General features: G+C 50.4%; 3 protein-coding genes across 3 annotated transcripts; 1 reads left to right on the top strand and 2 right to left on the bottom strand.

Annotated features, from left to right (window-relative positions):
• Positions 1 to 20,426: 20,426 nt before the first annotated feature.
• Positions 20,427 to 21,365, top strand: LOC137159988 (olfactory receptor 52P1-like). The gene has a single exon (XM_067558451.1). It carries the CDS (start codon positions 20,427 to 20,429, stop codon positions 21,363 to 21,365), a length of 939 nt encoding a protein of 312 aa, XP_067414552.1.
• Positions 21,366 to 30,491: 9,126 nt separating this feature from the next.
• On the bottom strand, positions 30,492 to 31,430 carry LOC137159993 (olfactory receptor 52P1-like). The gene has a single exon (XM_067558457.1). The coding sequence runs from the start codon at positions 31,428 to 31,430 to the stop codon at positions 30,492 to 30,494; it is 939 nt and encodes a 312-aa protein (XP_067414558.1).
• An 18,668-nt stretch (positions 31,431 to 50,098) lies between these two features.
• Positions 50,099 to 51,076, bottom strand: LOC137159989 (olfactory receptor 52D1-like). Its single transcript, XM_067558452.1, has one exon. It carries the CDS (start codon positions 51,074 to 51,076, stop codon positions 50,099 to 50,101), a length of 978 nt encoding a protein of 325 aa, XP_067414553.1.
• Between the last annotated feature and the right edge of the window lie 15,931 nt (positions 51,077 to 67,007).

Consider the following 67,007-nt stretch of genomic DNA (forward strand, 5'->3'; position numbering starts at 1 on the left):
CCAAAAGAGTTAACATGATCTTAACACGATAAACAGGGGAATCTCATGTAGAGGGAGAGAAGTTATTTTACCTCTTCCTTTGGCACTAGTGCAACTGCTGCTGGAATAACGTGTCCAGTTCTGACGCCCACAATTAAAGCTGGATGTTCATACACTGAAGAGGATTCAGAGATGATTCACAAGAATGTTTAAAGATTAGAAATCCTGCCTTACAGCGATAGACTCAAAGTGCTCAATCTATTTAGTGTATGTGAAATGGCTAAGGGGTGACTTGATAACAGTCTACAAGTACCCACACAGGGAACACATATTAAATAATGGTCTTTTCAGGCTAGCATAGGAAGTTTTAACACCATCCCATGCCTGGAAGCTGAAATTAGACAATTTCTGACTATAAATGATGTGTACATTGTTTAAACAGAGTAATTAACCATTGGAGCAATTCACCAAGGCTCATGATAGATTCTCCATCACTGAGAATTTCTAAAACAAGGTTGGATGTTTCTCTATAAACACTGTTCTAGGAATTCCTTGGGGGCAGGTCTCTGGCCTGTGCTGTACAGATCAGACTAGATGATCACAGTGGTGACTTCTGGCCTGGGGCCCTGTGAACACGTCCCTGCAGCACATACAGGAGTCAGCTGGAGGCTTTTTTTTTTATTCATCACAGTGATTAATTTATTCCCACAGGGAAAAAGTCTCATGTCACTTTGAAGCTTTGAAAATGACACTCTAGGTGTGTTCTTCACAGGTGTGAGACTTTCCGTGAGCTACTGCATGAAAGAACATTTCAGATAAGAAAAATACTGACGTTACCACTTAAAATCTGCACCTTGAGGATCGCATGTTCAACTGTCCCCATTAATGGCAAACAGAGCTGGCTAACAAATGATCCCAAAGAGTGCCGGGTGCACCATCTGTGTCCCAGTGGCTCACTGTGTCAGCCAGTGGGTGAATGGCTCCTGCACATGGCAGCTGTATTTACCTAGGCACTGACATGACCCAGAACTGCCAGCTCTCGTTATATATTGTGCCCACTTCTCAGCTTGCTCAGTTCTTGTGTAGTGGCCCCCGAAGCCCCACTCAGTGTGTGTGGGAGGAACAAAAGGAGCAGCCTAGGTGCCTTGTCATCTGCTACTCGGGGTGTGACGTTCTTCATTGGAGAGACTCTATCACTTTTGTTCCCCTTGGAAAGGAAGCAGCTGGGACGGGGGCACCTCACCCCTGCAGAGAAAGGGTTGTGGGGAGCTTGAGGCGGCTCAGAAGCTGTGGGAGCCACGGGTGACTGGGAAACCTGGAGAAGACGCTGGAGACGAGCGTACTGTTGGAGTCAGGGCAGCCTGGGATGGGGAAGGAGATTATAGACAGGCTGTCAGATCTGATGGGAGACGGAACCAGTTGAGGAGCAAAGATCAATGGTTCTTTCCACTGGGGAAATGCCTGAAGTTGCACAATTATCTTTCAACAACTATTAAAAAAAATCGAAAAAAAAAAGTGACATCCAGGCTACAATTCTCTGGCTCACCCAGGGAAAGAGTCCCTGAGACCTGCCCAGACACAATGGGGAGAGGAAGCTCCCAGCACTGGCCTGGGACCAACAATCAGAGGAAAAATTGAATTTCAGCAGTGCTGCCCACCTGTCTGTGCCCCACGCCCTGCCCCCACAACCCACAGCGCTGCCACACAGTGATCCCACTCACCTAGGACAAACACCACATGCTGGACACACCACACAGTGACAGCTCGTACAAATATCTACACAGCCTGGGTTAAACTCTATGTCTGGGTGCACTGGGGAAAGGGGGGATGGAGGAGGAGCAGCCTGCACAGCCTGTCCGGGGGTGAAGGGAACCCCAGCAGCAGCTCAGCGTGTGCAGGGAGGAGAAGAGGGACGGACCCGAGGGGAGGGGAGAGAGGACGGGGAGACTAAAAGGAGTCAGCTTGAGTAACTCTTCCTCAAAACGACACAAAGCTTTAGCGTATTCCTGCCAGCTAGAAACAACTTCCTGATGGTGCCTTTACATGCTGGCCATTGCTGAAGTTTTCAGGAAAATGTTGTTTGATTGGTCACAGGGGGAGGGATGAGCTAGAGAGAGTAAAGTGTCAGACACAATCTACTACAGTGTGTCCACATTACAGACACGCATCTGGTCCCGGAGATTGCAGTTACAGCTCTTCTGTGTGAAATAGGCAGGATGTCCATTCCCTGTTTTGTCCTGAATGAGTCTGAAGGAAGACCCCCATTTTATGTGGCTTTCTGAGACCGGGCATGAAAGGTGGGGATTTCAAAACACAGGGGTCCTGATTTTCATCTTAGTGATGCCAGTGTCAATCTGGAGTGAGCCACTGAAGGCAGAATGTGAGAGCAGAATCTGGCCAGTCTGTAAAACCCTGTGTGACCCATTTATGTTCTGAAATTGGGTATTATAAATACCCATTGCAAAGGATATGGCTACACGTCTTAAGCTGGCAGTAAAGTTGCTGAATTGTAGAACTTGAGCGTAGCACAGAAAAAACTCACAGACCGAAAAAAAAGGGAGTTACTGAGACAGATGGAAGGATACAGTAAGAGACAAGGTAATTATCTTAAAGAAAGTATTTGTCTAGACTATTTCCAATAAATCTTTAGTTCCAGTTTTAAATCCCTTCATGTTTCAGACAATACTAAACAGTTCAAGTCTCCGTGCTGGAGAATTCCTGCTTAGACTATTCTTGACTGGAACCTTCCCGAGCCCTTAGCACTAACATTATTGCAGAAACAGGCAACTCACCAGAATCCCACGCAGCAGAGAGAGGAAATCTTGTTACTGTGACCCGAGAATGAGTGTACATCTGACACTTGCAGTGCTGGACAGGGACATTTATGAATCCCCTGTAGAGTCCCTGAGGACTCTCAGGCTGGCCAGGACTCCAGGACAATTCCCTGCACTCTGTGAGCAGCGGTAACAGTAGAAAACAGACCCTGGAGAATTTCAGCCAAAGAGCCTCACCCGAGAGTGAAGAAATGATTAACCGATAACAGAGGCTCAGATTGTCAGGGCAAACTGTGTCTTGCAGACTTGCTAGAGTTGTCCTGCACTGCTAAAACCCCAGAGAGCAAAGAAGAGCAAAGGGTTAGACGTGCTCATTTATCTATCAGCGTTTCTGTGCTGCTGCTCATTGTCATAGAACCTAAGCATCTGCTGCTTCTTCCACACACAGTAACAGTCCCTCCCATCCAATAGCCTCTCTGACAGAGGGCAGCACAGATTGCCCCAGCTTAGTCATAAATCCCTCAGGGTGCAATATCCTGTCATGGGGAAGTGCAGTTTCCTGAGCCCCCTTCAGTGATCAGCACGTGCCTCAAAACCTGTAGACTGACGGCCTTTGTCTTTTTATCCCAGCTACAGTAACTGCACCGGCTGTCATTGCGATGAGGAAGATGTGCAGAGGCGAGTGAGGTGCCCATTGTCCATCCACATTCAATGGGACTCTGCTGCTCACTGCCCTTGTGCCTTTCACAACATCCCTCTGGGGTCTAGTGGATCATGCGCTGGTCTGGAACTCATGAGACCTGGTCAATTCCTATCTCATAATCTGGATACTGCACACCCTGCCCCGCACACTGTGCGTTCCTGCCCCAGTCCTACGCCCCTATGCTCCCCCTCCAGGGTCCCCACAACTCCTGCTAATATCCCCAATCCAGTCTTGTGGGAACTTTATTTAATCTACAGCTTTGAAAGTCTCCTCGTATCGTTTTCATTGGCCTCCCAGCATTCGTGTCCCATTTTCAACTGTCCATGAAATATGGCTGTGGGGAATCACATCTCATCCAGGTCAGGGAAAAAACGGTTCTTGACCTTTCGTAACTGTTGTTCTTCCGTACGTCTGTCTCATGTCTGTTCCAATGTAGGTGTATGTGCAACGCGCTCGGCCAACTGAAGTCTTTTCCCTTAGTAGTATCTGCTGGTCCCTTCTAGTACTTCCTGGAGTCGTGTCCTCATGACACTCGTACATGGGACCCTGCCGACCCTCCACCTGCTCTGCTCTGTTCCTTCTTGCCAGGTCACTCCAACTGAGGGGCAGCTGGGGGAGTCTTGGAATGGACACGAGCAACACATCTCGAAGAAGAGTCAATGGGCACAGCCAGGGAACACTGCTAGGACATGTGAAATGATGTGGGGATGGGAGAAAGGTGTCACAACCGCTGACTCCTCCGTCTCCTGCACCAGGAGCTTTCCCGTCCTGGATCCCACTGTCCAAGAGCCAGCAGGAGGCTGATGAGGCAGGCAGGGGGTTGAGATTTTGTGGGGCCATGGACATGTGTATAGGAAGAGATGTGGGGAGGAAGACCTTCCGGAATGTCAGCAGGAGGCTTTGTGGGAGCAGGAGAGGATCTGAGACCTGGCGCACCACAGCTCCATGTGGGACGAGCTCTGCTTGTCCCATAGAATGGGCAGGTGTCGGGTTTCCATGAACCACTCCAGCCACCTGCCCCTGCTCACGGTTCTATTCATGACCCAACACTGAAGCCCCCATGGGAGCAGGGGGGAGTAGAGACTGGCCCATTGAGATCTGCTCTCCAATGGTGCCAATGTGACCCCCTGCTTGGTGTTGGGTGGCCCACAGGCGAGGAAGTGCACTGTCTGCAGTACAAGCATGGAGGTGTTCTCTGGGCATGGGTCATAGGCCAGCATAAGACTTGCGGAGGAGGAGGGGTGCACAGGAAGAAGCTGGGGAGACTCATGGGGCACCTGGCCCAGTGTTGAGCTCTGGAGGGTCAGACAGCCTGTTGCAGCACCACCCTATTGCAGATGCTGCTTGAGATACGTGAGCAAGGCAGAGGCCAGGAGCCTTTGCTCCCTGGGCATGCAGTGGGTGTCATGGGAATTGGGTTCCCCATGTACTGGGCAAATTCTGTATGGCTACCCCATCCTGGTGGCCATGAACCCGTTTAGTAGCCTTTGGGGGCACGGTCTGTGCCTGTGTTGTCTGATTGAGCAATGCTGTGTGTGGGTTGCTCTCTCAAACACAAATTCTCGAAGTCTGTAAAATGTACCTGTTGTAAACACTGTTGGTGTCATGTTACAGGTCAGTCAGCTCTGTGGCTTCAAATCTTTGGATGCTCTTTGTGTCAAGTGAGGGAGCGTCACACACAGGAATCTCTGCTGCCAGAAACTGCGGTTGAGGGAATCCTCTGGCCCATCAGACACCCCAGAACGGTGGGCAGAGTCTGCCCAGGACTGGGAATCCACTGTTGCGAACAGGATGGGAATGTTCCTGGCCCTGCCTGCTACACCTAAAAAGGCATCAAGCAGATGGCTGTTATGGCCAGTGCCAGGAGGAGTTTGATGACTTGACGGTGTGACCCTGCTGCTAAGGGTGTGGTTCTGCAGCAAGAGGCCTCAGCTAAGAGCCGTCCCGTTCCATAAAACACACAGCGTTTATGGAGTAATACACAGCACACATACACAACAGTAAAAATGGCCTGTGTGTGATTTACCTTACCTGGCTCTGTTCCTGCTGCCAGAGGTCCTCCGGATCACAAGGCCTGGTGTTCCCTTCTTGTCACTCAGTGTCTGTGGAACAAAACAACTCCCCTCTGCGCCCTGCCCGCTACATTCCAAACAAACGAATGCCCTGCACACGTACAAACTTACAAATCAACCTGTCTGGGGACAAACGTTTCTCATTGTCCCACCAATAAACAATGGTAACCGCCTACTATCAAACCATTGTCTATGAACTCTGGACGTGGCAGAGCCACGCTATCTGCCTGGCTTTGGTCTCAGTGCACGGTCCAAGGGCACAGTTAACTTACTCTGCAGTGGGGCCACGGATGCAGCAGACGTACAAGCCCTGTTGTGCTCCCCAGTCCTGGTACCCACAGTCCTGAAGGTGAGGTCAGGGGGACTCTGCCACCAGCGTAGGAGAGTGGGGCTGGGCAGAAGGTCCGGGAGGAGGTTTGCACTATTGGCAGCCACCATGGACCTGGTTCCAGAGACCAGCTTCCAGGTCAGGTAGAAAATCAACAGCTGTGAGGGTTGTTCTAACAAGGCGGGATTAACCCCATTCCCTTCCCACACCTGCTCTGACAGAGCCAGAAGTCCCTGTCCAACCTTTCTGAGTGAAAGCCCCACTAGTTAACGCTAGGTAAAAGATGCATCCCCCCCTGCTCTCCCAGCTCCTCACTGACAATAAACACATAAACATCATAACCTTATATTAGATGAAACTAATAAAAAAATCACTCTTACCTGAGTGAGAAGCTGATGTAAGTGGGAGGATGTATCTGCTACTGTGGGGAACTTTCCTGGTTCACACACTACCTGGGGGAGTTAGCTAGAGAAAGAATCTGAGTCCTCACTCCCACGCCCTTTCCCGACAGACCAGCCTGACCTCGAGGGCTCCCCTCCCACAGTCCTGTGTGCCAAGGTCCCTGTAACCCCGACAAGGCTGGGCCCATGATCCCTGAGGGGCTCGACCCCCAACCTTGTCATGATCACTTAGGACAGGGTCACAGGTGTTCTCTGCACTGGGCATTTCCCTGACCCACTGATCGCTGCGTATCGTTCAAAGCAAACACAATTTATTAAACAGCCACCAACTAAAAAGAAAGGAATTTGAGAAAGGTAAAAGGAAAACACGCAACGTGTCTCTGGGGTGTGAGGGATGTTCACAGTCTGGCTCTCACACATTGTAGGTCCCTTGCCCACGCCTGGCTGTGCGGCAGGGATGCCGCGGGTGAGATATGTTCTCTGGCGGTGGCCACACCCCCAGGCTCTAGGGGGCAGGGCCCTTCTCCCAGTGTCGCCCCCATCAAAGTCATGACCCCCTCCCAGACTGGCTTGCATGACCTCTGGGCTGGGGCATCACCCCGCCCTGGGACCCCCACAGTGCACTCCTCGGCCTCCCCCAGCCATTCATCACAGCCAGCTCCGGACGACTCCAGATCCAGCTCCAGCTCCAGCTTCAGTGTGGCTTGGCTCAGCTCTGCTCAGCTCCCTGGCCTGGCTTCTCTGTCCTCCCAGGAGAGGCTGAGGGAACTGAGTGTGTTTACTATACAGAAGAGACGAGCGAGGAGAGATCTGATAGCAGCCTAGAATTACCTGAAGAGGGTTCCAGGGAGGATGGAGCTAGGCTGTTCTCAGTGATGGCAAATGGCAGAACTAGGAGCAACGGTCTCAAGTTGTAGTGCGGTATGTCTAGGTGGGATATAAGGAAAAAGTTTTTCACTAGGAGGGTGCTGAAGCACTGGAATGGGTTACCTAGAGAGGCAATGGAACCTCCATCCTTAGAGGTTTTTAAGGTTCGGCTTCACAAAGCCCTGGCTGGGATGATTTAATTGGGATTGGTTCTGCTTTGAGCAAGGGGTTGGACTAAAGGACCTCCTGAGGTCCCTTCCAACCCTCATCATTTAGGATTCTATGAGTCTATGAAATAATAAAGAAAAGAAAACATAGATGAGTTACACAAAAAATAAACAAAGACGCAACCTCAGGCTTTCGACATCTCTACTAGTCAATTTCCCTTATCTAATCCAAGTTACCCGTACTCGCTGAAGAGTTTTGCAAAGGTTCTGGGGGTTTTTCCACTTCCTCCTGAGCATGGGGCACATTTCACTTGGTGGTGAATTCTCTGTACCTGAAAGTCATTAAACCATGATTTTAGAGAACTTTAATAACTCAGTAATCGGTCAGGGTCTATTACAGGAGCGGATGGGAGAGGTTCTGTAGCCTGCACTGTGCAGAATGTCAGACTAGATGATCATATTGGTCTCTTCTGACTTTAGAGTCTCTGAGCCCATGGGTTTTCCTCGTGCCCTCTGTCATCAAGGGGATTTAGTGTTTCCCAGACAGGACCCCCTTAGCTGCTGCAGAGTGGCACAACCTGAGATATTTTGGGTATCATCTAGACCAATAAAGGGGTCTGTCCCCATCTGCCTTGTAACGTTGGGGTCTTTAACACTGTGCTGTAATGGGCCATGGCCCTGCACCAGTAACCAGCCCACAAGAATCTTGGTCTCACCCTGGCTTACAGCAGCCGACTTACTCCTTGCAGGGTGATGCCAACAGCCTCTGCAAACCCATCTCCCCGAGTTCTCATCAAAGGGAAGCCCCAGAGGGGCCAGAGAAGCAGCCCAGAAGGCAGAGCTGTGCAGGAGGCAGAACAGCAGTGCTGAGCCAGAGCCGGGCAGCTGGAGCAACCCAGACTAGCTGTGCCAACAGGGAGCCAGGGCTAATCTACAGCGGGGAGCAGTGGGGCCAGAGCTGGGATAGCAGGTGCCACAAGTGACACGGCAGCTGAGCGTGGTGAGCGGCTGAGGAGACCAAGGCGGGGCCCAGGGCAGAGGGCCCAGTGCAGGAGACGTCACCAGACAAGAGGGCCTTGTAGGCTGGTGTGACACACTCTACCCCTTGTGCTGTGGTTTATGTATCATTCATGTTCATGCAAGGTGTTTTTGGAATGCTCATGGCATTCTGAACGTTATTGTTATGGTAGTTTGTTTCCTGCAATGTCGTATGTATAGATATGAAACTCTGGTAGGCAATATTCCCAAATGTGTGTCTCACATGGGTTGGATAGATCCAGGCAAACACAAAGCGGAGGGTTCACGCCTCGCAGAGACATACAAACAGGAACAATGGACTGGCTTCAGCACTTGATAAGGTGACGTTCATTTGACTCAAGTGGAGGAAACCAAGCCCATTGCTGGACGTGAAGAACATCTGACCCTGGGGGTGATGAGGAAATACGTTAAAGGCAGAGGTGATTTTTGTCACTGGAGCTCTCCCTTGCAATCCGTCTATGAAGCAACATCAAGGAACTGGCAGACTGCCCACGGGGGTGGGGAGGCCTGGCTGAAGGACTCAGCTCAGCCAGCCTGTGTGGTAAGATTAACGATCCAGGACTGCAAGGATACTGAAGTGTTCAGTTCAGTTTAGAATGTGATTTACCTTCTTTATTTCTTCCTGATCAAGCTGACTCACGTTATTCTGGCTTATAATCACTTAAAATCTGTCTGCACTTGATAAACTTATTTGTTTGTTTTCTCTAAAGCAGTGCATGGGGTTTGGGTGTGTGTAGAGACTTCACTTAGAGTGACAGAGCTGGTGCATATCGATTTCTTTGATAAATAAACTTACCAATGAGTTTGCAAATTCCAGTGGGCAGCACTGAACTCTGTAAACAGCAGTTCCTAGGGCTGCATCTGGGACTGGGGATGTTCGCTCGGGGTCACACATTGAATAACCCCATGAGTGACTGGCCAGAAGCACTCATTAACTAGGTCAGGGACCTCTGGCTTGCAGGTGGCTGGGCGTCAGCTGACCCAGGAGTGGGGGTTCACACAGCGAGGCAAGTGCAAGATGGTCCCAGAAGTGGGGGAATTGGGGTGATACAGCAATATACCACTCCAGATTGCAGATGGGAACATCACTGCTGGCCTCAGGAGGGGTTGGGTGGGGTGGGAGACGTGACACCAACAGGGGGCCGATGCTGGGGAGAAGAAGCCACTGACAATACTGCAGCTTTCTGATTCTAGGTGGCTTTCCATCGGTCCCTGTGTGAGCAGGGTTCTTGCTCAATTTGACGAACTGAAGCTACCCTTACAGACAGACAAAGACACAGGAAGAAACTACAAGGCTGAACTTCTTTATCACACGTACAGTGGCCGGGCTAGAACCTGAGGCTTGTGGCCACCGCCAGAGCAGGCGTCTTATTCGTGGCATCAGTGCAGCACAGCCAGGGCCCAGGAGGGAGGCCTGGGATGTGTGAGGAACAGACTGTGAAGTTTTCTTTCATCCCAAAGACGGCCAGTTAGGGTGTCCCCGGTGCCCACAGGGAAGAGCTCCTACTTTCCTTTAACCTTCCCTTTTTTTCCTTATAGCTGCTGTTTAACAAGTTGTATCAGGTTTCAACTTAATGTAGTGATCAGTGGATCAGTGACCTGGCCGGTAAGGACAGAGCCACTCTAGTCCCTGTCCTGAGTGAGCACAATGAGAGTGGGCATCAAGCATCCCAAGAATCCTGGGACCCCCTTGTTGGGGTAACAAAGACTCTCCCACAGTGGAGAGAAGAAGGGGAGCCCTCGAGGCCAGGCTGGCCACCAGGTAAAGGGAGCTGGAGCGAGGACTCAGATCCTTTCACTGTCGGATTCCACAGGGGCAAAGCAGAAGCTCACAACAGCGGGATCATCCCCCCGCTTCCATTAGGGAACCGAGTCAGACTGATGGGTTGGGTTTTAGTGCCGTGTAACTTGTGAAACCATCACATCAATGATAAAAGCAGAAATGTGTCACTTTGGGGAGCACACGTTCTGCGTAAGGTGAATATAACATCACTGCATGGGACGGCTTCCCGGAGACTAGTATCGTATCAATGTTTTTTCCTGCACTATTTTATTTTTGGGTTAGATCAGGAAACGTAACTGGCCTCTTGAAAATATTTCATAACAAACGAAAGCATGGTCAAGCAATTGACTATACAGGTTATCAGCCATCAGCATGAATCGCTCCTTCCTCTCCGATTTCGGTGCTTAGACATAATGAGGCACTCACAGTAATAATTCCTCTGAGCAAAAATGCTGTTGAAGGCCACGAGCCTTCAGCATTAAAGAAATGAGTGGAAAGTATTCCTGTTCTTTTTCTCTTTTCTCAGAAAGATTCTGGAAACAGTAAATAGCTTTTCCAACCTGCTACAGTCCAAAGACACAGACTCCTAGAAAGCAGCAATATTGCTTCCCAACGCCACTAACTAGTTTCAAACTGAGTTCAAAGAAGCCAAATTTTCATCAAGTAAGTTATCAGGACAATGGGGCAGGCAAATCAAGGTTGAAGAAGAGAAGCGCTTGAGGAAGGCGAAGTGCCATTTTGAGGAGCTACGTGAAGGTGTGCGATGGGGTGTACAAACCCCACACTGGGCAGCCAGGGGGAAGGAACTGCTCTGGGCCAAGCCAGCCACAGATTATTTCAAGCTTGGATGCACCAAGGCCTCAAGGTGCTGAATGCAGCAAAGTCCTGGCAAACGACAGTATGCAGCCCTGCAGGCTACACCGGAATCTCAGAACAAGACACCCCACCTTCTTATCGAAATCCGGAGAGTTTATTCAGAGGAAACTCAATGAGTTAATAGGAAAAAAAATGTTGTTGAAGTGTACAGCACTGTTAACACGAAGGCTATTGAGGCTTCTTACCGTGTGGATTTCCACATTGCAGCTAGAAATAGAAGTTTCTCACCTATACTGTCTGGCTTAGCAGCTTTGGCAAAGTATATGTGTGCGGTGACAATAGGAGAAAAAGCAGCATGACAGCTAGACAGCTAGCTGTGTCTAATTACACAGTGTCATGCCGCACTGCGGAGAGCCCCACTGATATAAAAGAGCAGCTCCTAGAAAGTGTTCATCAGAGCCCTTGTTATTCCATTCAGATGGATGAGTCCACAGATACATCTACTGCTGCACAGCTACTGGTGTGTATTCGCTTTGCTACAGCAATAGATTTATAAGAGGAATGTCTCTTTTGCTCTCCACGTCCAACATGAGCAACTGGGGAAGAGCTTTAGAAACTATTAAATAATTCTGTTCGAGACGCAGATCTTGACTGGGAACGTTGGTTTGGAATCTGCAGCGATGGAGCAGGGTCCGTGACAGGACGGCAGAGCCAGCTTGTAACAAGGCTGCAGGAAGCGGCCCTACAGCAACCTGGGATCATTGTGTGATCCACGGACAGGCCTTTATAGTAAAGCTATTGAAATGGTTAATGGATCAACAAAATTTGGCTAAAAACCCCATAAAGATGGAATTAATTTTTTTAAACTAGAAAAAATGAAATCAGAAAATAATAAATCTAAAAGTCCACAATAGTACAATGCACCCCAGTACCTCCGGGTCCGGAAAAGTGTATCCTTTCCCCACCCATGTGGAGGCCCTGCGGGTGCCACATATTTGTGTGTACTCTGAAGGCTAAAACATGGCATACACTAGAAGGCAGCTAAGATTGAGATAAGTCTCGAGGCGCAAGCCCCACTCCCTGTGCCTGGTGGTTAAGAGCAGAGGAGGGCAGGGACAAGCCAGAAATGGATCATCCTGTGGTTTTCCAGGACAACAATTCATTGGTAAATCTCAGAAGAGTGCGCCTGGCACACAGAGGCCATGCTTCTTAGCCAGATGTTCCCCACACAATGGAATCACTTCACCTTGGCAATGAACATACAGGACGTTTTCTTAGATGGTCTCCCTGACAGCCAACATGCCCAGTCTTGACAAGAGCAGCACAACTTCCATACCCTGCCTCCATGGATAAACAAGGGCAGTTTGTGCTTGTCAGAGCAGGAAGGAAAATGGAGACAGATTCTAGTGACCACATGATCAGGGACTCCATTATAAGTGTGCTCAAGTGCAGGATTTCCCCAGCCTCTCTAAACCGAGAGCCCACCCACCTGACTTTCTAAGACCACAGCCTAGCAAAGGCACTTCTACTTCGTGGGGACTGCCAGAAGTCAGTGTGACATAATTAGGCAAGTCTGTCAGATAATCCAGACCTTGAGAGAGTCTTTGAGAAGGGTGTGAAATTTTTCAGCCTCCTACAGTCCTGAGGAAGAGGCATGGAGCAGTATGTGGAACACGGATACAGAGGAAAATTAAAGTGCTTGAAAGGAAAACGGACCCTGCAGAGAATGTAGAACAGAGAGCGAGGGAGGGAGCCATGACAGAAGAATTAACATACGGATTAGGGCTCTCCTTTAAACTGGAGACAAAAATGAACTCATTCCATATCTAAAGCGTGTCTTCTGTACCTTCCTAGAGATGAGAGATGACTCAGTATCACATCTGTTGGTATTGGGATGGGCCGTATAATGCTCTGAGCTCTACCAGTAACTGTTTCTGAAGAAGAGAGCTAAGTCTCTGGAAAGCTTATGTCTTCAAATATGAAATTTGTTAGTCTTTAAAGTGCCACAGAACTCTGGTTGTTTCTGGCACTACACTCCTTTGAGCAAAGTGAGCAGATTTTGAGAAGAGCCAAAGAACACGGCAGTGAGCCTACGAAGACACAAAGGGCAGAGCTTACAAGCTTTAGCAACTACAACTTGAAAGAGTAACAGAGGGGTAGCCGTGTTAGTCTGTTTACAGCAAAAACAATAAGAGTTCTGTAGCACTTTAAAGACTAACAAATTTCATTTCAGCAGGCATAAGCTTTCGTGGGCTTCAGCCCACTTCTTCAGAAAGAGAAAGGCGCTGAATGAAGTTACAGCCTTTTAGGAGACCTTGGATAAGATAGACGGGGCATCCGGGTTAGGCTCATGTTGATTCATCAGGGCCTGCAATACAGCATACGGGAGAAGAGTGAAGAGGTTAAAACCCTCACGATCCTAAATCTAGGGGAAGGTCGCCCTGAACCCCAGGAGGAGTCACATGGAGCCATGAGCCAAATACAGAACCTCAAGACACTGAACAAAAAGAAGAAAATCAAAAAAGAGAACCACTGAGACAATGATATCCAGGGAATCCAGAGAAACATCTTGACTGAGTCACTGAGAAGGATCCTACTTGTACAATACCCCTTCAGACACACATCTTGCAAAGATTTTCCTGACTTCTCGATGAGCAATTTGCTCTTCAGAGAAATATGCTTGGCACAACAGGAAGAAGCACAGTAGAAAAGGACTGACTGCACGTAAACAGGTACAGTTACAATTGGATTTACATTTATTTTTGAGGCCATTCCACCTGTTTTATTTATAAAAGAAGAAAGAAACTGTACAAAAGAAACTGTAACGGCCCCCCCCCGGCGAGGCTTCAACCCCCCAGCAGTGTCCTCTGTTTGGGAACTTGAAATATGGTAACCCGACCCAGGAGGATGGGATCCATAGTCAATGAGCTGGGATGGGCTGGGGGTAAGTCACTGCCCTGTCTGCTCCCCAGGCCCAGCAGCCTGACATCATCTCAAAGGGGGACAGACAGACACTCATGTGGGAACCAATAATGAGTGCCAGCCACCCACTGGGAAGATCATGGTCCCTGAATGGGAACCGTGCACGATGAGATGGAGCCAGGCAGCATGAGATACCCCCCTTCAGCAGGCAGAACAAGAAACGCAGGGTGCCCAACCTGGAGGCGACATGCACAAACAATGCAGCTGTAAATCTCTCCCTACGGCCGGACGACAGGCACAGGCAGCAATTCCAGAAGCAAGTGCCGTTCTCTTAGAACAGCGGTTCTCAGTCTCCAGGCACTTGCAGTACAATTAACCACAGCTGCAGTCCAGCAGTGTATTAAAAACCATGTAAAGATTGCCGCGCCAACTGTCTCACTCCGGGGTCCCAGCAGGGGCAGGGCCGGCTCAGGGCGAGACAGCGCCCCAGAGACATGCTGCGGTGCTCTCTGCCCTGCCTGTGAGGGGGTGAACGTGTGCCAGGCTGCAGCACACTCTGGCTGCCTGCAGCAGACAGCCCCCGCCTGCCCATCTTCTGCTGGCCACGTCCGGATCCAGAGCTCACAGCCAGAGCAGGAGGCTGCCCTGTAATTCATCCCATTAAAAATATGCCAGTCTTTATAAGCAACAGCTGGTGCAGGGTGGTAATTTGTCCCAGGGGTGTCTTCCCAGCTAGGGACCCCCAGGTTTGGTAGGTGGGATCAGAAGCAGAAGGAACAAATTTCTTCAACAGCATTCCTGGCACAGGTCCCAATCCAGGACAGCTGCAATGTGGTCTTCAATCTACACCTTTGCATCACACTGCACCCTCACTCCAGACAAGAGCATGATTAACTAGACCCCAGGGAGAGGCTGTCGAAGGGACAAGGGCAGTGGGCAGCAGAGTCCCATTGAATGTGGATGGACAATGGGCACCTCACTCGCCTCTGAACATTTCCCTGCACCATCCCCACCCCAATGACAGCCTGTGCAGTTACTTTAGCTGGGATAAAGAGACAAAGGCCGTCAGTCCACAGGCTTCAAGGTACGTGACTGATCAGTGAAGGGGGATCAAGAAGTTGCACTTCCCCATGGCAGGATATTGCTCCCGAAGGGACTTATAACTAATGTGGGGCAATCTGTGCTACCCTCTGTCAGAGAGGCTATCAGATAGTAGGGATTGTTACCCAGTGTGGAACTCCTACGTTTGAAACAAGTATGCACAAGAGCCTGTCCACGTTCACGTCATGGTCTCAGCGATTCAGCACCAGGCTCATCAGCCAGGAGTAGCAGCAGATGCTCTGATTCTATGACAATGAGCAGCAGCACAGAAATGCTGATAGATAAATAAGCACGTCTAACCCTTGGCTCTTCTTTTCTCTCTAGTCTTTTAGCAGTGCAGGACAACTCTAGCAAGTCTGCAAGACTCAGTTTGGACTGACAATCTGAGCCTCTGTTATCAGTGAATCATTTCTTCTCTCCCAGGAGAGAGAGAGTCTCTTATGTTGAAATTCTCAAGAGTCTGGTTTCTGCACTTCCCACTTCTCACAGACTCCAGGGAATTGTCCCTGAGTCCTGGCCAACATCAGAGTCTGCAGGGACTATACTGGAAAATCATAAAGGTCCCTGACCAGTATTGGAAGTGTCAGACGTGAGATTCGTACACCGATTCTCAGGTCACAGTAAGAAGATTTCCTCTCTGCTTTGTGGGATATTGGTGAGTTGCCTGTTTCTGCAATAAAGTTAGTGCTAAGGGCTCAGGAAGGGTTCAAGTCAAGAACAATCAGGGCAGGAATTTTCCAGGATAGAGATTAGGGTTTTATTGTAAATAGTTCAGAAAAATATTTGTTTTTAAAACCATTTCCTTGTCTGTTACTGTACCCTTCTGTCTGTCTCTGTAGCTCCCTTTTTTTGATCTGTTTCGTTTTTTTTATCTTGTTCGCTTAAGTTTTCCAATTCAGAAACTTTACTGCCAGGTTAAGACGTGTAGCCAGAACCTTTTCAATGGGTACATTTGATACCTGAAATTTCAGAAAAGGAATGGGTCACACAGGGTTTTACAGACTGGCTAGATTCTGCTCTCACATTCTGCCTTCAGTGGCTCACTCCACAGTAACAGTAGCATCACTGAGAGCAAAATCAGGGTCCCTGTGTTTTGAAATCCCCATCTTTCATGCTTGGTCTCAGGACGCCACATAAACTGGGGATCTTCCTTCAGACTCTTTCAGCACCTTAACAGAATAGCTCTCGCCGCTGCAGGACCAAAAGCCAGGACCTCACAGCAGGGAGCCTAAAGTTCAACAGTAAGGGTGAAATCTTGGTCCCATTCATTTCAATGGCAAAACTCCCATCAGGACCAGGATTTCACCGCAAATGCATATTTAGGGACTTAAACAAAAGGCCTGCTTGTCACTGGCCTTGATCCTCGAGTGACTTCAACTGGAGTCGTCCTGTGGCCTCTGAGGATCGGTGAGCTCAACTGGACCAGAGAAGGACTGACAGGAGAGTAGCTGAAATCTTAAACTCACAGTTTAGAGGTTCAAAACAGTTAGGGTGACAATTTTTTTCGACCTCGGGGCTGCTCTCTCTGTTCCCCTTCGTCTCTGGTTTTGTAGAGGACGAGAAGCACCAAAATGCCGTAAAAAAAAAATCATATTTTCGACTTAGAGGAAACCAGACAGGGTTGGAAATCTGACTGGGGGAGACACAGGCACACACAGTGTGTGTGGGGGGTGGGATGTGCAGTATTCAGATCACAGTGGCTCGGAGTCCTGAATCAGGGTGAAATAGGGAATGGACATTCTGCCTAATTCACACACCAAAGAGCTGTAACTAGCCCTCCTGCAATCTCCAGGACCTGACAGGCATCTGTAATGTGGACACTCTGCAGTACATTATGTCAGACACATTCCTCGCTCTAGCCCATCCGTCCTCCTGTGACCAGTCCCACAACAGCCTCATGGAAACTTTAGCAATTGCCAGCACAGAAAAGCAACATCAGGAAGTTGTGTCTGGCTTTCTAACTGGCAGGAATACGCTAAAGCTTTGTGTTGTTTTGAGGAAGAGTTACTCGCTCTGGCTCCTTTTAGTCTCCACGTCCTCTCTCCCCTCCCCTCGGGTCCGTCCCTCTTCTCCTCCCTGCACAAGCTGAGTTGCTGCTGGGGTTCTCTTCACCCCCGGACAGGCTGTTCAGGCTGCTCCTCCTCCATCCCCCCTTTCCCCAGTGCACCCAGACATAGAGTTTAACCCAGGCTGTGTAGATATTTGACGAGCTGTCACTGTGTGGTGTGTCTGACACTTGTGTAGGTCCTGGATGAGTGGGATCACTGTGTGGCAGCGCTGGGGATTGGGGGGGGGCAGGGAGTGGGGTCACAGACAGGCAGGCAGCACTGGGATGTTGGTGGTTGGAGGGGTCTCTACATGGACAAGCGGGTGGCGCTGGGGGAGGTGGTGGTAGGGAATCAGGGGTACATGACAGGCGGGCAGCACTGATGAAATTCTAATTTTCTTCTGATTGTTGGTCCCAGGCCAGGCCGAGTGTGTCTGGGCAAGTCTCAGGGCCTCTTTCCCCTGGCGAGACAGAGAATTATAGCCTGGGTGTCACAACCTTTACTCATTTGTTTGGGGCGGGGGCGTTGAATGGTTGTTGAATGTTAATTACGCAACTTGAGGCATTTCCCCAGTGGAAAGAACCATTGATCTTTGCTCCTCAGCTGGTTCCGTCTCCCATCAGATCTGATCCTGTCGATAATCCCCATCCCAGGCTTCTCTGATTCCAACACTACGCTTGGCGCCAAAGTCATCTCCTTGCTTCTCAGTCACCCATGACCCCCACAGCCTCTGAGCCGCTCTAAGCTCCCCAAAACTTTTCCTCTGCAGAGGTGAAGTGCCCCCGTCCCACCTGCTCCCTTTACTAGGGGGACAAAAGTGGCAGTTTCTCTCCAGTGAGGAATGTCACACCCCGAGTAGCAGATGCCAAGGCACCTGTGCTATGCTGCTGCTCTTGTTGCTCCCACACACACTGGGTGGGACTTCGGGGCCGCTACATATGAACAACGAGCAAGCTGAGAAGTGTGCACAGCCATGTCAGTGCCTAGGTAAATACAACTGCCAAGTGCAGGAGCCCTTGATCACTGGCTGACACAGTGAGCCACTGGGACACAGACGGTTCATCCGGGAGTCTCTGGGATCATTTGTTAGCCAGCTCTGTTAGCCATTAATAGGACAGTTGTACATGCATTTCTCAAGGTGCAGATTTTATGGGGTAATGTCAGTATTTTTCTTATCTGAAATGTTCTTTCATGCAGTGGCTCACGGGAAGCCTCACACATGTGAAGAACACACCTAGAGTGTCATTTTCAAAGCTTCAAAGTCACATGAGACTCTTTCCCTGTGGGAATAAATTCAGCACAGTCATGAATAAAAGAAAAATCCTCCAGTTAGGCTCAGGCACCATCTTGCAAACAAAATGCCTCCAGCTGACTCCTGTATGTGCTGCAGGGATGTGTCCGCAGAGCCGCAGGCCAGAAGACACCATTGTGACCATCTAGTCTGACCTTCTGCAAAGCACAGGCCAGAGACCTTCCCCCAAGGAATTCCTAGAGCAGAGCTTATAGAGAAACATCCAACATTGATTTAGTTATAGTCAGAATTCGTCTAACTTCAACGTCCTGGCATGGGTTGGTGTTAGACCTTTCTATGCTAGCCTGAAAAGCCCATTATTCAATATTTGTTCCTTATGTGGGGACTCGTAGACTGTTATCAAGTCACCCCTTAGCCATTTTTCTTACACTAAATAGATTGAGCTCTTTGAGTCTGTCACTGTAAGGCAGGATTTCTGATCCTTACAAATTTTTGTGAATCCTTCTCTGAATCCTCTTCAGTGTATGAACATCCATCTTTAATTGTGGGCACCAGAACTGGGCAAATTATTTCAGCAGCAGTTGCACCAGTGCCAAAGAAAGAGGTAAAATAACATCTCTCCCTCTACATGAAATTCCCCTATTTATCATGCTAAGATCACATTAACACTTTTGGCCACAAGGTCACTCAGGGAGCTCATGTTTAGCTAATTACCCTTTTATACCTCCCAAATCACGTTCAGTGTCACTGCTTCCCACAACAGAGTCCTCGATTATGTAAGTATCCCCTACCTTTTTTTGTTCTCTTCATAGCTATATTAGAAAAACGTATCGTTTGTTTCAACCCAGTTTGCCCACTGGTCCAGATCCCTGTAAATCAGTAACTTGTCCTATTCATTCTTTACGATCCCCCAATTTTTGTAAAAAAGTGCAAACATTATCAGTATTCAGTCATAAGGAGCTGAGTTGCAGACAGCTGTCTCTGCTTCCCCTTGTCAATTAACAAGGCAGAATAATGAAACCACTGTATTTCTTTTGTCTCAGAGAAAAGTAGATGTCTTTAAGAATGTGTCTCACCAAAAGAAACAAGGGAAGTAACAGAGCACAAAGTCCCAGCCTGGCATTATAATGTGTATTTCTATGGGGAGAACTTGGTTCATTTCCAAAAAAGGAATTTCATTGTATATCAGATCTATGGTTCTTCTAGTCAAATGTCCTCTCTCTGAAAGCCACTGCCGAGGAGCTGCCAAAAAAGGTGTTGGGGGGATAACTTGACCGGTTTTCGGGTGTCACCTAAACGCCTAATAGCTAGAAATTGGCTTGTGCCCTGGAACATGCATGCATACAGGCTTTCCAAGATATTTATTTAGCTCTATTTATGGGAAAGGAAGATTCTTACTATCCATGTAAATGTCCAAAAAACCTTTCACAGAGCTGTAAACGATTACAGCAGGTCCCTGCCCTGAGTTCAGACAGTTAAATTGAAACCTTGTAAAGTGTTGAAGGAGTTCAAGTTTTTCCCTCTAGTAGGCGTCTACGTTGCACATATTGACATCAAACATCATCTCCCATCGTGCTCCTCATTCACCGGGCTTGGTTAGCTCCCTCTGAGAACATCCCTGGACTGGACTATGGCCTAACTAATTTGGTGTCAGGTGGAAATCACAGAATCATAGAATATTAGGTTTGGAAGGGACCTCAGGAGGTCATGTTGTCCAAGCCCCTGCTCAAAGCAGGAGCAAACTCAACTAAATCATCCCAGCTAGGGCTTTGTTAATGGAACGCCCTTTCAGGTAGTTAAAGGCTGCTATCAAATCCCCCCTCATTCTTCTCTTCACAGACTAAACAAGCCTAGTTCCCTCAGCCTCTCCTCATAAGTCATGTGCTCTAGCCGCCTAATCATTTTGTTGCCCTCCTCTGGACTCTCTTCAATTTCTCCTCATCCTTCCTTTAGTGGAGGCCTCAAAAGTGGACAGAAAACTAAATGTAGCCTCCGCAGTGCTGATTAGAGGGGAATAATGTTACCATCTCACTGCTCACCCACCTTTCCAAATTGTCGAAACTAGAAAATATTTACCGTGTTACTTGTAATCTCGTGTGTAAACCCCTTGCTGGGTGTCTCTCCCTTCACAGGAATATAATCATTTCAGATGGACATTGGCGAATCGACCACCTCATGGAGGCTTTCAACCTTACCTCCTCCGGCCCACCAAGGTTCATCCTAAATGGCATTCCTGGGCTGGAAGCTGCCCACATCTGGATTTCCATCCCTTTTTCTACATTCTACATCATCAGCCTGTTGGGAAATTGCATGCTTCTGTTTGTTGTCGCCAAAGAGAAGACCCTGCACAAGCCCATGTACCTGCTGCTCTGCATGTTGGCGCTCACAGACATTGGCATGTCTTCCTGTGTCATGCCAAAGGCACTGTGCATATTTTGGTTCGGTTTTAAAGGCATCACCATGGATGGTTGCATCACCCAGATTTTCTTCATTAACATGCTTTTTCTTATGCACTCAGCCATCCTTGTGACAATGGGCTTCGATCGCTATGTTGCCATATGTAACCCTCTAAGATACGCCACCATCCTCACCAACACAGAAATAGCTAAGCTAGGGCTCGTGTGTTTGATACGAGCTGTTCTCTTTATTCTGCCATTGCCCCTGCTACTGCGGAGGCTGCCATTCTGCTCCAACCGTGTTATCGCCCACACGTACTGCGAGCACATCGCTGTGGTGAAGATGTCATGTGGGGATACCAGAATCAACCGGACATACAGCCTGGTGATAACATTTTTGTTCAGTGGGTTAGACCTGACACTCATTGGCCTGTCTTACGGGCTGATCATCAAGGCTGTCCTCAGGATCAACTCCAAGAAAGCCCACCAGAAAGCCCTCAACACCTGCACAGCCCACATCTCTGTGATGCTGGTGAATGGTAGCCTAAACCTTTTCTCCGTCCTGACACACAGGTTTGGTCAGGGCATCCCTGCCCAAGTTCACATCCTCTTGGCCAACCTCTATCTCCTTGTGCCCCCCGTGCTCAACCCCATCATTTATGGGGTCAAAACCAAAGAGCTTCGTGACAAAATGGGAAAATACACCTGCAGAATGTGATTCCCCTGGGGCCACTGACTTTAAACCTGTGTGACAAGAGGGGGAAAGGATGTGTCCTTGTTAATCAAGGGTGCTTTGTCCCAAATTCGTTGAACTCAGCTTTGAGGAATATCCCAGTGTCAGAAGTTCCTTACACCTGATGTCTTATCCCTCCATCACCAAGCACTGCCCTCTCCATTGCTAAGTTCCATCTCTCTAACCATCACCTGATCTCTTTCAGAATCACCTGTCGTCCCCCAGTTCCACATACCCTGTCACTCGGCCTTTCTGTGACTTCCCGACCACCTGTGCTGATGATTTCTTATATGCTCTCAGACCTATTTTCCATCACTATGTATATTGATTCTCACCATTCGTCATCTTCTCCATCTTTGACTCTTTTGCCCCTCTCCGCCATCACAAGGTCCCCAGCTCTGCCATCCACCAGGCCCCAACAATGTCTTTCAGTCCTGAGTCTTCCCAAATCCATCTCTCTGAATTCTTAACTAGCAGACAATGGCGTTTGCCCCTCTACTTCGTCCCCCACAAAGCCATGAAACCAGTCCTCCATTATCAGTTTATTTTGGGACAAACATTGCACACAGACTGGAGACAAAATAAACAAAAAGTCCATTCCATAGAAAAATCCCAGATGCAAAGATGAAGGATGGACGAATGCCAGGTACTGCTACAGACTAGGGACTGTCATAGAGTCAGGACAGAGGGCCTCAAAAGGGCACAGCAGGGCCAGAGTGTGAGCCCTAGAAGGCCAAAAAACACTTTTCCCTGCACGCAGGGGAGAGATGATTGCAGGGCAATAAGAGACACCTGGACTCAATGAAGGGTTAGTACTGGCGGACTAAAACCCTGCCTTTCCTAAAGGGAAAGAGAGAAGCACAGGAGAAGGAAGCTGCCAGAAGGCTGGTAGCAGCTGGGGGAGAAGCTTCCCCTGCCCCACAGGCCAGGAGACAGGGCTTCTCTGCAGCTAGAGAAGGAGAAAAACCCCGGCCCCAGCCAGCAGAAGGAAGCTAGAGCAAGGTAGCTCCAAGGGCAGACAGGGTTACTGGGGACTCCTTGGCCCACTACAAGGGGTTGAAGTGTGAGACCCACTAGGGAGGAGCTGGCTGTTTGCCACCTGTGGTGTCAGGAGTGGGATCTATCATGAAGTGTACTTAAACCAGGGCAGTCTTAACCCACCCCACTCCCAAAATGGATGAGGTTGTACAAGCCCTGGTGTAAGCCACAACTGCCCAGCAGGAAGCTACCCGGGTCCAGGCAGTGGCCCAGCAAGAAGCTGTATGGTTACAGCAGGAGACCAACCACTTGCTGATGAGCCAGGCTGCCCAGGACCGAGCCCTACTTCAGGAGGTGGTAGGGCAGTTGAAAGTCCTGGTGGAGCGAGGTGGCAGCCAGGATGGGGTGCGGGCCATACGGGCCAGCAACTGCCTACAGAAAATGACATGGGAGTATGATATGGAGGCATATCTTCTGGCCTTTGAGAGGACAGCCCTGCGGGAGGACTGGCCCCGAGATCAGTGGGCCAGCATCCTTGCCCCTTTCCTAGAGGGAGAGGCCCAGAAGGCGTATTATGATATGGTGGCAGAAGCTGCTGTGGACTACCCCCAGCTGAAGGCTGAAATCCTGGCCAGACTGGGAGTGACTACCACCACCCAGGCCCAGAGGTTCCACAAGTGGAGGTACTGGGAGGGCCAAGGACCGAGGTCCCAACTCTTCAACCTGATTCACCCGGCATGGAAATGGCTGTGCCCGGAGGCCCTCAGCACCGAGAAGATGTTGGAGCTCCTGGTGATGGACAGGTTCATGAGGGGGCTGCTGCTAGACCTGCGGGGAGTGGTTAGGCGGACTGACCCCACCTCATATGATGACTTAGTCACCCTTGTTGAGAGACAGTTGGCAGCCAGGGAGATTTCACGGACTGCCAGGGAAGAAGGTCCTCGGAACAAAAGGGGATTCCATGCCCTGGGGGCTCGGATTCCCAAAGCAGCGGGCAAGCCCATGCTGGAGAGCAGGGGGGCTGGAGAGTGTCCGGGGCCTGCAAGGGGGTTTGGGGACCCCAGGAGGGGGGGTTTTGGCCCAAAGTCTGGCAGCCCAACGGATAGGGGGCTGTCTCGACCAGGGTACAGGTGCTACACCTGTGGGGAGCTAGGGCACCTAGCCGCCCAATGCCCAAATGCAGGTTTGTCGGTCCCTACAGCTTGGTCTAGCCAGTGGGGGAGGCAGACACCGTCCAGAGATACACCCGGCCAGTCAAAGTGAACAGCATAGGAACCACTGCTCTAGTGGACTCGGGGAGCGCCATCACTCTGGTAATAGGGAAACTGGTGGGCCAGGACCAGCTGTCCCGGGACAAACGCACTGGAATAACCTGTGTGAACGGTGCGGTTAATTTGTACCTGACCACTCTGGTCCAGATTGGGATTCAGGGGCGGACCACGAGGGTAACGGTTGGCGTCCTCCCAAAACTTCCCTACCCAGTCCTCATAGGCCGGGACTTCCCACGGTTTGGGTCCCTACTTCCCGTGGGAGTCTCCCCGACGGGTAGTGACGCTGAGGTCAGGAGCGTAGACTCAACGGTTATCCACCCAAGTAGCCAGGAGACAGGGCTTCTCTGCAGCTACAGAAGGAGAAAACCCAAGTAGCCAGGAGACAGGGCTTCCCTGCAGCCAGAGGGGCAGAGAAGGAGACAATCTTTGGCCCCAGCCAGCAATGGGAAGCTGGAGCAAGGTAGTTCCAAGGGCAGACAGGGTAACTGGGGACTCCCTGGTCCACTGCAAGGGGTTGAAGTGTGAGACCCACAAGGGAGGAGCTGGCTGTTTGCCACACTAGGTAAATACAGCTGCCTTGTACAGAGCACCTGGCCGCTGGCTGACACTGTGAGACACTGGCACACAGAGCCTAAACCCGGGACTCTGGGATCATTTGTTAGCCAGCTCTGCTAGCCATTAATGGGACAGCTGTACATACGTTCCTCAGTTTATGCGGTCATATCGGTATTTTCTCATCTGAAGTGTTCATACATTTAATGTCTCATGAAATGCCTCAGCGGTGTGAAAAACACATCTAGAGTATTGTTTTCAAGGCTGCAAAGTCACATGAGATTCTCCTTGGGGCTAAATTCAGCACTGTCATGAATGAAAAAAATGCCTTCAGTAAAGTCAGGCACAAGCTCTCAGAGTAAATGCCTCCAGCTGACTCCTGTCTGTGCTGCAGGGATGTGTTCACAGAGGCCCAGGCCAGAAGGCACCACTGTGATCATCTAGTCTGACCTCCGGTATAACGCAGACCAGAGACCTGCCCCCAAGGAATTCCTAGAGCAGAGTTTATAGAGAAACATTCATCCTTGTTTTAGAAATTCTTAGTGATGGAGAATCTGCCATGAACTTGGTAAAGTGCTCCACTGGTTAATTACACTCTCTCTTTAAAAAGTGAAGACATCATTTATAGTCAGAATTTGTCTAACTTCAACCTCCAGACATTGGATGGCAGAAAAGGACCTAATGAAATAGTGAGGAAATAGTGAGGATAGATAGATACATAGACGAGTTACACAGAAAATAAACAAAGATGCAACCTCAGGCTTTCCAGTTCTATGCTAGTCAAATTCCCTTTTCTAGTGCAGGTTCCATTTCTAACGTAAGTTATCTGTGGTCTCTGAAGAGTTTCCCACGTGCCCCCTGTCTTCAAGGGGATTCAGCATTTCCCAGACAGCACCCTGCTTAGCTGCTGCAGAGTGGCATTGTGTGTGACATTTTTGGCATCACCTACACTAGTGAAGGGCTCTGTCACCACCTGCCTTGTAACCTGGGGGGGCCATAACCCTGTGCTGTGATTGCTCACAGCCCTGCACCAGTATCCAGCCCACAAGTATCATGGTCTCACCCTGGCTTCCAGCAGCCAACTTACTCCTTGCAGGGTGATGCCAACAGCCTCTGCAAATCCATCTCCCCGAGTTCTCATCCAAGGGAAGTCCTGAAGGGACGGGAAATCTTCTGGGCTTTCCTCCATTTGCTCCTATGCTGGTGGAGGACACTATTTGAAGGACATTACTGCCCGGGAAGGAGTGGGAGTTTAAAGCAATCCAGCTGCAGGGGCAGGTCCTGAATTCAGGAGAGCTGGGAAAATCCACAAGGGGCGCTCTGGAGCAGCCAGGCTGCCGTCATTCACCGTTTGTAGTTTGAAACATCTGCCAACCCTCCGGCAGGGCACAAGTACCAGGACTGATATTTTAAGTTTGAATTTGATTGTCTGTTCATAGCTTTGTGGCTAATGTGGACCTTCTCCTGCCGGGGATTGTAGCACAGCTTGGATTACATAAAAAAATCTGCTTCTCTAATGAAAACTTTCCTTTGTTATTCGATGTAGAGACCAATGTGTTAATAACAAAAGCTTTGTTTCAATACCTAGCTTTCGGGCTAGTTTTTAAAGGACTTTGAGCCATGGATGCAGTAGAAATCTGGCAACCGTGTGTAGGGCAGAGCTAATAAAAGAGCAGCTGCCCGAGTGGAGCTGGGGGCCGATCAGCAAGGTGGGGCCCTCTGCAGAGGGCCCATCACAGGGAGATGTTGCCAGACAAGATGTTGCCTCGTAGGCTGGCTTTGACTGTGCTAAAGAAAGCATTAAAATAACTTCTCTTCCTCTCTTGAGATTCCCCTGTTTATCATCCCAGGATCACATTGACTCTTTTGGTTACAGGGTTACTCTGGGAGCTCATGTTTAGCTAATTACCTCACACCCCAGACAGGATGGCTGCAGAACAATAGCCTGCTTAATGGCCCATTAAGAGCTTCTCAGGTGCAAGGGATCCAGGGGGAGATGCCAGGGATAGACCTGATGATTCACCAGGACTTGCTCATGTGACTATGGACTCCATTTTGGTTCCTGTGAAATCGCACAGGCAGCATGGCAAGGGCTAAAGGACACAAATGGCAGATGCCTGGCATCCATTTTGTCTTCAATCCTATTCAGCCTTCAGCCACTTATCTACCTCTGGATCAACTCATCTGCAACTGAAGCTCTGAAACAAAGGACTGAGACCCATCCAGGCACTGGATGTACACCAGAGGGATTATACAAGCCTGCAAACTCCACATTTCTTCTAGAAACCTGATATAGATGGACTTTCAAATAATTTGTATGTATCTGATTGCTTTAATCCTTTCGCATTTCTCTTCTAGTTTGTTTCTTTCTTTTTACAATAAACCTTTAGTTTTATTTACTAAGGGATTGGCTGGCAGCATGGTATTTTGGGTAAGATCCAAACTCACATAGATCTGGTACTGTGGCTGACTCTTTGGAGTCAGAAGAAACTTTTTTAGTAAAGAGTATAGAGCTTAAATAACTGGTCTCTTTATTGGACCTAGTGGCTGATTGGAAGCCGGAGACTGAAATGCAGTAAACGGGGCTGTGTGTCTTTGTATATTGGCTTCTTGATAACCACTGTGGAGAACGAGAAGCACAGTTTGTGGCTGGTTGGGAAGTCTGACTTCAGTGTCATCCACCAATGTTGGGAGAATCTGCTCTCTTTTTGCAGCCTGCCCTCTCCTTGGCATTTTCAGGTGGCTACCCTAGGCACAGAATGGTCACATATACAAAAATTAATGGATAGAAACTGGCCAATAGGAAGTTTAGACTTGAAATGAGACTCTTCTTTATAAAGATCAGAGGAGTAAAGTTCTGGAATAGCCTTCCAAGGGGAGCAGTGAGGGCAAAAAGCCTTGCTGGCTTCAAATCTGAGCTTGATAAATGTATGGAGGGGATGGTATGATGGAACAGCCTAGTTTGGGAATTGACTGATCTTTGACTACTGGTGGTAGATATGCCAATAGCCCGTGAAGGGATGTTAGATGTGGGGGGGTTCTGAGTTATTACAGAGAATTCTTTCTTGTGTGTCTGACAGGTGAGTCTTCCCTCATACTCAGAGTTTAACTGATCTCCATATTTGGGGTGGAGAAGGAATTTTCCCACAGGACAGACTGGCAAAGGCTCTGGGGCTTTTTTGCCTTTCTTTGTAGCATGGGACACAGCTCACTTGCTGGTGGATTTTCTGTACCTTAAAGTCTTTAAAGCATGTCCCTTACACATCCCAGGCCTCCCTCCCATGTTCTGGCTGTGCTGTGCTGATGCCGAGGGACAGATGGAAAGCCACCGAGAATCAGAAACCTGCAGTATTTTCAGTGGTTTCTTCTCCGCGGCATCGGCCTCCGTCGGGGGTCACGTCTCCCGCCACTGCACAGTCAAAGCCAGCCTACGAGGCAACATCTTGTTTGGCAACATCTCCCTGTGATGGGCCCTCTGCAGAGGGCCCCACGTTGCTGATCTGCCCCCAGCTCCACTCGGGCAGCTGCTCTTTTATTAGCTCTGCCCTACACACGGTTGCCAGATTTCTACTGCATCCATGGCTCAAAGTCCTTTAAAAACTAGCCCGAAAGCTAGGTATTGAAACAAAGCTTTTGTTATTAACACATTGGTCTCTACATCGAATAACAAAGGAAAGTTTTCATTAGAGAAGCAGATTTTTTTATGTAATCCAAGCTGTGCTACAATCCCCGGCAGGAGAAGGTCCACATTAGCCACAAAGCTATGAACAGACAATCAAATTCAAACTTAAAATATCAGTCCTGGTACTTGTGCCCTGCCGGAGGGTTGGCAGATGTTTCAAACTACAAACGGTGAATGACGGCAGCCTGGCTGCTCCAGAGCGCCCCTTGTGGATTTTCCCAGCTCTCCTGAATTCAGGACCTGCCCCTGCAGCTGGATTGCTTTAAACTCCCACTCCTTCCCGGGCAGTAATGTCCTTCAAATAGTGTCCTCCACCAGCATAGGAGCAAATGGAGGAAAGCCCAGAAGATTTCCCGTCCCTTCAGGACTTCCCTTGGATGAGAACTCGGGGAGATGGATTTGCAGAGGCTGTTGGCATCACCCTGCAAGGAGTAAGTTGGCTGCTGGAAGCCAGGGTGAGACCATGATACTTGTGGGCTGGATACTGGTGCAGGGCTGTGAGCAATCACAGCACAGGGTTATGGCCCCCCCAGGTTACAAGGCAGGTGGTGACAGAGCCCTTCACTAGTGTAGGTGATGCCAAAAATGTCACACACAATGCCACTCTGCAGCAGCTAAGCAGGGTGCTGTCTGGGAAATGCTGAATCCCCTTGAAGACAGGGGGCACGTGGGAAACTCTTCAGAGACCACAGATAACTTACGTTAGAAATCAGACCCTGCACTAGAAAAGGGAATTTGACTAGCATAGAACTGGAAAGCCTGAGGTTGCATCTTTGTTTATTTTCTGTGTAACTCGTCTATGTATCTATCTATCCTCACTATTTCCTCACTATTTCATTAGGTCCTTTTCTGCCATCCAATGTCTGGAGGTTGAAGTTAGACAAATTCTGACTATAAATGATGTCTTCACTCTTTAAAGAGAGAGAGTAATTAACCAGTGGAGCACTTTACCAAGTTCATGGCAGATTCTCCATCACTAAGAATTTCTAAAACAAGGATGAATGTTTCTCTATAAACTCTGCTCTAGGAATTCCTTGGGGGCAGGTCTCTGGTCTGCGTTATACCGGAGGTCAGACTAGATGATCACAGTGGTGCCTTCTGGCCTGGGCCTCTGTGAACACATCCCTGCAGTACATACAAGAGTCAGCTGGAGGCATTTACTCTGCGAGCTTGTGCCTGACTTTACTGAAGGCATTTTTTTCATTCATGACAGTGCTGAATTTAGCCCCAAGGGGAATCTCATGTGACTTTTGAGCCTTGAAAACAATACTCTAGGTGTGTTTTTCACACCGCTGAGGCATCTCGTGAGACATTAAATGTATGAACACTGCAGATGAGAAAAATACCGATACGACGGCATAAACTGATCAATGTATGTACAACTGTCCCATTAATGGCTAGCAGAGCTGGCTAACAAATGATCCCAGAGTCCCGGGTTTAGGCTCTGTGTGCCAGTGGCTCACAGTGTCAGCCAGCGACCAGGTGCTCTGTACAAGGCAGTTGTATTTATCTAGTGTGGCAAACAGCCAGCTCCTCCCTTGTGGGTCTCACGATTCAACCCCTTGCAGTGGGCCAGGGAGTCCCCAGTCACCCTGTCTGCCCTTGGAGCTACCTTGCTCCAGCTTCCCATTGCTGGCTGGGGCCAAAGATTGTCTTCTTCTCTAGCTGCAGAGAAGCCCTGTCTCCTGGCTTGTTGGGCGGGTGAAGCTTCTCCCCCAGCTGCTACCAGCCTTCTGGCAGTGTCCTTCTCCTGTGCTTCTCTCTCTCCCTTTAGGGAAGGCAGGGTTTTAGTCCGCCACGACTAACCCTTCATTGGGTTCAGGTGTCTCTAATTGCCCTGCAATCATCTCTCCCCTGCTTGCAGGAAAAGTGTTTTTTGGCCTTCTAGGGCTCACACTCTGGCCCTGCTGTGCCCTTTTGAGGCCCTCTGTCCTGACTCTATGACAGTCCTTAGTCTGTAGCAGTGCCTGGCATTCTTCCATCCTTCATCTTTGCATCTGGGATTTTTCTATGGAATGGACTTTTTGTTTATTTTGTCTCCAGTCTGTGTGCAATGTTTGTCCCAAAATGAACTGATAATGGAGGGCGGGTTTCATGGCTTTGTGGGGGACGAAGTAGAGGGGCAAACGCCAAGTGTCTGCTAGTTAAGAATTCAGAGAGATGGATTTGGGAAGACTCAGGACTGAAAGACATTGTTGGGGCCTGGTGGATGGCAGAGCTGGGGACCTTGTGATGGCGGAGAGGGGCAAAAGAGTCAAAGATGGAGAAGATGACGAATGGTGAGAATCAATATACATAGTGATGGAAAACAGGTCTTAGAGCATATAAGAAATCATCAACACTGGTGGTCGGGAAGTCACAGAAAGGCCGAGTGACAGGGTATGTGGAACTGGGGGACAACAGGTGATTCTGAAAGAGATCAGGTTATGGTTAGAGAGATGGAACTTAGCAATGGAGAGGGCAGTGCTTGGTGATGGAGGGATAAGACATCAGGTGTGAGGAACTTCTGACACTGGGATATTCCTCAAAGCTGAGTTCAACGAATTTGGGACAAAGCACCCTTGATTAACAAGGACACATCCTTTCCCCCTCTTGTCACACAGGTTTAAAGTCAGTGGCCCCAGGGGATCACATTCTGCAGATGTATTTTCCCATTTTGTCACGAAGCTCTTTGGTTTTGACCCCATAAATGATGGGGTTGAGCACGGGGGGCACAAGGAGATAGAGGTTGGCCAACAGGATGTGAACGTGGGCAGGGATGCCCTGACCAAACCTGTGTGTCAGGACAGAGAAGAGGGTTAGGGTACTATTCACCAGCATCACAGAGATGTGGGCTGTGCAGGTGTTGAGGGCTTTCTGGTGGGCTTTCTTGGAATTGATCCTGAGGACGGCCCTGATGATCAGCCCGTAAGACAGGCCAATGAGTGTCAGGTCTAACCCACTGATCACAAATACTATGACAAGGCCGTACGTCCGGTTGACTCTGGTGTCCCCACACGACATCTTCACCACAGCGATGTGCTCGCAGTATGTGTGGGGGATAATGCAGTTGGCGCAGAATGGCAGCCTTCGCAGTAGCAGGGGAAGGGGCAGAACCAAGAGAACAGCTCGTATCAAACCCACTAGCCCTAGCTTAGCGATTCGTGCATTGGTGAGGATGGTGGTGTATCTCAGAGGGTTACATATGGCGACGTAGCGATCAAAGCCCATTGTCACAAGGATGGCTGAGTGCGTAAGAGAAAGCATGTAAATGAAGAAAATCTGGGTGATGCAACCATCCATGGTGATGCCTTTAAAACCGAACCAAAATATGCACAGTGCCTTTGGCATGACGCAGGAAGACATGCCTATGTCTGTGAGCGCCAACATGCAGAGCAGCAGGTACATGGGCTTGTGCAGGGTCTTCTCTTTGGTGACAACAAACAGAAGCATGCAATTTCCCAACAAGCTGATGATGTAGAATATAGAGAAAGGGATGGAAATCCAGATGTGAGCAGCTTCCAGCCCAGGAATGCCATTTAGGATGAACGTTGGTGAGCCAGAGGAGGTAAGGTTGAAAGCCTCCATGAGGTGTGAATTCGCCAATGTCCATGTGAAATGGTTATATTCCTGTGAAGGGAGACACACCCAGAAAGGGGTTTACACACGAGATTACAAGTAACACAGTAAATATTTTCTAGTTTCAACAATCTGGAAAGGTGGGTGAGCAGTGAGGTGGCAACATTATTCCCCTCTAATCAGCACTGCAAAGGCTACATTTAGTTTTCTGTCCACTTTTGAGGCCTCCACTAAAGGAAGGATGAGGAGAAATTGAAGAGAGTCCAGAGGAGGGCAACAAAATGATTAGGCGGCTAGAGCACATGACTTATGAGGAGAGGCTGAGGGAACTAGGCTTGCTTAGTCTACGAAAAGAAGAATGAGGAGGGATTTGATAGCAGCCTTCAACTACCTGAAAGAGGGTTCCAGGGAGGATGGAGCTAGGCTGTTTTCAGTGGCAGCAGATAAAAGAACTGAGAGGAGTGGTATCAGGTTTCAGTGGGGTGAGTCTAGGTTAGATATTAGGAAAATGTTTTTCACTAGGAGGGCGGTGAAACACTGGAATGGGTTACCTAGGGAGGTGGTGGAATTCCCACCCCTGGAAGTTTTTAATGTGCTGTTTGACAAAGCCCTGGATGGGATGATTTATTTGGGGTTGCTCCTGCTTTGAGCAGGGGCTTGGACAAGACGACCTCCTGAGATCCCTTCTAAACCCAATATTGTATGATTCTATGATTTCCACATGGCATCACATTAGTTAGGCCATAGTCCAGTCCAGGGATGTCCTCAGAGGGAGCTAACCAAGCCCGGTGAATGAGGAGCACGATGGGAGATGATTTTCGATGTCAATAAGTGCAACATAGATGCCTACTAGAGGGAAAAACTTGAATTCCTTCAACACTTAAAAAGGTTTCAATTTAACTGTCTGACATTTGAGGACATTTGAGGACGTTGAGGACATTTGACTAGACGAACCATAGATTTGATCTACAATGAAATTCCTCTTTTGGAAATGAGCCAAGTTTTCCACATAAAAATAAACATTATCATGCCAGGCTGGGACTTTGTGCTCTCTTATGTCCCTTGTTTCTTTTGGTGAGACACATTCTTAAAGACATCTTCCTTTCTCTGAGACAAAAGAAGTACAGTGGTTTTGTTATTCTGCCTTGTTAATTGACAAGTGGAAGTAGAGACACCTGTCTGCAACTCAGCCCCTTATCTTTCTTATGACTGAATATTGATAATGTTTGCACTTGTTAAAAAAAAATTGGGGGATCGTAAAGAATGAGTAGGACGAGTTACTGATTCACAGGGATCTGGACCAGTGGGCAAACTGGGTAGAAACAAACGATACGTGTTCCAAGATAGCTATGAAGAGAACAAAAAAGGTATGTGATACTTACACAATTGGGGACTCTGTTGTGGGAAGCAGTGACACTGAACGTGATTTGGGAGGCATGAAGGGGTAATTAGCTAAACATGAGCTCCCTGAGTGATCCTGTGTCCAAAAGTGTTAACGTCATCTAAGCATGATAAACAGGGGAATCTCATGTAGAGGGAGAGATGTTATTTTACCTCTTTCTTTGGCACTGGTGCAACTGCTGCTGGAATAATTTGCCCAGTTCTGGTGCCCACAATTAAAGATGGATGTTCATATACTGAAGAGGATTCAGAGAATATTCACAAGAATTTTTAAGGATTAGAAACTCTGCCTTAGAGTGATAGCCTCAAAGAGCTCAATCTATTTAGTGTAAGAAAAATGGCTAAGGGGTGACTTGATAACAGTTTGCGAGTCCCCACATAAGGAACAAATATTGAATAATGCGTTTTTCAGGCTAGCTTAGAAAGGTCTAACACCAGCCCATGCCAGGATGTTGAATTTAGACGAATTCTGACTATAAAAAAACCAAGGTTGGATGTTTCTCTATAAGCTCTGCTCTAGGAATTCCTTGGGGGCAGGTCTCTGGCCTGTGCTTTGCAGAAGGTCAGACTAGATGGTCACAATGGTGCCTTCTGGCCTGGGGCTCTGTGAACACATCCCTGCAGCACTTACAGGTGTCAGCTGGAGGCATTTTGTTTGCAAGATGGTGCCTGAGCCTAACAGGAGGCTTTTTTCTTTTACTCATGACAGTGCTGAATTTATTCCCACAGAGAGAGAGTCTCACGTGACTTTGAAACTTTGAAAATGACACTCTGGGTGTGTTCTTCACAGGTGTGAGGCTTCCCGTGAGCCACTGCATAAAAGAACATTTCAGATAAGAAAAATACTGATTATACCATATAAAATCTGCCCCTTGAGAATTGCATGTACAACTGTCCCATTAATGGCTAACAGAGCTGGCTAACAAATGATCCCAGAGACTCCCGGATGAACCGTCTGTGTCCCAGTGGCTCACTGTGTCAGCCAGTGGTCAAGGGCTCATGCACATGGCAGCTGTATTTACCTAGGCACTGACATGACTGTGCACACTTCTCAGCATGCTCATTGTTCCTATGTAGTGGCCCCGAAGTAACACCCAGTGTGTGTGGAAGCAACAAGGGCAGCAGCACAGCACAGGTGCCTTGGCATCTGCTACTCGGGGTGCGACGTTTCTCACCGGAGAGAAACTGCCACATTTGTCCCCCTAGGAAAGGGAGCAGGTGGGACGGGGGCACTTCACCTCTGCAGAGGAAGAGTTTTAGGGAACTTAGCGCGGGTCATAGGCTGTGGGGACCATGGGTGACTGGGAAGCCTGGAGAAGACTCTGGCGCCCAGTGTAGCGTTGGAATCAGAGAAGCCTGGGATGGGGATTATCGATAGGGTCAGATCTGATGGGAGACAAAGATCAATGATTAAAGATGAAATATCAATCAAAAAAACCAAACAAACAAACAAAAAATGAGTAAATGAGTAAACGTTGTGACACCCAGGGTGGAATTCTGGCGCTTGCTAGGGGAAAGAGGCCCTGAGACCTGCCCAGACACACTTGGAGCCAGGAAAGCTGCCAGCACTGGCTTGGGACCAACAATCAGAAGAAAACTAGAATTTCATCCGTGCTGCCCGCCTGTCGTGTACCCCCCATTCCATACCACCACCTTCCCCAGCGCCACCTGCTTGTCCATGTAGAGCCCCCTCCAAGCCCCAACATCTCAGTGCTGCCCGCCTGTCTGTGGCCCTACTCCCAGTCCCCCACAAACACCAACGCTGCCACACAGTAATCCCACTCACCCAGGACCTACCCAAGGTGCCGGACACACCACACAGTGACAACTCGTACAAGTATCTACATAGCCTGGATTAAACACTGTGTCTGGGTGAACTGGGGAAAAGGGAAATGGAAGAGAAACAGCCTGCACAGCTTGTCTGGGGGTGAAGAGAACCCCAGCAGCAACTCAGCATGTGCAGGGAAGAGGAGAGGGACAGACCCGAGGGGAGGGGAGAGAGGACATGGAGACTAAAAGAAGCCAGCACAAGTAACTCTTCCTCAAAACAACACAAAGCTTTAGCGTATTCCTGCCAGTTAGAAACACAACCACAACTTCCTGATGTTGCTTTTCCGTGCTGGCAATTGCTGAAGTTTCCATGAGGCTGCTGTGGGACTGGTCACAGGAGGACGGATGGGCTAGAGAGAGGAATGTGTCTGACACAATCTACTGCAGTGTGTCCACATTGCAGACTCCCGTCTGGTCCCGGAGATTGCAGGAGGGCTAGTTACAGCTCTTTGAGGTCTGAATTAGGCAGAATGTCCATTCCCTAGTCCACCCTCTTCCAGGACTCCGAGCCCCTGTGATCTGAATACTGTACATCCCACCCCCCACACACACTGTGTGTGCCGTGTCTCCCCCAATCAGATTTCCAACACTGTCTGGTTTCCTCTAAGTCGAGAACATGCTTTTATTTTTACTGCATTTTGGTGCTTCTCATCCTCTACAGAACCAGAGACAAAGGGGAACAGAGAGCAGCTCCCGGCCGAAAGAAATTGTCACCCTAATTGTTTTGAGCTTCTAAACTGTGAGTTTAAGATTTCAGCTACTCTCCTGTCAGTTCTTCTCTGGTCCAGTTGAGCTCACACATCCTTAGAGGCCACAGGACGACTCCACGTGAAGGGAGGACTCGAGGATCAAGACCAGTGAAAATCAGGCCTTTTGCTTAAGTCCCTAAATGTGCATTTGTGATTAAATCTGGCCCTGACGGGAGTTTTGACATTGATCTGAAATGGACCAAGATTTCACCCTTACTTTTGAACTTTAGGTTCCCTGCTGTGAAGGTCCTTGCTTTTGGTCCTGCAGCAGCGAGAGCTATTGTGTTAAGGTGCTGAAAGAGTCTGAAGGAAGATCCCAGTTTATGTGGCTTTCTGAGACCCGGCATGAAAGATGGGGATTTCAAAACACAGGGGGCCTTTATTTTGCTCTCAGTGAGCCCAACGTTAATGTGCAGTGAGCCACTGAAAGGGAGAATGTGAGAGCAGAATCTAGGCAGTCTGTAAAGCCCTGAGTGACCCATTCCTGTTCTGAATCTCAGGCATCACAGGTACCCATTGAAGAGGTTCTGGCTACACGTCTTAACCTGGCGGTAAAGTTGCTGAATTGGAAAACTTGAGCGAACAAGAGAAAAAAACCAAAGAGATAAAAAAAAGGGAGATACAGAGACAGACAGAAGGACACAGTAACAGAAAAGGAAATGGTTTTAAAAACAAATATTTGTACAAATTATTTACGATAAAACCCTAATCTCTATCCTGGAGAATTCCTGCCCTGATTGTTCTTGACTTGAACCTTTCTCGAGCCCTTAGCACTAACTTTATTGCAGAAACAGGCAACTCACCGAAACCCAGCGCAGCAGAGAGGAAATCTTCTTACTGTGACCTGAGAATCAGTGCACGAGTCTCACATCTGACACTTGCAGTGCTGGTCAGGGACCTTTATGGTTTTCCCGTACAGTCCCTGCAGACTCTGACGTTGGCCAGGGCCTGGGAACAATTCCCCGGACTACGAGAGCAGCGGGAAGTGCAGAAACCAGACCCTTGAGAATTTCAACCTAAGAGCCTCTCCTGGGACAGAAGAAATGATTCACTGATAACACAGGCGCAGATTCTCAGGCCAAACTGAGTCTTGCAGACTTGTTAGCATTGTCCTGCACTGCTAAAAGAACAGAGAGAAAAGAAGAGCCAAGGCTTAGATGTGTCATTTATCTCTCAGCATTTCTGTGCTGCTGCTCATTGTCATAGAACCTGAGCATCTGCTGTTACTCCCGGATGAGAAGCCCTGTGCTGAATCCCCAAGACCGCGACGTGCACGTATACAGGCTCTTGTGCACCCTTGTTTCAAATGTAGGATTTCCACACTGGGTAACAGTCCCTCCCATCCCATAGCCTTTCTGACAGAGGGCAGCACAGAATGCCCAAACTTAGTCATAAATGCCTCAGCGTGCAACATACCACCATGAGGAAACACTGCTTCCTGAGCCCCCTTCAGAGATCAGTACGTGCCCTCAGAAAGTGACCATGACCCCGGCCTTCCAACAGGTGGGGCAGGTGAGCAGTCTATTGTCCCCAGCCCTCAGGCATGGTGGAGCAGGCTAGGTAGTCTTTAGTCCCCAGCGTTCAAGCAGGGTTGGCAAGCACATGTAGGCTATGGCCCTCGGCCCTCAAACAGGGTGGGACTTTAAAGCAGTCTGTTGCTTTTGACTCTCAAACAGGCAGGGCAGGTGAAGCAGTCTATAGACCCCAGCCTTCCAACATGCAGGGCAAGCAGCAGAGTCTGTAGCTTCTGGGCTTCCAATCGGCAGGGCCAGTCAAGAAGTTTAGAGCCTCCGGCACTCAAGCAGGTGGGGCAGGTCCAATGGTCTATAGCCCCTGGCCTTACAGTCAAGGGTTCCTCTGGTCCATGAGGTTTCATCCACTCTGTTGGGTCCTACACGCCAGGCAGCTCCTCCAGATCAGGTCTGGCTTCAGGGGATTTCTCCCACCCCGCGGGCTCGGCTACCAGCTCCCAGCTACTAGGGGATCCTGCGGCCCTACCCAATCAATAGGGTCCAGCAGCCCTCTCCAGTCACTTGCGCTTGGCAGCTCTCTCCAGTCACTCTAGCCCTGCGGCTCTATCCACTCTCAAAGGCCTGGCAATCCAGGCAGGATTTGTGGGCTCCGCTCGGCATGGCAGTTGCTCCAAACAGTCGCAGGGTCTGGGCCGGGCCTGGGCCAGGCAAAGGCCACAGCCTCAGGGAAAACATGTCTGCCTCCAGCGTTAGCTTCCCCCGACTGAGCTACTGGGCCGGCCTTTTATTTTTCCCTCCATGGCCGTGGCTCTGGCCCTCTGCTTCCGGGTGGCCTGGCCTGCAGGGCCTGGGTCTCTGCATTGGGGGCGTTGTGACCCTTTCTCAGGCCCAGGCTCCGAGGAAGGACACGTCCTTCCCACAACAACCTTTTACAGATCTGAAGACCGTTGTTATGTCCCCACTAGGCCTTCTCGTCGGAAGATTTGACGTGCCTAGGTCCATCAACCTTTTTCTCAGTGGTCAGGTTTTCTAAACCACTTGCCATTTTTTGTTGCTCTTACGTTTGTCCCTCTCCTTCCCAAAGTGTGGAACCCTACTCTGGGCGCAGCACTCTAACTGAGGTCTCACTAGTGCGGAGTATACGTGAACAAGGATCTCCCATGTCCTGTGTACAACACTCCTGTTAATACATACCAGAAGGGCATTTGCCTTTTTCACAACTCCGTCACATGGTTGACTCAAGTTCGCGATCCACTATAACACCCACCCAGATCCCCTTCAGCGGTACTACCCCCAATCAGTTATTCCCCACTTTATAGCTGTACATTTGATTTTTCCTTCCTAAGTTAGCACCGTGCATTTGTCTTTATTGACTTTTATTCTATTGAATTGTTTTGTAAAACAAATCTAAAGTGTTTAAGGAACTTAAGACTAAACACAGTGTTCCTCCTCTCCTGTTGTAAAATTAGTATGTAGTGTTGCTGTGCACTGTTAAAAACACCGCTTTCCACACAACTAGTGGCAGCATTTCAGGGGCAAGTAAAGGGCATTCTGTATACGTTTTCTAAATCAAATTTATAAGTACGTAAAGCAACTTATGATCCTTTGAGATCCAAGGCAGGGGTTGAAGCAACATCACTCATTATCTCTTTGGATTCTTCGCACCCTGCGAGGTGCTGACATTGATATCACCTCCTTCGTAAAGCACTTTGAGACCTAGATAGGAAGTAGCTATTTTTGTTATTTCAAAAGGCCTGAAAATCCACTGAGTGTTGCACTAAAATGAGGACAGAGATGGAGATTTCTCAGATTTCCTATGAATGAATTATCACAAACTGACTTTAGTTAGTGAGGAAAATCCATCCTTGAGGCCAAGAGTTTGGATGTTTCCCTGAACAGATAAATAATTAATAACAACACTCTCTCCTTTCTCTAGCACCCAGTGCTGAATAGATCAGAGGAGGACCTCAAGCAGTTGTCATGTATCAAATTGTGCAATGCGACCACATGCAGAGGGAGCAGGTTTCCATCCTGACCCCAGCAGTCAGTCAGTTTATGTCCTGAACCATAATGATAGTTCACCCTTCTCATCACATTCTACCTAAATTAACTATGGGTGTGTGCACTCATAGAACTGTCTCATTCTTTTCTGGAATTACCTCAAAAGAAGCTCACAGCCCCACTGCACAGACAGTTGTGGCAGGACATGCAGAAGACCTTGAAACCCCATATTCACTGCCTTTGCCTTTCCCACTTTATCCATATGCTTATTATTTACACTGGAAGCAGAAGCAATTTCAGGACCTAGCACAGCGCCTATGCCCCATGATTATAGAATATTAGGTTAGAAGGGACCTCATTATCAGTGGATCAGGGATCTGGCCGGTGAGAAGAGAGCTACCCATGTCCTTGTCATATGTGACAATGACAAGGTTGGGGGTCAAGCCCCCCAGGGATCCTGGGCTCATCCAAGTTGATGTTAGGGGGACCCCACCACACAGGAGAGTGGGAGCGGAGCCCTCGTGGTCAGGCTGGCATCTGGGCAGAAGGCATGGGAGTGAGGACTCAGATCCTTTTGTTAGCCAACTCCTCCAGGGCTCGTGTGTGAGCCAGGAAAGTTACCCACGATAGCAGGGGTGGACCTGGGGTCCCTTGCCAACATCCCCCCTGCACGTCACAGCCTAAGCCCTGGCTACTAGGCGGCACTCCCCTGCCAACGAAGCCTGAGAATGGCCTGTCACAAGGTAGATTTTTCCTACATGACCATGTTTTACAGGCCTCTCGACAGAATAAATGCACAGCTTTCCAATCGCTTTCATCGCTCACAGGGAGCTGCTGATCTACTCACCATCATTCAGCCAAATATGCTGAACGCTGCACGGAAAGTGATGAGGAGCTGTATGGAGCTGGAAAATTGGCCAGTCATTCCAACAGACATTTCTTCTGCTTCTCCTGGGCAGTTGTTTTCATTCAGATCTGTTTACAACGGCGGTTCCCAAACTGCCAGAGGCGTGGGAGTACATAAAGGTAGGCGCAAGCTGCGTGGGCTTCTATTTTTAAGAGCTCCAGCTGTCAGCCCTGGGCAGCTGGGATCATGCATAAGGGTTGTGCACACCAGGGCAAAGGGAATAAAGGAGAGACCCAGATCTCCCGCCACCATGGGGTGACAGTGGGAGTCCCCAGCCACATGGGGTGGTGGAGGGCTAGACCCGCACAGTGCTCTCTTAGAAACTGTGGCATTACCATTTCTGATTCATCCTGAGCAAGTAGGGCAATCGGCTAGTTATCTTAGGTGTCTGTACATGAAGCCTGGGAAACAAGCGGGAGGAATTGGAAGTCCTGGCACAGACAAGGAACTATGATTTATTTGGAATCATTGAGGCCTGGTGGGAGTCAGTCTTGGCAGACGTCACCAGAATCTGAGACCTCATGGACTACGTCCGGGGCTCAGTCCCCTGGGCTAAGTCTGCTCGCACTGACATGTCCATGGTCCTGCCACTCTTCTACCCAGTCAGGCACCCGGTCTTTGGCAGTCTTCCTTGCCCTCACTTCTGTCTGCAGTGAGCTGTATCCAGCCCTGGTGATCTTTTAGGCAGCCAGGCATCAGGTTCTCCTTCTTCAAGTTCCAGGCGGCAACTGAAGGAAGGCTCTGCCTCTGCTGCTTTCTTTTATATGAGTATGGCCCTTCTGGCCCCTGATTGGATGCTCCTCTGCAGCTAATTCACTTCTCATCCATCTCAATAGAAGATTTCAGGCATATCCAGAAATAAAATAAATGTTTTCCATTTTTAACAGGTCACCTTGACAGTACTGCTGTTAGGGTATCCCAGAACTTTAACCAAATTCTAGTCCAGTGACCTCCGTGAAGTGGTGTTTAAATAACAGGTACAGAGGTGCTCACTTGTAAAGCAACTTACCTCCAAGCCATTATCACAAGCTCTGCCTACACGACTGCAAATGCTGAAAATAAGGAACATGCATAATGTGAAAACAGCCTTTCCAAATGTTGTTCCTGCCCTGTGCATTAACCTGGCACCTCCAGTCCCACTCTGCAGTGGTGAATAGTCTTTTTTGCATTCAAAAAGGACAAAAAGTGCTTTAGGTGCTACAACGGGTCAAGAAAGACTTAGTCTTACTCTGTTGTCCATTCAGTTGCAAATTCTGTAGACTTCTACAGTTTAATTGAAACAATTGCTGCAGCAAAGACATGCCGAAAAATCTGAAGACATTTTCATCATTGTAAATAAAAACCAAACCACTGCACATGGCGACTGCTCTATTTATTTATTTTATGTACATACGTGTGTATTCTATTTACTGCAGGGCTACTATTGCTGGTACCTTAGTGGAAGATAAGCAACCATCGGCAACTTGAATTGGGAAATAAATCTTGTACAGCTGTGTGCTGGGTCAGAGACAACTTCAGTGTGATCTCTCGTCTTTTACAATCGTTCAATATGGGGGCCAACACATATGTTTGTCACCGGGCACGCAAAAGGTTAATCCAGCCCTGCAGCTAAAGATCTTCATCTAGACAAAAAAGGCACAATATCCATACCCCACCTGCATGACAAAAAAAATGCAGTTAGTGCACATCAGAGTCAGAAAAAATGGGGATAGATTCTGTTGACAGCGTGGAAAGGAATACCATTATAACTGTGTTGAAGTGTTGGATTTCCCTAACCTCATAAAGAGAGAGTCCAGACACCTAACTTTCTAAGACCACTGCCTATCAAAGGCACTTCTACTCCTTGGGAACCATAAGACGTGAAGTGTAACTTTATCAGGCAAGTGTGTCAGATAATCCAGGCCAATAACCAATCTTTGAGAAGGGTTTCAAGTTGTTCAGACTGCTATAGCTCTGAGAAAAAGGCATGAGGCAGTGCATGGAATTCAGAACACTCTTACAAAATAAAATTAAACAGCCTGAAAGAAAAAATGACCTTGCAGAGGAGGTAGAAGAAAGAGAGAGAGCCAGGAAAGAATAATTATGATAAGGTTTAGGGCTGTCCTTTAAGGTGGAGTCAAAGATGAACCCATTCTATTTCTAAAGCATGCCTTCTGGACCTTCCTAAAGATGTTAGGTGACTCAACAAACACTGGTTTGTTTACACTCACAAACACTGGTTTATTGGTAGAGCTCAGAGCATTACATTCCCCCACACCATACAAAGAGACGTGAAACTAGCACTACACTACTTTGCAGATTTTGAGAAGAGTCAGAGAAGACGGCACTGAATGAAGTTACAGCTTACCTTAGGGGACATTGGAAGGGAGGAAGGTGATCAGGAACAGTCAACATGGATTCATCAAGGGCAAGTCATGCCTGACCAACCTGACTGCCTTCTCTGAAGTGGTTACTGGCTCTGTGAATGTGGGGAAAGGGATGAACATGATATACCTTGACGTTAGCAAAGCTTTCGATACTGTCTCCCACATTATTCTTATCAGCAAGTTAAAGAAGTATGGGTTGGATGGATGGACTATAAAATGGATAGAGAACTGGCTAGAGCATAGAGAACAATGAGTAGTGATCGATGGCTCCATGTCTAGCTGGCAGCTGGTCACAAGAGGAATGCCCCAGGGGTCAGTCTTGGGGCCGGTTTTGTTCAACATCTTCATCAGTGATCTGCAAGATGGGGTAGGTTGAACTCTCAGCTAGTTGCCAGATGACACTAAACTAGGGAGAGTAGTAGATACCCTGGAAGGTAGGGATAGGATACAGAGGGATCTAAACAAATTGAAGGGTTGGGCCAAAAGAAATCTGATGAGGTTCACCAAGGACAAGTGCAGAGTCCTGTACTTTGGACAAAAGAATCCCATGCACTGCTACAGACTGGGGATTGACGGGCTACGCGCCAGTTCTGCAGAAAAGGACCTGGGGGTAAGAGTAGATAAGAAGCTGGATATGAGTCAGCAGTGTGCCCTGGTTGCCAAGAAGGCTAATAGCACATTGGGCTGAATTAGTAGGAGCATTGCCAACAGAACGAGGAAAGTGATTATTTCCCTCTATTTGGCATTGGTGAGGCTGCATTTGGAGTATTGTGTCCAATTGTGGGCCCCCCCACTATAGAAAGGACGTGGAGAAGTTGGAGAGAGTCCAGCGGAGGACAACAAAAATGATTAGGGGGCTGGAGCACATGAGTTATGAGGAGAGGCTGAGGGAACTGGGCTTATTTAGTCTGCAGAAGAGAAGGGTGAGGGGGGATTTGATAGCGGCCTTTAACTCTCTGAAGCGGAGAGGATGGAGCTAGGCTGTTCTCAGTGGCGGTAGATGACAGAACTAGGAGCAATGGTCTCAAGTTGCAGTGGGGGGATCTAGGTTTGGATAGTAGGAAAAGCTTTTCCCTAGGAGGGTGGTGAAACACTGGAACGGGTTACCGAGGGAGGTGGTGGAATCTTCATCCTTAGAGGTTTTTAAGGCCAGACTTGCCAAAGCCCTGGCTGGGATGATTTAGTTGGGGTAGGTCCTACCTTGAGCAGTGGGCTGGACTAGACACCTCCTGAGGTCCCTTCCGGACCTAATCTTCTGCGATTCTATGATTCAGCCAATCTGCCCAGAGCAGGGCGGCAGCTGAGTCTGTCATGACTTTACAAACAGCTTTGGACAACTCAGTCAATATAGGAGCCAGGGTCACACGTACAAGGAATCGGGTTTATGCTCTGCCAGTCGGCGCGTTGGTAAGAATGCAGATGGGGTCATGGTTAGAAATTGGGAGACAAATCCCGGCCTGATTTACACTGGGGCTGATGTGGGGTAACCTCAATGGCTCTCTTGGTGTCACTCAGGATTGACAGCAGTTTCAGCGACAGTGGCATTGGACCTGATCCCATGGCGTATCTCAGCTGGCAGCCTGGACAGAATTTATACAAAACTACCTGGGACTGGCCAGACCAGGGGCCCTCCGACCCCGCAACCTGCATCTGATGGTGGCCAGCACCAGCTGCCCCAGAGGAATAGCCAGTGACCCAGACGCAGCAACCTACGGGATAGCCGCCCCATCGTCTCCCTGCTTCCAGAAGCGAGAGACATCGTGCCGTTGTGTAGCAGAGGGTGTGCAGCCTAGGTTCACACGGAGACATAGGTGTAGCAAGGCTGAGTGTTGCAGTGCCAGGTCCTGTGGCATGTGCTGATCCCTGAAGGGGGCTCAGGAAGCTGCACTTCCCCATGGCAGGATATTGCACCGAGGGGTTTATGACTAAGCTGGGGCAATCTGTGCTTCTCTCTCTCAGAGAGACTAGAAGATGGAAGGCACTGATACTCAGTGTGGAAACCTATCTTTGGAACAAAGATGCACAAGAGCCTGTCCACTTATCTATATTTGGCTCTCCCAACTGCTCACGGAGTTCAGGAAAATATCCAGGAGTCCTGGCCAATCTGAGAATAGGGAATGGACATCCTGCCTAATTCACACACCAAAGACATGTAACTAAGCAACCAGCAATCTCCCGGGGGCAGGTGGGTGTCTCAGATGTAATGTAATGTGGACACACTGTAGTAGATTGTCTCTGATTGTTCCCATCCAAACCATCCCTCCTCCTGTGACCAACCCCACAACAGCCTTGTGGCAACTTCAGATATTCCCAACCTGGAAAAGCAACTTCAGGAAGTTCTGTCTGGGTTTCCAACTGGCAGGAATTCGCTGAAGCTTTGTGTCGTTTTGAAGAAGAGTTACTCATGTTGGCTCCGTTTAGTCTCCACGTCCTCTCTGCCCTCCTCTCGCCTCTGTCTCTCTCCTCTTCCCTGCACACACTGAGCTGCTGTTCGGGTTTCCTTCACCCCTCAACAGGCTGTGCAGGCTGCTCCTCCTCCATCCCCACTTTCCCTGGTAGAGGCAGAAACAGAGTTTCACCTAGTCTGTGCTGATAGTTCTATGATCTGTCACAGTGTGGTGTATCCGGCACCTGGTGTTGGTCCTGGGGGAGTGGGATCACTGTGGGGCAGCGCTGGGAGTTGTGGGGCTGAGGGGAGGGGTGGACACGGACAGGTGGGCAGCACTCGCTGTTTTTGGGGCAGACGATGGGCGGTTCACAGGAACAACCAGCAAGCTGAGAGGTATGCACAGTATATAATGAGAGCTGGTAATTCTGGGTCATGTCAGTGCCTAGGTAAATACAGCTGCCTTGTACAGAGCACCTGGCCGCTGGCTGACACTGTGAGCCACTGGCACACAGAGCCTAAACCCGGGACTCTGGGATCATTTGTTAGCCAGCTCTGCTAGCCATTAATGGGGACAGTTGTACATACATTCCTCAATTTATGCCGTCGTATCAGTATTTTCCTCCTCTGAACTGTTCATACATTCAATGTCTCCCGAGATGCCTCAGTGGTGTGAAAAGCACATCTAGAGTATCGTTTTCAAGGCTCCAAAGTCACATGAGATTTTTTCCACTTGAGGCTAAATTCAGCATTGTCATAAATTTAAGAATGCCTTCAGTAGAGACAAGCACCAGTTTCCAGGGTAAATGCCTCCAGCTGACTCTTGTATGTGCTGCAGGGACGTGATCACAGAGGCCCAGGCCAGAAGGCAGCACTGCGATCATCTAGTCTGACCTCCGGTAGAGCACAGACCAGAGACCTGCCCCCAAAGGAAATTCTAAAGCAGAGCTTACAGAGAAACATCCAACCTTGGTTTAGAAATTCTCAGTGATGGAGAATCTGCCATGACCTTCGTAAAGCGCTCCAATGGTTAATTACTCTCTCTCTTTAAAAAGTGCAGACATCATTTATAGTCAGAATTTGTCTAACTTCAACTTCCAAACATTGGATGATGTTAGACCTTCTAGGCTAGCCTGAAAAGCCCATTACTCAATATTAGTTCCCTATGTGGGTACTTGTAGACTGTTATCAAGTCACCCCTTAACCACCTCTTTGTAGCAACATGCATCGTTAATTGTGCACACCAGAAACAGAAATTTTCCAACTGCAGTTCCACCAGTGCTAAAGAAAGAGTTAAAATAACTTCTCTTCCTCTTTTGAAATTCCCCTGTTTATCATCCCAGGATCACATTAACTCTTTGGATCTCACGGTTAACTCTTGGAGCTCATGTTTAGCTAATTACCTCTTCAAGTCCCCCAAATCTTCTTCAGAGTCACTGCTTCCCACGATACAGTCCCCTAGTGTGTAAGCATTACCTGCCTTCTCTGTTCTTAGAGGTATATGTCTATGTAGCTCTATTAGAACACATTTTCTTTGCCTCGACCCAGTTTACCAACCAATCCATATCACTCTGAATCAGTGACCTATCCTCTTCAATATTTACAATCCCTCTAGTCTTGTGGCATCTGAAAACTTGATAAGTATTCAAGCATGAGAATATAGAGACAGTTCAGGATATCGTACAGGAAGATCTGGATGACCGTGCAAACTGGAGTTCTAGAAATAGGATGAAATTTAATGGTGGAAAGTGCTACGTCATGCATTTATGGACTAATACCAAGAATTTCTGCTATAAGCTGTGGATGTATTAGTTGCAAGTGACAGAGGAGGAGAACGACCTGGGCGTATTGGTTGATCACATGTTTAAGGAAGATGAATTCAAATTGGAACAGGTGCATGGAAGGGCTATGAGGATGATCCGCGGAATACAAAACCTGCCTTATGAGAGGAGATTTAAAGAGCTCAGCTCCTTTAGCCTAACCAACAGAAGGTGGTGGGAGCTATGATTGCCCTCTATGAATACATCAGAGGGATGAATACCAGGAAGGGAGAGGAATTATTTAACTTCAGCACCAATGTAGACACTGTCACGCTGGCTGGATTGGGGGGCCATGAGGTGTATTCAGGAGCTCTGATTACTCCCTTCTACATCAGTCTCACTTTGGAGGTGTCACGCTGGCTCAATAGGGGCAGGGGCATTTAGTATATTGCTTGACGTCAGTGTGTCAAAATCATAATAATTTGTGTGAGATATGCCACGTCAGGTACTGTTAGAAAGGCTATAGAGTGCTAAGTAAGATGCTGATGTTTATGTCCATGTGGTATATGTGTAATGGAAGTTATGGATATATTTGAGATATCTGTATTTCAAATTGTGCTGTCTGGGTCACACCCCAGACAGGATGGCTGCAGAACAATAGCCTGCTTAATGGCCCATTAAGAGCTTCTCAGGTGCAAGGGGCGCAAGGAGAGATGCCAGGGATAGACCTGATGATTCACCAGGACTTCCTCATGTGACTCTGGACTCCATTTTGGTTCCTGTGAAATCCCACAGGCAGCATGGCAAGGTCTAAAGGACACAAATGGCAGATGCCTGCCATCCATTTTGTCTTCAATCCTGTTGAGACTTCAGCCACCTATCCACCTCTGGATCAACTCATCTGCAACTGAAGCTCTGAAACAAAGGACTGAGACCCATCAGGTACTGGATGTACACCAGAGGGATTATATAAGGCTGTAAACTCCACATTTCTTCTAGAAACCTGATATAGATGGACTTTCAAATCATTTGTATGTATCTGATTGCTTTAATCCTTTCACATTTCTCTTCTAGTTTGTTTCTTTCTTTTTACAATCAACCTTTAGTTCTATTTAATAAGGGATTGGCTATCAGTGTGGTATTTTGGGTAAGATCCAAACTTATGTTGATCTGGTACCATGGCTGACCCTTTGGGGTCAGGAGAAAACATTTCGGTAAAGAGTATAGAGTTTATATAACTAGTCTCTTTACTGGACCTAGGGGCTTATTGGGAGTCGGAGACTGAAATGCAGTAAACAGGGCTGTGTGTGTTTGTGCACTGGCTTCTTGATAACTAGTGTGGGGAATGAGAAGCACAGTTTGTGGCTGGTTGGGAAGTCTGACTTCAGTGTCAGCCACCTGTGTTGGGAGAATCTGCTCTCCTTTTGCAGCCTGTCCTCTCCTTGTCATTTTCAGGTGGCTATCCTAGGCACGGACAGGTCACAGACTCAAAAACTAATGGATAGAAACTGGCCATTAGGACGATTAGACTTGAAATGAGACTCTTCTTTATAAAGATCAGAAGAGTAAAGTTTGGGAATTGACTGATCTTTAACTACTGGTGGTAGATATGCCAATAGCCCGTGAAGGGATGTTAGATGCGGGGGTTCTGACTTATTACAGAGAATTCCTTCTTGGGTGCCTGGCTGGTGAGTCTTGCCCTCATATTCAGGGTTCAACTGATCGACATATTTGGGGTGGAGAATGAATTTTCCCACAGGGCAGATTGGCAAAGGCTCTGGGGCTTTTTTGCCTTTCTTTGTAGCATGGGACACAGCTCACTTGCTGACAAATTTTCTTGTGCCTTCAAGTCTTTAAACCATGATTTGAAGACTTTAATAACTCAGTCATAGGTCAGGGTCTAATACAGGAATGGAGGAGTGAGGCTTTGTGGCCTGCGTTGTGCAGGAGGTCAGACTAGATGATCATATTGGTCCCTTCTGACCTTAGAGTCCATGTGTCTATGAGAAGGGTAAGTAGCTGGTTTGCTGATGGGTGTCTCTCGTTACCCCTGTCAGTTAACAAGGCAGAATAACTAAACCACTGTACTTGCTACTTTCATGAAGGCACCCAACTCTCTCAGAGATATGTCTCACCAAAAGAAACAAGGAAAGTAATGGAGCACAAAGCCCCAGCCTGGCATGATAATTTCTCTTTCCATAGGGAAAACATGGCTCATTTCTAACAGAGGAATTGCATTGTGGATCAGACCTATAGTCCATCCAGTCTAGTGTCCTCTCTCTGACAGCAACAACCCCAGGGGCTGTTGAAGAAGGTGGTGGGGGATAACCTGACCTTCCTCAGGGTGTCACCGAGATTGGCTTGTGCCCTGAAATATGCGGGTTTACAGGCTTTCCAAGATATTTATTTATTGTACCTATTGTAACGGACCATTCTAACTATCCATGTAAAGGCCTAAACTTTTTGGATTCTTGCTCAGTTTCCAGCCTCAACTTCATTTTGTGGCAGTGACTTCCTCTGTCTAATTATGCACTGAGTGAAGAAAGCATTCTTGTTTTAATCAGTTTTGCATTTGCCATGTTTCAGTTCAATTGAAAGTCCTCTTGACCTTGTGTTATGAGACAGGGAGAACAGATTCGTCATACACTCTCCACCAGTCAGTATTTAATGGATTCTTCTCAAATCCCCTCTTCTTTCTCTCTTTTCTAAGATAACAATCACAGTCTTTTCAATCTCTTTCTCTTGGAGAGTTTCTAAACCTAAACCTAGGTTGTGATATGTGGGGGTGCTGATGGCAAGGGACCCCAGATCCAATCCCTGCTATTTTGGAAAACTTTCCTGGCTCAGACACTACTCCTGGGGGAGTTGGCTAGCAAAAGGATCCGAGTTCTCTCTCCCACTCCTTTTCCCCAGAGGCTCAACTGGCATCGAGGGCTCCCCTCCACTCTCTTGTGTGGTGGGGTCCCTGAAACACCAACAAGGCTGGGCCCAGCATCTCTGCAGGGCTTGATCCACAACTTTCTTGTGGTTACTGATGAGAAGGGCTTGTGTAGCTCTCTCCTCCCTGACCATGTCCCTGACTTGCTGATCACTACATTAAGTTCAATCCTGATACAACTTGTTAAACAGCAGCTGTAAGAAAATTAAGGAAAAAAAGGGGAAGGTTAAATGAAACAAGGGGCCCTGCCCTGTGGGGATGGGGACACCCTACCGACAGTCTGTGGGACATAAGAAAACTTCACAGTTTGTCCCTTATATGTCCCAGGGCTCCCTCCGATACCCTGGCTGTGCTGTGCTGATGCCAAGGGACAGGTCAGAAAGCTGCAGTATCGTCAGTGTCTTCTTCTCCCCGTCATTGGCCCCCATCGGGCTCACGTCTCCCCTCACTGCACAGTCAAGGCCAGCCTACAAGGCAACATCTTGTCTGGCAACATATCCTTGCAAAAGAGTCAAAGATGGAGTAGAGTGAGGAATGGTGAGAATCAACAACCATCTTAATGTAAAAGAGAGCTGAGAGCATATGAGAAATGATCAGCGTTGCAAGTCGCAGAAAGGCCTAGTGACAGGGTGTGTGTGGGGCTGGGGGATGACAGGTGATTCTGAGAGAGATCAGGTGTTGGTTAGAGAGATGGAGAGAGCAGTGCTTGGTGATGGAGTGATAAGGCATTAAGTTTGAGGAACTTCTGACACTGGGAAATTCCTCAAGGCAGAGTTCAATGAAATTGGGACAAAGCACCCTTGATTAACAAGGAGACATCATTTCCCCCTCTTGTCACACAGGTTTAAAGTCAGTGGCCCCAGTCAATCACATTCTGCAGATGTATTTTCCCATTTTGTCACGAAGCTCTTTGGTTTTGACTCCATAAATGATAGGATTGACCATGGGGGGCACAAGGATACAGAGGTTGGCCAAGAGGATGTGAATGTGGGCAGCAATGTCCTGACCAAACCTGTATGTCAGGAAAGAGAAGAAGGTTAGGCTACCATACACCACTATCACAGAGATGTGGGCTGTGCATGTGTTGAGGGCTTTCTGGTTGGCTTTCCTGGACTTGATCCTGAGGACGGCCCTGATGATCATCCCGTAAGACAGGCCAATGAATATCAGGTCTAATCCACTGATCACAAATGCTATCACCAGGCCGTACATCCGGTTGATGCTGGTGTCCCCACACGACATCTTCACCACAGCGAGGTGCTCGCAGTACGTGTGGGGGATAACATGGTTGGCGCAGAATGGCAGCCTCCGTAGAAGCAGAGGCAATGGCAGAACCAAGAGAACAGCTCGTATCAAACCCACTAACCCTAGCTTAGCGATTCGTGCGTTGGTCAGGATTGTGGCATATCTCAGAGGGTCACATATGGCAACGTAGCGATCAAAGGCCATTGTCACGAGGAGGGCTGACTGCATAATAATAAGCATGTAAATGAAGAAAGTCTGGGTGACGCAGCCATCCATAGTGATGCTCTTGAAACTGAACCAAAATATGCACAGTGCCTTCGGCATGACGCACGAAGACATGCCAATCTCTGTGAGTGCCAACATGCAGAGCAGCAGGTACATGGGCTTGTGCAGGGTTTGCTCTTTGGCGACAACAAACAGAACCAGGAAATTTCCCAACAGACTGATGATGTAGAACATAGAAAAAGGGATGGAAATCCAGATGTGAGCAGCTTCCAGACCCGGGATGCCATTTAGGATGAACGTTGGTGAGCCGGAGGAGGTAAGGTTGAAAGCCTCCATGAGGTGGTCGAGCTGCCAATGACCATCTGATATGCTCATGTTCCTGTGAAGGGAAAGACGCCCACCAAGGGGGATACACACATGATTACAGGTGACATGGTCAATATTTTCTAGTTTCAACAATCTGGAAAGGCGGGTGAGCAGTGAGGTGGCAACATTATTCCCCTCTAATCAGCACTGCAGAGGCTACATTTAGTTTTCTGTCCGGTTTTCAGAAAGGATGAGGAAAAATTGAATAAAGAGAGTGCAGAAGAGGGCAACAAAATGATTAGGCAGCTGAAGCACATGACTTATGAGGAGAGGCTGAGGGAACTAGGCTTGTTTAGTCTGCGAAGAGAAGAATGAGAGGGGATTTCAAAGCAGCCTTCAACTACCTGTAAGGGCGTTCCAGAGACAATGGAACTAGGCTGTTTTCAGTGGCAGCAGATAAAAGAACTAAGAGGAGTGATATCAAGTTTCAGTGGGGCGGGTCTTGGTTGGATATTAGGAAAATGTTTTTCCTAGGAGGGTGGTGAAACGCTGGAATGGGTTACCTAGGGAGGTGGTGGAATTTCCATCCCTGGAAGTTTTTAATGGGCTGTTTGACAAAGCCCTGGCTGGGATGATTTAGTTGGGGTCACTCCGGCTTTGAGCAGGGGTTTGGACAAGACGACCTCCTGAGGTCCCTTCCAAACCTAATAGTCTATGATTCTATGATTTCCACATGACACCAAATTAGTTAGGCCATAGTCCAGTCCAGGAGTGTTCTCAGAGGGAGCTAACCAAGCCCGGTGAATGAGGAGCACGATGGGAGATGATGTTCGATTTCAATAAGTGCAACATAGATGCCTACTACAGGAAAAAGCTTGAACTTCTTAAATACTTTACAAGGTTTCCACTTAACAATCTGAATTCAGAGCAGGGACCTGCTGTAATGGTTCACAGCTCTGTGAAAGGTTTTTGGACATTTACATGGACAGTAAGAATCTTCCTTTCCAATAAATAGAGCTCAATAAATATCTTGGAAAGCCTGTACGCATGCCTGTTTCAGGGCACAAGCCAATTTCTAGCTATTAGATGTTAAGGTTACACCCTCAAAACAGTCCAGGTTATCTCCCCAAACACCTTCTTCGGCAGCTCCTGTGCAGTGGCTTTCAGAGAGCGGACATTTGACTAGACAAACCATAGCTTTGATCGACAATGAAATTCCTCTTTTGGACATGAACCCAGTTTTCCCCGTAGAAATACACATTATTATAGAATCATAGAATCAGAGAGTTGGAAGGGACTCAGGAGGTTATCTAGTCCAACCCCCTGCTCAAAGCAGGACTAACCTCAGCTAAATAATCCCAGTGATGGTTTTGTCAAGCCGCAGCTTAAAACACTCTAAAGATGGAGATTCCACCACCTCCCTACTTAACCCATTCCAGTGCTTCACCACCCTCCTACTGAAAAAGATTTTCCTAATATCTCTCCTAGATCTCCCCCATTGCAACGTGAGACTATTGCTTCTTGTTCTGTCATCTGCCACCACTAAGAACAGTCTAGCTCCATCCTCCCTGGAACCCCCTTTCAGGTAGTTAAAGGCTGCTATCAAATCCCCTCTCATTCTTCTCTTCTGCAGGCTAAATAAGCTCAACAGAGCAGCCTGGGATGGGGAAGGAGATTATAGACGGGGTCAGACCTGATGGGAGACGGAATCAGCTGAGGAGGAAAGATCATTGGTTCTTTCCATTGGGGAAATGCCTGGAGTTGCACAATTAACATTCAACAACCATCCAAAAAAAAGAAATCGAAAGAAAAAAATGAGTAAAAGTTGTGACACCCAGGCTATAATTCTCTGCCACACTCGGGGCCAGGAAAGCTGCCATCACTGGACTGGGACCAACAATCAGAAGGAAATGAGAATTTCATCAGTGCTGCCTGCCTGTCGTGTACCCCCCATTCCTTACCACCACCTCACCCAGTGCCACCCGCTTGTCCATGTACAGCCCCCTCCCACCCACAGCATCCCAGTGCTGCCCGCCTGCCTTGCCCCCACGCCCTGCCCCCCCACATATGCCAGCGCTGCCACATACTGATCCCACTCAGCCAGGACGTACACAAGGTGCCGGACACACCACACAGTGACAACTTGTACAAGTATCTACACAGCCTGGATTAAATACTGTGTGTGGGTGCGCTGGGGAAAAGGGGAACGGAGGAGGAGCAGCCTGCACAGCCTGTCTGGGGGTGAAGGGAACCCCAGCAGCAACTCAGCGTGTGCAGGGAAGAGGAGAGGGACAGACCCGAGGGGAGGGGAGAGAGGACATGGAGACTAAAAGGAACCAGCGCGAGTAACTCTTCCAAAAAACAACACAAAGCTTTAGCGTATTCCTGCCAGTTAGAAACCCAGACACAACTTCTTGATGTTGCTTTTCCGTGCTGGCAATTGCTGAAGTTTCCAGGAGGCTGCTGTGGGATTGGTCACAGCAGGAGGGATGGGCTAGAGCGAGGAATGTGTCTGACACAATGTACTGCAGTGTGTCCACATTACAGGCGCCTGTCAGGTCCTGGAGATTGCAGGAGGGCTAGTTACATCTCTTTGGGGTGTGAATTAGGCAGGCTGTCTATTCCATATTTCACCCTGTTTCAGGACTCCATGCCACTGTGATCCGAATACTGTACATCCCACCCTCCACACACACTTTTGTGTGCCTATGTCTCCCCCAAGTCAGATTTCCAACACTGTCTGGTTTTCTCTAAGTCGAAAATATGATTTTATTTTTACGGCATTTTGGTGCTTCTGGTCCTCTACAGAACCAGAGACTCAGGGGAACAGAGAGCAGCCCCCCGGCCGAAAGAATTTGCACCCTAATTCTTTTGAACCTCTAAACTGTGAGTTTAAGATTTCAGCTACTCTACTGTCAGTTCTTCTCTGGTCCAGTTGAACTCACTCATCTTAGAGGCCACAGGACGACTCCATGTGAAGTCACTCGGGGATCAAGGCCAGTGAAAATCAGGCCCTTTGTGCAAGTCCCTAAATGTACATTTGTGATGAAATCCTGGCCCTGATGGGAGTTTTGCCATTGATAGGAATGGGACCAAGATTTCACACTTACTGTTGAACTTTAGTCTCTCTGCTGTGAAGATCCTGGCTTCAGGTCCTGCAGCAGCGAGAGCTATTCTGTTAAGGTGCTGAAAGAGTCTGAAGGAAGATCCCAGTTTATGTGGCTTTGTGAGACCCGGCATGAAAGATGCGGATTTCAAAACAGGGGTCCTGATTTTGCTCTCAGTGAGCCCAATGTTAATGTGGAGTGAGCCACTGAAAGCAGAATGGGAGAGCAGAATCTAGCCAGTCTGTAAATCCCTGAGTGACCCATTCCTGTTGAAGAGGTTCTGGCTACACGTCTTAACCTGGCAGTAAAGTTGCTGAATTGGAAATTTAAGCAAACAAGGAAAAAAAAAAACGACCAAAAAAAAAGGAGATCCTGAGACAGATAGAAGGACACAGTAACAGAAAAGGAAATGGTTTTAAAAACAAATATTTGTACATATTATTTACGATAAAACCCTAATCTCTATCCTGGAAAATTCCTGCCCTGATTGTTCTTGACTTGAACCTTTCCCGAGCCCTTAGCACTAACTTTATTGTAGAAACAGGCAACTCACCGAAATCCAGCGCAGCAGAGAGGAAATCTTCTTACTGTGACATGAGAATCAGTGTACGAGTCTCACATCTGACACTTGCAGAGCTGGTCAGGGACATTTATGGTTTTCCCGTACAGTCCCTGCAGACTCTGACATTGGCCAGGGCCTGGAACAATTCCCCAGACTACGAGAGCAGCGGGAAGTGCAGAAAACAGACCCTTGAGAATTTCAACCTAAGAGCCTCTCCTGGGAGAGAAGAAATGATTCACTGATAAGACAGGCTCAGATTGTCAGGCCAAACTGAGTCTTGCAGACTTGCTAGCGTTGTCCTGCACTGCTAAAAGAACAGAGAGAAAAGAAGAGCCAAGGCTTAGAAGTGCTCATTTATCTCTCACCATTTCTGTGCTGCTGCTCATTGTCATAGAATCTGAGCATCTGCTGTTACTCCTGGCTGAAGAGCCTTGTGCTGAATCCCCGAGACCGCAACGTGCACGTATACAGGCTCATGTGCACCCTTGTTTCAAATGTAGGATTTCCACACTGGGTAACAGTCCCTCCCATCCCATAGCCTTTCTGACAGAGGGCAGCACAGAATGCCCAAACTTAGTCATAAATGCCTCAGCGTGCAACATACCACTATGAGGAAGCACTGCTTCCTGAGCCCCCTTCAGAGATCAGTACATGGCCTCATAAAGTGCCCATGACCCCAGCCTTCCAACAGGTGGGGCAGGTGAGCAGTCTATTGCCCCCAGCCCTCAGGCAGGGTGGGGCAGGCAAGGGAGTCTTTAGTCCCCAGCGTTCAAGCAGGGCTGGCAAGCACATGTAGGCTATGGCCCTCGACACTCAAACAGGGCGGGACTTTAAAGCAATCTGTTGCCTTTGACCCTCAAATAGGCAGGGCAGGTGAAGCAGTCTATAGACCAAAGCCTTCCAACATGCAGGGCAAGCAGCAGAGTCTGTAGCCTCTGGCCTTCCAATCGGCAGGGTGAGTCAAGAAGTTTACAGCCCCCGGCACTCAAGCAGGAGGGGCAGGTCCAATGGTCGATAGCCCCTGGCCTTACAGTCAAGGGTTCCTCTGGTCCATGAGGTTTCATCCACTCTGTTGGGTCCTCCATGCCAGGGAGCTCCTCCAGATCAGGTCTGGCTTCAGGGGATTTCTCCCACCCCGCGGGCCCAGCTACCAACTCCCAGCTACTAAGGTCCTGCGGCCCTACCCAATCACTTGCGCTTGGCAGTTCTCTCCAGTCACTCTGGCCCTGCGGCTCTATCCACTCTCAAAGGCCTGGCAATCCAGGAAGGCTTTGGGGGCTCTGCTCGGCATGGCAGTTGCTCCAAACAGTCGCAGGTTCTGGGCCGGGCCTGGGCCAGGCAAAGGCCGCAGCCTCTGGGAAGACACATCTGCCTCCAGCGTTAGCTTCCCCCGAATGAGCTATTGGGCTGGCCTTTTATATTTCCCTCTATGGCCCCGGCTCTGGCCCTCTGCTTCTGGGTGGCCTGGCCTGCAGGGCCTGGGTCTGTGCATTAGGGGCGTTGTGACCCTTTCTCAGGCCCAGGCTCCGAGGAAGGACACAGCGCCTTCCCACAACAACCTTTTACAGATCTGAAGACCGTTGTTATGTCCCCACTAGGCCTTCTCGTCGGAAGATTTGACGTGCGTAGGTCCATCAACCTTTTTCTCAGTCATCAGGTTTTCTAAACCACTTGCCATTTTTTGTTGCTCTTATGTTTGTCCCTCTCCTTCCCAAAGTGTGGAACCCAACTCTGGACGCAGCGCTCTAACTGAGGTCTCACCAGTGCGGAGTATACGTGAACAAGGATCTCCCATGTCCTATGTACAACACTCCTGTTAATACATTCCAGAAGGGCATTTGCCTTTTTCACAACTCCGTCACATGGTTGACTCAAGTTCGCGATCCACTGTAACGCCCACCCAGATCCCCTTCAGCAGTACTACCGCCCAGTCAGTTATTCCCCACTTTATAGCTGTACATTTGATTTTTCCTTCCTAAATTAGCACCGTGCATTTGTCTTTATTGACTTTTATTATATTGAAATGTTTTGTAAAACAAATCTAAGGTGTGTAAGGAAACTTAAGACTAAACAAAGTGTTTCTCCTCTCCTGTTGTAAAATTAGTATGTAGTGTTGCTGTGCACTGTTAAAAACACTGCTTTCCACCCAAGAAGTGGTGGCATTTCAGGGGCAAGTGAAGGGCATTCTGTATACGTTTTGTAAATCACGCCTGCTCCGCCCTGTGGATCCTGTGCTTCACCGGCTACGCCAATGGTGCGGCTGGGAGGGGAGTGCTAGGGGGGACACCCGGTCCCGCTCTCTGCCCCAGGGCCCCGACCCAGGGACCCTGTGAGGAGTGGTCTCACCCTGCTTAGTCCCTGAGACCGACTACCTTCCCTGGGTCGCCTGTCCGTGGCTCCCCGGCCTGTAGCCTGCTCCCTGGTACTGGCGTGAGGGGTTGTTCCGCCTTCCCCGTCTGGAGCCTACTCCGCCTCAGTGTGGTAGCTGCAGCGGATGACAGCCCCAAGCCCTGCGGCTGTCGCTGCAGCAGGCAGGGCAGGGCAGGGCAGGGCAGGGCAGGGCAGGGCAGCTTCGCTTCACTCTGTGCCTCCTCTTCTCTGGCTGTTAACTCCCTTTCAGTCCTCTTGGCCTGCCTGAAGTGGAGGCTTTTATCTGCTGGGGCAGCTTCTTTGATAGGCCACAGGTGGCCTAATTGGCCCAACTGTCTTGAATTAGCCCCAGCTGGGTTACTCAGGGAAGAGGGCTTTCTGGAGCTAATATCCATGCCTTCCAGCCCTCTTTCATAGTGGCTGGAGGAGCCTGCTGCTCTGAGGAGCCCATGCTGCTGCTGCTGCTGCCCCTTCCTGGGGGTGCCGCCTGCTTGCCCCCCAGCTGGCTGTGGGGGCCTGCTGCTTCCCCTGCTGCTGCTGCTGCTGCCGCCGCCGCCGCAGTGAGCACCCTTCCCCTGCTGCTCCCGCCCCCACTGGCCCCAGCTTTTGGGGCACCGTTGCCCCTCCTCTCCCCCCATTCCCTGTCACTGCCCCCCCCCCCCCGCAGTTTTCCCCACCCTGTAGTCTCCTCCTTAATTTATTTGTTTGTTTGTTTGTTTGCTTCCCCCCAGTTTGTTTGTTTACCCTGTCCTGCCCCTGCCCTGGCCTTGGATTGTTAGTTTGTTTGTTTGTTTGACCTCTCCCTGCCCTGCCTTGGATTGTTTTTCTGTTTGAGTTGCCCCAGCCCTACCTTGGTTTGCTCCCTGCCCCGCCCAGGCTCAGTGGGTTTGCCCCTGAGCCTTCCCAGCCCTGTGTTAGCCCCACCCCTCCCCCTTCCGCTGCCCTCTTCCCCCTCTGCCCTGGCCCAGTACTCCTGCCCCTTGGTGCTAATGGCCCCCCTCTAATTGTCCCCCCTGTTTTTTTGTTGCCCCCCCCACACACATTGCACCCCCTCCCCTACGTTGCAATAATTCCTGCCCCCAGTGCAGCCGGCGGAGCCGGTGTTCTACCCAGGGCTGGTGAGTGAGTTCTTTGTGCTCCTGCCTGGACTGGTCTTCCCTTCTACCCCTGTCTTGGCGCACTCCTCCCCTGCTTTCAGCCTAGTGGGGAGGAGCAGTTGCCGTCCCTTCCCCCTCTCCCTCCTCTCCCTCCTCCCCCTCCCTTTCCCCAACCAGTCCCTCCCCCCTCCCCTCTCCACTCCCCCCCTCCCTCTTCCCCCCCCAAATGGACCCGCCCCTGTCCCCTCCCAAGATTGCATGTGTGTCTGGGGCCGGGACCCTCTCCCTGGACGCTCTAGCCCCTTGCCCCGAGTCCCCCGTCCCGCCCAAGGCATCTACCCCCACCACCTCTACCGGGCCACCGGCCATCGGGCCCGGGGCTCCAGCAGTGGACGCCCTAGGAGGGGACTCTAGGGACTCTGCCGCTGCGCCAGCTCCCATCCCCCCTGAAACTCAGGGGGGTGCGCCCTCGGCCGGGAAGAAGGGCCAGGGGAAAAAAAGGTGCAACTCCAACTGCCGGTGGCACGTGGTGGGGGGCCCTAGAGGGGTCGTTCCTGGTGCCCCTTCAAGGGGCCCAGTATCGGGTCCACTATAGCACAGGTGAGGCCCGGTGCTTCCTCTGCCGGGCGACGGGGTACGTCCGGAGGGACTGCCCCCTGGCCTGGCAAAGTGGGGAGCCCGGGCCCCCTGGGACCCAGGGGGGCGCCAGCCAGACCAGCGGCGGCGCCCCCCTCAGCCGTGCGGTCCCTGTGGCTGCGCCTCCCCCATCTACAGCCGCCTCCCCCAGTGCGCCCAGATGAGCGGGCGGGCCCCGCTGACGCCCGGAGCAGTCTGGCGGGGCCTGCAGGGGAGAGGGAGCCAGGGCCGCCTTTGGCAGGCGCTGGAGTGGGATCGCCCCAGGGAGAGGTCTTTCCTTCCCCTGCTGCCCCACCTCCACTTTCCCTCGCCCCATCCCCTGCGCTCTTGCCCCCTGGCCTTGCCCCCACCGCCCAGCCCTCTACATCAGGGGGCTGGGTGCTCGTGCAGGGTAAGCACGGCAAGCGCAAGGCCGGGACCCAGCGTCCCCTCCCCCTCGTCACCGAGGGGGGTGAACGCCCATACCAGTCCCGCAAGGGGGCTGCTGGACCTGGGCCCTCCGCTGCGCCCCCTGCACTGGCCGAGGAGACTGCAGCGGCAGCTGTGGGTGGTTCCATCTCCCTCCTAGAGTCCCTCCTCGAGGAGTCCCCGGCCGGATGCCCCTCTGCCGCCCCGCTCCTCGCACCCTCTGCGGGCGCTGAGGCTGCTCCCTCCCCGGTCCCTAACGAGGAGGACCTTGCGGTGGCAAGGGGAGACTTCTCCTCCTTAATGGATGAGATAGACGTCTTGGGCCTGACCCCGGCGTGTCCGGGGGTGGACAACCCTCCCCACCCGGAGGGTTTGGCTGAGGACGGCCCTCAGCTGCTTTCCCCTTTCCCCTCCCTCCCTTCTCTAGCCGCTGGCCCTGCTCCTGTCCCCGAGACCCTTCCAGACCCTTCTCCCTCCCCGGTCGACGGTGCCGTCTCCGCTGCAGCCCTTGAGGTGATGGCCGGGGCCGTACACCTGGGCCCCGGGCAGCTGGACTTTCCACTCTCCAGCGCGGGATGGCCCCCCCCCGTCGACCCAGTCACCCCTCCCCGGGAGTGTGGAGCCACCCATGATGCGGCTCCTGAGTATGGCCCCAAGGCCGTCCCCCTGGTCGCGCCTGACCCTCCGGCTCCCGGCCCCGATCCAGAGGCACCACGCCCCGCTGGCCCGGCCGCCGCGGAATCCGCACCCACTCCTGACCCTGTTCCCTCCCCTGTTCCCTGTAATGACCCTGCCCCTGTGTTGGCTCCTCCCCTTTTCCTTGGTCCCACCCCCCCTCCTACTCCCGCCCTCGAACCCTCCCTCCCTCCCTCCCCCCGCTACCTGTGTCCCTGCTGCCCCTGGAGTTGTCTCCTTCCCTATGGAGAGCTCCCAGGAGGCGGCCTTTGCTTTTACCACTCCCAGACCTCTAGGGGCTGCTGTCTTCCCTCCGCCGCTGCCCCCGCCATCTGCCCATTCCGGCAGCGGGGCTGCTGCAGGGGCCAGGCCAGAGAATGAACCCCCCGAGGCACTGCGTGAGGAGCTGCGCACCTTCCTCCGGGACTCCCGCAGTGCCCGGAACCAGGTGCAGCTCACACTGCAGCGCTGGGGGGACTTCCACCGCGTCCTCCAGGCCGTGAGGGCCACGTTGAAGGAGGAGAAAGGGACCGGGCGGCAGGATGCCGCGGCCTACCAGCAGGCCAGCAGCTTCCGTGACGCTCTGATGGTCTTCGGGACTAGTCACTGGTTGCTGCAGAGCCCAGCAAGACCCGCTGGTGTTCCTGGCCGCAAGGATCCCCCCCAGCCCTCCTCATCATGCCAGTAACCTTTGTCACCTTGAACACCAGGGGCTGCAGGACGGGTCTCCACAGGATGCAAGTGCTCTCCTTCCTTCGGGAGGGGGGTATGCCGTGGCGTTCCTGCAGGAGACCCACACGGACCCAGCCGCCGAGGCCAGCTGGCGGCTGGAGTAGGGAGACGGGGTGCACCTGAGTCATCTCTCCACCCGCGTGGGTGGAGTGGCCACCCTGTTCTCCCCCACCCTGCAGTCCGAGGTGCTGGGGATCACCGAGGTTGTGCCGGGCCGCCTGCTGCACCTCCGGGTCCGCATCTATGCCCCGACTGCGGACCCGGAGCGGGTGCGGTTCTTTTGGCAGGCGGCCACCTTCCTCGGTGCACTGGATCCTCGCGAGTGCCTGGTCCTGGGCGGGGACTTCAACACCACCCTCGAGGAGCGGGACCGCACGGGGACTGAGCAGTGCCAGGCTGCCGCCGACGTCCTCCGGGAGATCCTAGACCACCACTCCCTGGTGGACGTCTGGCGAGACCACCACCCGGACGACACCGTCACCTTCACCTTTGTCCGGGTGGGGGAAGACCGGTCGAGCCACTCCCGGTTGGACGCCATCTATTTTTCCCGTCACCATCTCTCGCGGGCCCACCCCTCCAGCGTACGGCTGGCCCCGTTCTCGGATCACCATGCGGTGACCGTGACGGCCTCTCTGACGGGGGAGAGGCCGAGGCCGGCCTACTGGCATTTTAACAACAGCCTGCTGGAGGACGTGGGCTTCGTGGCGTCCTTCCAGGAGTTCTGGCTGGCCTGGTGGGGGCAGAGGCGCGCCTTTACCTCGGCGCGGCTCTGGTGGGACACGGGGAAGGTGCGCGCCCAGTTCTTCTGCCGCGACTACACTCGGGGGGCCAGCCGGCGGAGGGATGCGGGGATAGAGCAGTCGGAGCGGGAGGTCTTAGCGCTGGAGAGGCGTCTGGCCGCCAGCCCCGAGGATCCATCCCTCTGCGGAGCGTGCCGGGAGAAGCGGGAGGAGCTCCGGGCCCTCGAAGACCTTCGGGCTCGGGGTGCCTTCGTTCGATCCCGTGTCCGTCTCCTTCGGGAGATGGACCGCGGCTCCCGCTTCTTCTATGCCCTGCAGAAATGACAGGGGGCCCAGAAGCATGTCACCTGCCTTCTGGCAGGGGACGGCACCCCCCTGACGGATCCGGTGGAGATGCGTGAAAGGGCCCGGGCCTTCTACGCCGACCTCTTCTCCCCGGATCCGACCGAAGCCGCCGCCCGCAGGATGCTCTGGAACAAACTTCCCATGGTCGGCACGGGCGACCGGGACCGGCTGGAGCTCCCTCTCACTCTGGCCGAGTTCTCGGAAGCCCTCCGCCTCATGCCCACCAATAAATCCCCGGGCATGGACGGGCTGACCGTGGAGTTCTACCGCGTGTTTTGGGACGTCCTCGGCCCGGACCTCGCCATCGTCTGGGCCGAGTCCGAGGCCAGCGGAGAGCTCCCCCTGTCATGCAGGTGGGCCGTGCTCGCTCTGCTGCCCAAGAAGGGGGACCTCCGCGACCTCCGGAACTGGCGTCCCATCTCGCTCCTCTGCACGGACTACAAAATCATGGCCAAGGCCGTCTCCCTGAGGCTGGGGTCCGTGCTGCAGGACGTGGTCCATCCCAACCAGACCTACACCGTCCCGGGCCGTACCATCTTTGATAACCTGTATTTGGTCCAGGATCTCTTAGAGCTAGGGTGTAGGGATGGTCTGTCGTTCGCCCTCCTGTCCCTGGATCAGGAGAAGGCGTTCGACAGGATGGACCACGGGTATCTCCTGCGCACCCTGCGGGCGTTCGGCTTCGGGCCCCGCTTTGTGGGTTTTCTCCGGGTGTTGTACGCCTCCACGGAGTGCCTGGTCAAGCTCAACTGGACCCTGACCGAACCGGTCAGCTTCGGGCGTGGAGTGCGCCAAGTCTGTCTGCTGTCAGGCCAGCTGTATGCCCTGGCCATTGAGCCCTTCCTCTGTCTCCTCCGTCGGAGGATGACAGGTTTGGTGCTCCGTGAGCTAGCGCAGAGGCTGGTCTTGTCAGCGTACGCCGACGACGTGCTCCTCGCGGTCCAGGACACGGGCGACCTGGTGCGGTTGGAGGCCTGCCTGGCCGTCTACTCGGCAGCCTCCTCTGCCTGGGTCAACTGGGCCAAGAGCTCTGGCCTGATGGGAGGGGCCGGGTGGCGGGCGAGCTCCCTCCCACCCTCGCTTCAAGCAATCCTGTGGAGCGCGGGTCCGCTGCTCTATCTGGGCGTTTACCTTTCTGCCACCCATCCCTCTCCAGCAGAGAACTGGCAAGATTTAACGGAAAGGGTGGTGCGGCGGCTCCGGAGCTGGATGGGACTGCTCCAGTGCCTCTCCCTTTGGGGGAGGGTGCTGGTCCTCAACCAGCTGGTCCTGTCCATGCTCTGGTACCACCTCAACACTCTGGTCCCGCCCCCGAGTTTCCTGGCCTACCTCCAGAAGCTAGTTCTGGAGTTCTTTTGGCCAGGACTGCACTGGGTTTCTGCAGGGATCCTGAGTCTCCCCCTGGAGGAAGGGGGGCAGGGCCTGTGCTGCATCTGCAGCCAGTCCACACCTTCTGCCTCCAGGCTCTGCAGAGACTCATTTATGGTGCAGGTAGTCCGGCGTGGAGCCACTTGGCACACGCCTTCCTCCGCCGCCTCCGAGGGCTCCGATACGACCGGCAGCTCTATTTTCTCCACCCGAGGGGTCTTCCGCGAGACCTCTCCGAGCTGCCGGTCTTCTACCAGGACCTCCTCCGGATCTGGAGTCTGGTCTCTGCCTCCCTCCCCCTCGGGGACCAAAGGGGGCCTGATCTCCTCGCGGAGCCCCTGCTACACAACCCTCAACTCGGTGTGCAGGTGGCGGAGACCCCCTCGGTGCGACGGAGGCTGGTCCTGGCGGGAATCACCAAGATCGGAGACCTCCTGGACTACGACCGGGGGGAACTCGGTGGGCCCCCATTCGCTGGCTCAGCGCATGGGGCTCTCCACCCTTCGAACCCCCTAGCACGTACTCCAGGAGGTGAGGGCAGCCTTGCCCCCCGCTGCTCATGTCTACCTCGAGTGGGTCCTGCGAGAGGGTGCTCCCCGCCCACCCCTCAGCCCTGGCCCTCCAGCACTCTTCATCGGGCCCCGGCCCCGCGAACCCGCTCAGCCCCCCCTTTCCCACGCACCCAGCCGGCTGCACGATATGCAGACGGTCTTTTTCTGAACAGCGCCAAGGGACCACCTTTACACGCTCGTGCTCCACACCCTTCACTTCCCCGCCCTCGCGTCCTGCCCTGATACCAAATGGCGGAACCTGTTGCCACCTTTGGAGGGCGGGGACCCCCGGTGGGCCAGCCTGTATGCCACATTGACCCCACGGCCCGCCGGGGACGTTAGTTGGCGGCTCCTTCACGGAGCCGTGAGCACGGCCATGTACTTGGCTCAGTTCACCCCCCGCCCCGACACCTGCCCTTTCTATGGCACGAGGGAGACCCTGGCGCACGCATACCTGGAGTGCGCCAGGCTGCAGCCCCTCTTCCGGCTCCTTCAGAACCTCCTGCTGAGGTTCTGGCTGCACTTCTCCCCGCACTTGTTTATTTACGCACACCCCGTCCGTCCCTGCCTAAGCCCTGGCTACTAGGCTACTAGGCGGCACTCCCCTGCCAACGGACGCTGAGCATGGCCTGTCAGAAGGTAGATTTTTCCTACATGACCATGTTTTACAGGCGTCTCGACAGAATAAATGCACAGCTTTCCAATCGCTTTCATCGCTCACAGGGAGCTGCTGATCAACTCACCATCATTCAGCCAAATACGCTGAATGCTGCACGGAAAGTGACGAGGAGCTGTATGGAGCTGGAAAATTGGCCAGTCATTCCAACAGACATTTCTTCTGTTTCTCCTGGGCAGTTGTTTTCATTCAGATCTGTTTACAACGGCGGTTCCCAAACTACCAGAGGTGTGGGAGTACATAAAGGTAGGCGCAAGCTGCGTGGACTTCTATTTTTAAGAGCTCCAGCTGTCAGCCCTGGGCAGCTGGGGCTCATGCAGAAGGGTTGTGCACAACCAGGCAGAGGGCATAAAGGAGAGACCCGGATCTCCCGCCACCATGGGGTGACAGTGGGAGTCCTCAGCCACATGGGGTTGTGGAAGGCTAGTCCCGCACAGTGCTCTCTTAGAAACTGTGGCCTTTCCATTTCTGATTCATCCTGAGCAAGTAGGGCAATCGGCTAGTTATCTTAGGTGTCTGTACATGAAGCCTGGGAAACAAGCGGGAGGAATTGGAAGTCCTGGCACAGACAAGGAACTATGATTTATTTGGAATTGAGGCCTGGTGGGAGTCGGTCTTGGCAGACGTCACCAGAATCTGAGACCTCATGGACTACGCCCGATGGGCTGGCTAGATACCATGGCACTCACCCAACACACAGAGCTGCCACTTCTCGTGTGCTCACCTTGTGCTCCAGAGGTGAGGGTTGTCTTGGCCCTACATCTCTTCTGTTTCCCTACTGGCCCCAGCCTTTCTTAGGTGTTAAAATGGGTATCACCCATCTCTCCCAAGCCCCCCGGCAGATGGTTCTCTTGGCGGGTCACTGGTGACTCCACCCTACGGCCAAGTAACACACGCTCTCTCCCTTCCAGGGTACGCAGATTCTAGTTCTTGTCACGGTCCTGCTATGGGGCTGTAGCACTAAGGCTTCCTTCTTGAATGCTCTGCCTTCCTCGACAACCCAACAGGGGCCCATCTCGCTTCTCTCACTTGGTTTCTCTTTTCAGCAGCCTTCACTGACCTCAGTCTGCAACCAGAGCAGCAGGGCCCATCACGGTACCCTCAACGGGTCTGGCTAGGTTCTGGGCTCAGTCCCCTGGGCTCACTCTGCTCGCACTGACATGTCCATGGTCCTGCCACTCTTCTACCCAGTCAGGCACCCGGTCTTTGGCAGCCTTTCTTGCCCTCAGTTCTGTCTGCAGTGAGCTGTATCCAGCCCTGGTGATCTTCTAGGAAGCCAGGCATCAGGTCCTCCTTCTTCAAGTTCCAGGCAGCAACTGATGGAAGGCTCTGCCTCTGCTCCTTTCTTTTATGAGTATGGCCCTTCTGCCTCCTGATTGGCTGCTCCTCTGCAGCTAACTCACTTCTCATCCATCTCAACAGAAGATTTCAGGCATATCCAGAAATAAAACAAATGTTTTCCACTTTTAACAGGTCACCTTGACAGTACTGCTGTTAGGGTATCCCAGAACTTTAACCAAATTCTAGTCCAGTGACCTCCGTAAAGAGGTGTTTAAATAACGGGTACAGAGGTGCTCACTTCTAAAGCAACTTACCTCCAAGCTGTTATCACAAGCTCTGTCTACCACTGCAAATGATGAAAATAAGGAACATGCATAATTTGAAAATAGCCTTTCCAAATGTTGTTCCTGCCCTGTGCATTAACCCGGCACCCCCAGTCCCACCCTGCAATGGTGAATGGTCTTTTTTTCATTGAAAGAGGACAAAAAGTGCTTTAGGTGCTACAACGAGTCAAGGAAGACTTAGTCTTACTCTGTTGTCCATTCAGTTGCAAACTCTGTAGACTTCTACAGTTTAATTGAAACAATTCCTCCAGCAAAGGCATGCCGAAAAATATGAAGACATTTTCATCATTGTAAATAAAAACCAAACCACTGCGCATGGCGACTGCTCTATTTATTTATTTTATGTACATACGTGTGTATTCTATTTACTGCAGGGCTACTATTGCTGGTACCTTAGTGGAAGATAAGCAACCATCGGCAACTTGAACTGGGAAATAAGTCTTGTACAGCTGTGTGCTGGGTCAGAGACAACTTCAGTGTGATCTCTCGTCTTTTACAATCGTTCCACAGGGGGGCCAACAAATATGTTTGTCACCAGGCATGCAAAAGGTTAATCCAGCCCTGCAGCCAAAGATCTTCATCTAGACAAAAAAGGCACAATATCCATACCCCGCCTGCATGACAAAAAAAATGCAGTTAGTGCATGTCAGAGTAGGGGAAAATGGGGATAGATTCTGTTGACAGCGTGGAAAGGAATACCATTATAACTGCGCTGAAGTGTTGGATTTCCCTAACCTCACAAAGAGAGAGTCCAGACACCTAACTTTCTAAGACCACTGCCTATCAAAGGCACTTCTACTCCTTGGGAACCATAAGACGTGAAGTGTAACATTATCAGACAAGTCTGTCAGATAATCCAGGCCAATAACCAATCTTTGAGAAGGGTTTCAAGTTGTTCAGACTGCTATAGCTCTCAGAAAAAGGCATGAGGCAGTGCATGGAATTCAGAACACTCTTACTGAATAAAATTAAACAGCCTGAAAGAAAAAATGACCTTGCAGAGGAGGTAGAAGAAAGAGAGAGAGCCAGGAAAGAATAATTAAGATAAGGTTTAGGGCTGTCCTTTAAGGTGGAGTCAAAGATGAACCCATTCTATTTCGAAAGCATG

The sequence above is a fragment of the Emydura macquarii genome, unplaced genomic scaffold (assembly GCF_026122565.2).
Source record: "Emydura macquarii macquarii isolate MOO-44397 ecotype Brisbane River unplaced genomic scaffold, CSIRO-AGI_Emac_v2 contig_2065, whole genome shotgun sequence".
In the NCBI taxonomy this organism is placed as follows: Eukaryota; Metazoa; Chordata; order Testudines; family Chelidae; genus Emydura; species Emydura macquarii.

Coding starts and splice junctions, on each gene's coding strand:
- LOC137159988 (XM_067558451.1), top strand. CDS start 20,427: ATGGAGGCTTTCAACCTTACCTCCTCCGGCCCACCAAGGTTCATCCTA.
- LOC137159993 (XM_067558457.1), bottom strand. CDS start 31,430: ATGGAGGCTTTCAACCTTACCTCCTCTGGCTCACCAACGTTCATCCTA.
- LOC137159989 (XM_067558452.1), bottom strand. CDS start 51,076: ATGAGCATATCAGATGGTCATTGGCAGCTCGACCACCTCATGGAGGCT.